Source organism: Poromitra crassiceps, assembly GCF_964638095.1.
Source record: "Poromitra crassiceps genome assembly, chromosome: 21".
NCBI classification, from domain to species: domain Eukaryota; kingdom Metazoa; phylum Chordata; class Actinopteri; order Beryciformes; family Melamphaidae; genus Poromitra; species Poromitra crassiceps.
In genome coordinates, this window is record NC_139638.1 from 536,842 (window position 1) to 608,930 (window position 72,089).

Below are 72,089 nucleotides of genomic sequence, written 5' to 3' on the forward strand. Positions count from 1 at the left end.
ATATCAGTCACTAATTCTAAATGAATAGCTCGGGTGACTGCCCAGGTGAAAAGAGCGATGTAAGCTTTGTCGTGGAATTTACAATACAAAGGTCCAGCAAAATCCACTCCTGTGATTTCAAAAGGAGGCGCTTCCTCGAGGCGCTGTCCAGGTAAAGGTGCTGAAATCTGCTGAGCAGGTTTGACCTTGTATTTACGACAGATTAGACAAGCATGTACAATTCTTTTCGCCAGTTGTCGTCCTTTTATTATCCAGAATCTCTCTCTTACTTGATTAAGGGTGTCTTGGAGACCGGAATGCATCACTTGTTTGTGACATTTTTTCACTATTAACTCCGGAAATGTCTCATTTGCAGGAAGAATGCAGGGATGTTTTTCTTCAAATTTCCAGTTGGTCATCTGCAATCTACCTCCCACTCTGAGTATTCCTTGGTCATCCAAAAAAGGTCTGAGAAGCTGGATTTTAGAGTGAGCATTTAGTTCTTGACCTCTTTTCAAACGTGAAATTTCATCAGAGAAACTTTTGTTCTGGGTCACTTGAATCCAATAAAGCTCTGCTTCAGTGATTTCCTCATTCTTCAATGCTCCAGTGCATTTTTGTTTTCCTCTTGCATTGTTTATGAATCTTTTGACCCAAGCTGTTACATGCAAAACTCTGTTAAGATCACTATAGTTTTTCAACTCCAGCAATTCATTTTTATTTGAGCTTTCAGAATTTGCCAAATTTGTAATTTCGACTACAGCCAGATTTTCTTTTACAATTTGATCTTCAGGTGCTTCAGTTTCATTTTGACAGTAATTAATTTCTCTTTGTTTGAGCCACATTGGACCAGTCCACCAAAGTGAATTTTCTTTTAATTTGTTTACACTGATCCCCCTTGTTGCGACATCTGCTGGATTTTCAATTCCACTGCAGTGGTTCCACTGTGCAGGTTCAGTTAAACTCTGTATCTCTCTGACTCGGTTTTCCACAAAGGGTTTCCACTGCTTGGCTGAACTCTTTATCCAATGCAAAGCAATCATAGAGTCAGTCCACAGTTTTACTTGGCTCTTTTCCATGTCCAGATGTGTGATGACATATTGACTAAGTCTAGCTCCAATAAGGGCACCAAGTAATTCAAGTCTAGGTAGAGTGACCTTTTTCAGAGGTGCCACTCTTGTTTTAGATGTTATAAGAGTTACTGTGCACTCACCATCTTCTGGTATGACTCGCAGATACGCAGCTGCGCAATATGCTCTTTCACTGGCATCACAGAAAACATGTACTTCTTTTTCACAGATGCGTTCTGATCCACAAGCGCTGCATGATAACATCTGGCTATGTTTATTTTTCTGATGTCAGGCAGCTCTGTGCACCACTGATGCCATAGACTTGAAAGGTCATCAGGAAGATCATTGTCCCATTCTAATCCACGTTCCCACATTTGCTGGAAAAGACATTTTACTCTGATGGTAAAGGGAGAAAGAAATCCAATTGGATCAAATATGCGCGCAGCAGCTTGTAGCACGCCTCTTTTTGTGTTTCTTTTATTCTGCAAAAAGTCAATCAAATTGGTCAAATCAAAAATGAATTCATCCTCTTCCGTTCTCCAGGTGAGTCCAAGAACCTTTAACACAGCATTTTTCACTTCCACTTTTCCTCTTACTGTGTGTTCCATTGTTTCCTCCCACAGGTTTTCCAGCTCTCTAGAATTGGTGCTCCATTTGCATAGCATCATTCCAGCATCTTGCATGATACTCTTAGCTTGCATGGATAAGCTGGCGGCTGCTTGTACACTAGGTACACTACAGATCAGATCATCTACATATAAACACTTATCCAGTGTAGATGTTACAGTAGGATACTGCTGTTGGTATTTTTTCAAGTGGTGTCTAATGGTTGCAGCCAAAAGGAAAGGACTGGGTGATGCGCCAAAAGGGACTCTGGTTATGCGCATAATATTCATTTTGACTTCTTCATTGGGTTTGGGCAGGTCATCAATCCAGAGAAATCTTAATACATCTCGGTCCTGCTCACAAATTGATATTTGCAAAAAAGCTTTTGCTATGTCAGCCATAAATGCCACGTTATGTTGTCTGAATTTTAACAGGATGCTGAGTAATTCAGGATTCAAATTAGGGCCTGTCATCAAACAATCATTTAAAGATAGACAGTCAGGAGCATTTGAAGAGGCATCAAACACCACTCTGAGCTTAGTGGTTAAACGCTCCTCTTTAATGACAGCTCTGTGTGGAAGATAATAAAGAGGATTATTTGTTTTGACCTCTTTAACATATTCCACTATGCCCTCGTTGATGTAATCCTGAATAACTGCACTGTATTTGTCAAAAAGTGGCACATTAGTTTTAAACTTTTTTATAAGCTGATCAAAACGTCTTTTAGCAACATCATAATTGGAAGATAGGTCATTGTTTTCATTTTTCCATGGTAAGTTTACCTCATATCTTGATTCTTTGAACTGGATAGTATTTTCAAAAATCTGCATTGTCTCCTCGTCACTTTTCTTTGATTATTTTTCAGTTACAATCCCGATGGATTCAGTTTCCCAAAAGGAGCGCAGTGTTTGATTTATTTGATCTTCCAGTCCAACACTCACGTGTAGAGCTCCCACATCTGTGGGTCCTATTTCTGAGGTTACATTCAGCATGGATACAGCTCCTTGGATGAGCCATCCAAATTTGCTGTCCAGCGCAACCAGAGGCGTTCTAATTTTCCAGACACAATTTCCCAGTAATGATCACCTCCGATCAATACTCCAAGTTCTTGCATCTCCATTCCACTCACAGCTGTGTCAGCTAGTTGCATGCCTTTGCGCTCCAGTTCTCTGCGTAATTCTTCTCCCGCCACCCTCATAATAGAACTACAAACTCGTGGTGTTTCTAGAACATCAAGATCTACACTTTGGCCATTTCTGATGTTACTCAATGTTAGTTTTACTTTATTACAGGTGATAGTTTTTGGTACACCAGAGCCAAATGTGTGTAGTTTAAGAGTGTCTTCACCTATTTTGGGGAGGTTTAGCGCATGGGAGATATTTTGGCACACAAAGCTGCGCTGGCTCCCTCTGTCAAACAAACAGCGGGTGAGTTGCCTTTTTACTGGGGTCTCTATCCAGACAGTCGCAGTTTGAAGGAGAACTGTCTCTCGTTTTGATTCACTTGGAGACATTGAAATGACGGCATCAGTAGCTGGATCATTTATATTGGTCGATTCATTTCCATCATAGGAGCAAAGGGCTTTGTGATGACGTCGATTACAATTTTCACAAGAAATGCCTTTGGTACGGCAATCTTTAGCCATATGTCGAGTTCCAAAACACACAAAGCATCTTCCTTGTTTTTTAAATTTCTCTCTTTTTTCAGGCACAGACATCTCATTGCACCGTTTAGACAGGTGATCATATTTCTCACAGAAAAAACAATATTGTCTGTCCATTTGATTTGAGGAATAAAGCGCAGATGTTGTCATCTGATTATGTCGTTTTGTGCGCAATTCCCATGCGCCTTGCGTTTCCTTTTCACATTCCTTTACGCGCTCCTTGTTTGCGCTCTGATTCATGTTGGCGGCGCGCTCTCGGCTGTCCACCTCTTTCTGAATGAATCCCATCAGTTCTTCAACCTTCCAGACATCATCCTCTTCTACTTGTCTGCTGAATTCCACAGTCAGTTCCTCCGGTATGAGTTTCATTAAAATGGGACACAGCAAACTACCATACGTGTTGGAAACGACTCCCATAGAAGACAAACTACGAATTTGGATTTCACAGTTATCATATAAATATCTGAGGGCTTTAACATCAGTGGAATTTTTAACAGGAGTAAGATTTAGGAGTTTGGTCATATGAGCATTAATAACCAAATCCTTTCGACCAAACCTGTTCTGGAGCAATTGGATTGCATTATCATAATTGGCTTCAGTCAATGGCAAGCCTGCAACCACATTAGCGGCTGCACCCGTGAGATATGACCTCAGATAATTAAACTTGTCTGCTTTTGTCAGATTGGGATTTTTATGCACAGCAGTTTCAAACTGTCCCCAAAAATACTGCCACTGGCTGATATCTCCAGCATATCGATCAATCACAAGTTTTGGCAGTTTCACATTATTACGCACGGGCTCCGCTTCTAAAGACGAAGCTTCATCTGTATGCGCTCTCCTCATAGCTCTTCTTACTTTAGTTTTTCTGAGTGTGATCTGTTCCTTGTACTCAAGAGCTCTTGTCACTTCTTCCTCCAATTCCTCCGTTTTTGTTTGTTCCTCAATGTCCGCGTCCACTCCGTATAAAACTTCCTCTTTCATCATTAGTTGTTCCATCAATTCTTCCAGTAGGTCAGTATCTGGTTGGTTTTTACCAAGTTCATCGTCAATCTTGTTTAGTTGTTTTGTTACAGATGCGCGGAGTGAAGATCTCTTTGCTTTCAGACGATCAGCCATTGTTCTGTCTTCTTTCTTGTCATGCAAACTACCGTAAATTCCGGACTATAAGCCGCGGCTTTTTTCCCGTTTTTTGGCCCCTGCGGCTTATATAACGGTGCGTCTTATCTATGGATTTTTTCAGGAAAAAAAAAAAAAAATACAAATAAAATCTCTCTTTTTTAGCACTCTTTCTAACTATAAATCCACTTCTGTTTTAATTTCCTCTCTTGCCCTCTTTTCACCACACCGCGGACACTGTGTGCACTGTAAAAATAAACAACGGTGGTGTTGTGTTATGTTGTTTTGTTGAAATGTTACGGTAATACGGTAAATGGGAGCTTCCTCAAACAGCCATCTCTTTCCCGACAATCCCCTCTGTGCGTGACCACTTACATATGGTAATTACGGTAAGCAAACGGCCACTCGGCCATCAACTCCCTCCCCCGACTACCAGGAGAAAATCACAAACTTCGGCGAATTCACACAAAGGAAGATCAAGGAATATTCCATCGAACCGGAGCAGATCATAAATATGGATGAAGTGCCTTTGACGTTCGACCTGCCACTCACTCGGACTGTTAACAAGAAGCGCCCTGGAGGATTCTTTCACCAAAAAAAAGCTTTGCTCGTTCTCGACAGCATGAGAACGAGCAGTAGAAGCAACACTCTCACTTACCATGGGGAAGGTACGCAGAAATTCACACGACGCAGCTTTCAAGTTGAAAGCAGTCAATCTCGCATTAAAAGAGGGAAACAGAGCAGCCGCGCGTAACCTGGGCATCGATGAGTCAATGGTGAGGCGTTGGACGGTGCAGCAGGAGGAACTGTCTCAGCACGGAATATTATAGGAGTGTGAAAACATCCACAATCACCAACGGGTTCCAAAACGCTGGACTGCTGCGGGATGAAGAGGATGACGCCGCCACAGCTGGCGCTGAGGGCCGTCAGAGGCTTCAGAGGCTGTTCGATGCCGACAGTGATGAAGAGGAGTTCGTGGGTTTTGAGTGACAATGAAGGAGAGAGGAGAGTGGTTGACGAAGCCACCCTGAACCTGTTCGTTTCCGACACTGAAGATGAGGACTTTGGTGGTTTCAGTACGCAGGAAGAAGAGGAAGACGAGGATTAGTGACTTGACTTCTCTGGTTACAGGTTTGCTGCACATATAGCCTATTGTTGTGTGATTTTGTCTGGGGATTAGTGACCTGACTTTTGTTTTGTTTTGTTGAAATGTTAATAAATGGGAGCTTCCCCAAACAGCCATCGCTTTCCCGACATTCTTCTCTGTGCACGAACCCTTTCATATGGTAATTAAACATCAAAACACCCGCGGCTTATAGACCGGTGCGGCTTATAGAAGAAAAAAATAGTCAATTTTGGTCCCGCGGCTTATAGACCGGTGCGTCTTATAGTCCGGAATTTACGGTAATAGACTTTTCGTCTTTTCTTTCTTTCTATTCCCGGCTTTCGGCACCAGCTTTTGCAGACATCATTTTGTTTGAAAGAAGGCAGACTGAGAGTGGTGTTCTCTTTCGTTCATTTATTTTACACACTGACAAGAAATCATTTGAGTAGCATAGTAAATAGAAAACCCCACCCCCCGTTAATGAGTCCATTGAGAAAACATGTGTAGGTGTGACTTGACGTCACTGCTACAGGTGCGCTGGGTGCGCTCTTGGCGCTCGTGCCTGGGCGCGTGCATATAGATGTACTCCTGTGGTCGTGAACGCGCCTGTCCAGGCGCGCCTCTCCAAGTGCGCTCGTTTACGCACGGATAGTTGCAACACTTCATGGCACTGGAAAACAGGTGAATCTCCTCCACCAGGGGCCGGCGTCCGGCCGCCACCCACGCGAGCACCGGACCGATCTCCGCATCCTCCGCCTGCCTGCGTTTCCACTCCCTCCTCTCGACAGCCATGATGTCCATGTCCTCGTCTGTCAGGTCCACATCTGAACAGTCCCCCTCATCTTCCTCCACCTCTTGCACTCGTTCGTCCTCCCGTCCCCATCCCCCAGGGGACGGCGTGTTCAGGACAGCAGGGGGAACACAACCGGCATCAATCTCCACCTCGGCCTTCTGCACAGCAACCGTGGGGGGGGTGGAGCAGCTAGGCTGGGCCGGCTCCTCCGGCATTAACCCCTCTCGCTCACCTGGAGACACGAGCGTCGCTCTCCTGACTGTAACAGCATTGCAGATGATGTCTCTCTCTTCCTTCCGGCTGCTCACATTCTCCCCAGCCTGTGTCCCTCCTCCGTCCTCTACAGTCTCAGTGCAGTCTCTGGCCAAATGACCCGGCCTACCGCACAGCAGAGTCTCACCTGCCAGCCGCCTGCACGTCTCTCCTCTCGCGCTGTCCTCTGGTCCCCGACAGCATCTCGACACTCTCTGGCCAGATTCCCAAACGCTCCACACGTCCAGCAGACATCCGGGCGCCCCCAGTACCGTTGCTCCGCGTACCTGGTCTGCCCCCCGGGACCGCTGTGACACCACCTCGCCAGGTGACCATGTTCCCCACAAGTCCAACACTTTCTTTGCGGCTCCTCCGTCCGCCGTTCTTCATGCTGCGTTACCTCCGTCCTCAACAAGTCCACACGCTGCGTGACCTCCCGCAGCATCCGCATCAGCTCCTCTGCCCAGGCAGGCGTAGCTTCCAATAGCCGTCTGACTTCTTTCAACAAACGGGCTTCCATGCCCGCAAGCACCGAGCTGAACCCCGGAGTCAGCTCCTCTTTCCCCCCGTTCACCGACGGGCATCCCCCGTCGCGCACCATCGCGCGTGCTGCTTGTAGCAGCTAGCACACAGACAGCTAACCGCTACTGCTAGGACGCTCAAGCCTCCAAGCCGTCAATTCCAACCCTTCTCCGTTCCTTCTTGCTCTTTCCCCCCTTGGCCGACGCGGAGGCGATACTTAACGCTTTACTTCTGACACCAATGTAACGAATCAGGTATTCGTCCAGGAACCAGGAGACTTATAGTTGGTACATGACACGCCCGCAGAAACATAGTTGAATGCTGCTTGTCCCACATAGCCTAATTCTGTTTGTTCCCCTGGCTGCGTGGAGAGACCTGTGCGGCCGCTCAGAGGACAGAGGCTGCTCCGTTGCTGTCCAGGGTGCTGAAAGGTTTCCCGCGAGTGAACGCAACGTTCGCGCCACAGTAACAGGAGGCAGCGCCACAGCCAATGGCAAAAGGGGCCGTAATTGCCTGTCAATCAACAGTAATGCCATGCACCTGGTTGACGGTCTATATAACCACTTGTCATTTCAGAAAACGGTGCTGATCTTAAAACACCTTCCTGAGAGCGAACTGTGCTGTGCCTCCTGAACCCGCTGTCTCCTCGATGCCTCGTCTCTGTGAAAGCTCGTCGTCAGAGAAACCCCGAGCCTGCTCTATATCCTATGGAAGGACGTTCACCTGCTTTACCGGAGGATGCCTGGACCACCCCTCTTACTTTGGATTATGAAAGACTTTTAGTTATTGTCGGCCGTCCGACTCGTTTGTGGCCAGGCTCCCCGTCTTTGACCTCTCGGTTGTGCTGTGCCTTGGCAAACCATTTTGAATATCAGTAAAAGACTTGAAACCTTATTTGTGTCTGTCATCTCTGCATTTGGGTCCAAAACGTCAGCCTTACAGTAAGATCAGCCTAAATCATGGAGTCAGCAGAGATAGAACAAATACACAACACTGTGCGGTTGCAGAGCCAGACATTGGGAGAACAACAGATCCAACTCAGGTCTCTCGAGATGAACATTCATGTCCTATCTCAAGCTATGCAGAATTTAACAACAACGCAAACTTCTCACCAGCAGGAGATAGGAGTAACTTTGGCCAACATCACCGCCGCTCTACAGCCAGCTCCGACTCCCGGATCCGTTCCCGCTGTCTCCGCCACCGCTCCCGGTCTCATCGGCCTCCACCCGAGAAATATTCTGGGAACCCCGAAACCTGTCGCCAGTTCCTGGTACAGGTAGAATTGGCAATAAATGCCCAGCCTTCCAAGTTTTCTAATGAACTATCAAAAGTCTCTTTTATCACTCAGCTTCTCTCCGGCCCTCCTCTCGCCTGGGCCACCGCTATGTGGGAACAGCAAGCCGTGGTGTGTCAAGATTTCCATGCTTTCATCATAGAGCTACGCCGGGTGTTTGACCATCCTGTGACAGGACAAGAGGCCGCCAAACGCCTGTATGCCCTGCGGCAGGGAGGGGACACAGTAGCAGAGTTCACGGTAAAGTTCCGCACCTTGGCTGTGGAGAGCGGTTGGAACACCTCCTCGCTTCTCACTGCTTATCAGCAGGGGCTAGCGTTGGAAATAAAGGATGAACTGGTGGCTCGGGAACAACAGGATGATTTAGAGGAGCTGATTAACTCATTGAGGGCCATGGACGTCTTTCGACGTCCAATTAAATAGTGACGTAGAGTGCCACGGACGTCTTTCGACGTCCAATGCGTTTTTTGACGGTGGGACGTCGATCAAAGCCTTCCGCATCTCCTGTACAACTATTATAGCTATTGGAGGTCTATAACCTATTTTACAGAACCCTTAGGTGGCGACAGTGCTCTCCAGGTTAACAGAAAGGCAGAGAAAAACAGAGAATAAGTCTTTGGGGAAACGGAAATCGCATCGCATCCGTATGCATCGATATGCATGAAGCGTTTTAACGTTAGATGTGCCTACAGCAGCAGCAGCCAATCTGCTCCCACAATTGAGCTCCTCCATGTCCGCTGCAACAGCCAATTCGCATGATCAGCCGTGGATTTGTTATTATTCTCAACTGGAAGCATAGGAGCCGGTGACAAACACACGCGGAAGCTGTAAAAAAGCTGTCGCGCACATAGACGGTCGCGCACCCTTCACAGTGCAGAGCAAACTCAGCAGAGAGCCACCTCCCATAAGGAGGAGTGTGCAGTTGAGGAGTGGGAGGGGGAGGGGGAGGGGAGGGGGGGCACGCAGAGCAGCACACAACACACAACACCCAGACAGACCCAGGCAGACCCAGGCAGCAGGACATTAGCTTCAGAGTCAGTGATGTGTTTGAAATGTTTAATTTCACAAAAGGGCCAATATCTCAGCTTCTAGAAAAAAAAGGCTCTTTTTTGTTAAATCAAGCTATCTTCTCCGGCTGATAACTAAAGAACGGAAAATGATATCAATAAACCTGTTTTTGCTGATGATAGAAAAGAGTCTCATCGTTCTTTTTGCGTGTTCATTGTTTACATAGTAATATCACACAATATTCTGTGGGCCTCGAGAAATCACTGAAAAAAGCTCTGAAACTCTGGCACAGGGAGCGTCCGTTCTCCAAAAGTGGCTGGCACTCAATGAGTTAAGTTGGCCATCCGAGTAGACAATCGGATCCGAGAGAGACGGAGGGAGAAGCGGGGAAGAGCAACATTTTCACCTCAGTACAATGCTTCCTTCATGCCCTCTCAGCCGTCTCTGGGTGCAGACCCATAGCAAAGCAAAATTCAAGTTGAGATCTCTTTTATATCACATCTACATCTCCTAGACAAAAATGAGCACTGGTTGAGACCAAAGGGCCTTATCTCATCCTTCTCAATTGTTGCTCCTGAGAAATAGAGATGGTTCAGTCTCACAGTGAGCACTGTGTGAGTTCTCTAAATTATCTTACAGATGTCTCATTTCTAGAGTCTCAGCTAAAAGAAACAGGAGAGCAGTGCAAGCTCTCAAATGAGTCTCAATATGATATCAACACTATATCTCAATTATGTCTCGGTTAAATCTCAGTGCCACATCATGGTTCAGTCTCACAGTGAGCACTGTGTGAGCCGCAATATGATAACAAATACCTCAATTATCACATACAAGTCACACACTTTAAAATCAATCAATTGATGCAAATGTGATGTACCAGATATGGTTTATTCCAGTGATACTCAACTTGCGGCCCGTGGGCCGCATAATTGCAAAAAAAATCAAAAAAAATCGCTGCACCTGAATGCAACATGCAAGATACCCGCTGAATAAGTGTTCAAATGTTCATGTCATTCTGGCCAATACTCCACTTCTGTTATATCATCTGCTCGCTACCCAGGCACTTATGTATGTACTTAACCTAACTAACTTAACCTAACTAACTATCCGGTGTGCACAACATTGTCAGACTAAACTCCGGCTGACACCCCAAAAACCTCCAATCCGCCACAGAAAAATGTATCTCCGGTTTATTCACATCAGGTATGTACAATGTACGGATAATTTCACACAAACTCAAGACCCATCTCAGTGAGCTCAAAGATCTGGCCCATTTTGGACTCTTCCAGCTTGGAAGTCTTTGCCAGACGCAAGAGAATTTGCGCTTCTGCTTTACGGAAAAAATAAAAAGGAAAATGGACTGATGTGCACAAACTTGGATGAACTGAGGTTAATAATTGCATCAACAACATATGCGGCCTCTGCAAATCTGCCACCAACAGAGGATGAATTTGCACAACATGTGCAAAGAGCAATGTATCAGACAGCGATATGGTGTCACAAACCCCTGTTATGGAGTCCTATCGGCAAGGGATGGATTGTCAGAGATGGAGCCATTAAACCAGTCATATTTAGGAAACCCCCAGCACCTACAGAAGTGAGAGACATTACTCACTTGTATTACAAAGATCTGTGGAGAGAGTGTAAAGTGGCAGTGCCTGTTGGCCTCCCCTGTAGAGAGTTCTGTACCTGCTGTGCAGAATGTAAAAATGTGTCCCCAAACGTCTCTGAGGAACCTGACATTTGACATTCTAGTATCTATATACTTGACCTCTCACTAAAACACATCTTATGTATGCACAGGAACAATGAAAGATCCAAATACTTGGAAAAAAGGTTACATGATACACAGAAGAGGAAAGTTTTTAACATTGTGATAGCTTAATCTGACAAATGGACAATGATACTAAGGATATATTAAACATGATTGTCTCCAGATAGACAGGCTGCCTACAGCCTGAACAATATTTACACCGTTTCGTTTGCATCAGTCTTTTGCAAGCCTTACAATTGCAGTCCATGGAGTATAAGCTTGTGAATGTGCCCCAGACTCCCAAACACTGGCACAATAATCTGGTACAGTCATAATAAGTTCAACAAAGGGCTGATACTGTATTTCATATTTGGATATTTTGACTTTGGCTGTGAAACAAGTGTCCATATACCAGGTCAAATGAGCAGTCACTTTTTATTCCTCTGTTCTGTTTTATTTTTGCCTTGGTTATTTTGTTTTCTAATCTGTTCTCCTGTTTTTGTTTATGAAATGAAATGAAGCACTGAGATTTGGGGCTACCATAAAACAAATGTATTAGTATTAATACTTGTATTATTTCATCATGTCAAGACAGGAGATACTACTGATTTATAATTTGGATTAATGTTCCAGTTTCAATCAAACTTCCAATATTTACACCTTGTATTTCTATGTTTTAGAGGCTTGTAATTTAGATAAACTTTATTGTATTGGGTTACCCACATTCTGACTATTTGGTGATGTAGTTCAGCCACCTGGTATTTCCCTCTCCAAATATGATGACCATCAGAGTGAGCATTCTTAGCTTATAGGCTACAGTACCCATCTGACCTGAACCACTCACCCTGAAGTCCCTTCTCCACCTCCCCTTCATCTCCAAAACTCTTGAGAGGGTGGTTGCCACCCAACTCCAGTCCCACCTCGACTCAAACAACATCCACGAACCATTTCAATATGGTTTCCACCCTAATCACAGCACTGAAACAGCCCTGGTAAAAATCACTAATGACCTCCTCCGTGCAGCTGACTCTGGACTACTCACCATCCTCATCCTCCTTGACCTCTCTGCTGCTTTCGATACCATCTCCCACCCACTACTTCTGGAGCACCTGGCAGACATTGGAATCACTGGTGTTGCACTTCCCTGCTTTGCTGACAGACAAGAGTTTGTCCAACTAGGGAACCACATGTCCGGGTGTTCTGCCGTTTGACCCAGGGGTCAGTATTGGGTCCACTCCTATTCATCACCTACCTCCTCCCCCTGGGTAAAATCCTCCGTCACCATGGTGTCCAGTTTCACTGCTACGCCGATGATACCCAGGTCTATATCTCCACCAAACCCACCACCGCTCTTCCTCCCATCTCCCTCATCGCCTGCCTCCAGGACATCAGGAGCTGGATGAGCAGGAACTTCCTGAAGTTAAACGCCAGTAAAACCGAGGCCCTGCTCATCAGCTCCAAAAACATCCTCTCCAAAGCTCAAAACACCACTGCCCAAAACATCATCATTGGCAGCTTCCCTGTTCCCTTCTCCACCCAAGCCAAGAGCCTCCATGTCATTCTGGACAGCACCCGTTCCTTTGTACCCCAAATAAGAAACATCACCCGGTCTGCTTTCTTCCACATCCACAACATCTCCAGACTCCGCCCATCCCTGTCCCAACACAGCACCGAAGTCCTCATCCACACATTTGTTACATCCCAGATTTCTCTTCTCTCTAGCCTACCCACCAAATTGCTCAACAGACTCCAAATGCCTGGATCATCACCCGCACTAAATCATCTGACCACATCACCCCTGTCCTCATTCAACTCCACTAGCTCCCCATTCACTACCGGATTGATTACAAAAACCTTCTGCTCACTTACAAAGGCCTACACAACCTAGCCCCCACCTATCTCTCTGACCTCCAGGAATACACCCCTTCCCGCTCCCTACACTCTTCCTCAGCTGGCCTCCTGACCGTCCTCTCACCTCAGTACCATGGGTGCTAGGGCCTTCAGCTGCTCTGCACCCAGACTCTGGAACTCCTTGCAGTCTGACTCCATCACCACATTCAAATCCCACCTCAAAAGCCACCTGTCCAAATTGGCCTACTCACTTTAATCATATACAGTACGTAATCTATGTTATTCGCCTGCCGTGTGTATCTCCTGTCTTTTCTTTTATCTCCGTCCGTCGTATTATAATGCTGCTGGTGTTTGCAATGCTTGTTTTTATGTATGATATTTTAGAATGTTATGTCTCTTCTATGCACTGTACAATGACATTGGGTGTTTTGAAAGGTGTCACCAAATAAAATGTATTATTATTAGTAGTAGTAGTAGTATTCTGCCACTTATCCCCCATTCGGAATGACCTAATTTGACTGTTTCAGAGAAGAGGTAGTAGGCCTATGTCTAAAGGAATCTCATTTGCAATAGAACTGTACCAGATATCTCCATACAACTCCTCATTAGTGTTCAATAGCACCCTAGACAATTCAGTAATGGTATATTTTTTTAAGGATTTCTGTTTTTCTGATAAATGAGAGAAAAGTGATGATGAAGTCCTATGTTTCTATCACCACAAAGTACAATTTCCGTCTAAACTAAAGCTATGTTTACAGGACTATAATTCATGATCTTTTTAGGTAAATCATTTTCGGACAATTTGGCGATGTAGGACAGCCACCTGATTCATACCTCAGCATATCTGATTAGGAAAAGAGTGAGTATTCTCAAGTTATGGACTTTTTGGTCCCCTTTCCCCTATTCGGACTGGCCTAATTTGGCTCTTTTTCAGGGTTTGGGGTAGGCCTAGTTCTAAAGAACAGCCAAAAAAACTTTTTTCCCCCCAAATAAAATTTGACAACAATCAATTTCATTAATGGGAGACCCTAAAGATAAGAAAAATCATTGTTGTGTTTTGTTCTACCTCGGGTATGGGTATCTCAACATCTGAGGGCCCTTTCTGCTAGACTACTAGTTCAAACCATAATCACAATTTTCTGCCAAATCTCATCTCTGCCGCAGCCCGCTGCTCAGGGCTCAGACAGAATATACCGCATGGTATTGTGGGACTAGTAGTTTATAACATGAGGCTGCAAATGGTGATCTCGCGCGATCTCACACAAGTTATGTGACGATCTCGCGACATTACAGCTGCGTCACAAGCTTGTAGTCCCTGACGCAAAAATACGTGGCAGGTGATTGGATGAGCTATAGCTCTCGCTGTCGTCACACGCTGATTTCAGGCCACTATGAAAAACTGCGGGAAACAAGAAACAAACAAACACACACGCAATTTGGAGCGGATTTGGACGTACAATACAAAACGAGTCGGTGTTATCAGCAGGTAAGGTAATGTCACTTTGTCGGTCAACAGTTTGTGATTAACGTTAGCGTTAGGTCCGAGTTCAGTCAGTGGTTGTTTCAGCGTTGTGCTTGAACCGAAACTTTGCCAACCTAGCTAGCACATGTAATCATTGTAGCCTAGTAAGCGCCAGCTCATGCTCAGTATGAGCGAGAAGCGCTGGCGCACCGTGCTATTAGCACGGAAGCTAACGCTAGTTTTAGTCGCAAGCTACATGTCTGTGCATGCCCCAGGACGGAGCTGGCGGTCTAGACAGAGTTGGCTAATGTTAGTTGATGCTTAGCTGTGTAACTTAAGGACCAGTGATTGAAAATGTAATGTTTAATTTTGAATGCCATTGTTTCTGCAAAAATGGAGGCAACGCTCCAAAAAGCTAGCGTTAGGCCGATTCCCACACTGGCCTCCATGTTGTGATTTCTCGCATGTTTTCACGTGTTGACATCATGGTTTTTACTAGCCTTGTACCAAGACGCTGATGCAATGTAATGCAGTGTAATGTAATCAGCGTCTTGGTACAAGGCTAGGTTTTTACATGACATGTCAGACTCACTGAGACGTCACAGTGTGCGTTTTCTTCACTTTGACGAGTTTTGGTGATCTGGTAATTCATTGTAGTCTCTTCTTGACAAATAAAAAGTGTTGCAGTAAGAGTGTTACTGCATTAGTCCAGTGGTTCTCAATGTGGGGTCCGGGGATGACCAGGGGTCCTTGAAGGGATTCCAGGTGGTACCCCGCAAATTTATGAATTATTAAATTATTACCATTCTTTAAAGGAGAATTTCGGTTTTTTTGAACCTGGAGCCATTTCCTGACATTAATTATGAATTGGCCACTCACCTAGCGATGTCTGCAGCGTTTCTGGGCGTCCTAGCGTTGTTTTGAGATCAATATCGTCCAAGTCAGTGTAAAATGGAGTTGATTTGGGGCCAAGTGGTAGCCTGTATTTCCTGCATCTAAATAGCTATTTTTCTTCCCGTTTTCGCCACATATCGCCATAATCAGATCCGTCAACATCCAGCCGAGTGTTATTTCACCCCAGGCTGTTTCCTGGACTGCACACGGATCAAATTACCTCAAACGTGATCTAGGTCACCAAGTCTTGTGAAGTCCCGCGATACTTTCCTGTCGACTGGCCAAATACAGGCAGGACGCTTTGCGGTCGTGGTTTTAGCGTAACCTATGTGGGGTTTGGCGTAACCTATGTGGGATTCGAAATAACGAAGGTTATGCCAAACCCCACATAGGTTACGCCAAACCCCACATAGGTTACGCTAAAACCACGACCGCAAAGCGTCCTGCCTGTATTTGGCCAGTCGACAGGAAAGTATCGCGGGACTTCACGAGACTTGGTGACCTAGATCACGTTTGAGGTAATTTGATCCGTGTGCAGTCCAGGAAACAGCCTGGGGTGAAATAACACTCGGCTGGATGTTGATGGATCTGATTATGGCGATATGTGGCGAAAACGGGAAGAAAAATAGCTATTTAGATGCAGGAAATACAGGCTACCACTTGGCCCCAAATCAACTCCATTTTACACTGACTTGGACGATATTGATCTCAAAACAACGCTAGGACGCCCAGAAACGCTGCAGACATCGCTAGGTGAGTGGCCAATTCATAATTAATGCCAGGAAATGGCTCCAGGTTCAAAAAAACCGAAATTCTCCTTTAATTTACGAGAAGTTTAACACAATTAGCCTAGATAGATAGATACTAGTAAAATAATAACTTGTGATAGTTCCAGTGAAACTGTTAAACTCTTAACGCCCTATACCTACCTAGGCTACAGATAGTGATGGAATTCTGCACAAAATAATATCTAGCAAAATATTCTCAAATTTGGGTGCAAGCGACACAATTTCATCTCAAATCTGGATTGGTGGCTCTAAAGTGGACTAGGGATCCTTGATATAAAAATGGTTGAGAATCACTGCTATTTAATTACCCTGATGTAAGTTAACAGAGTTTTGTCTGAAAGGCATTTTAGAAAATGTATTCTTCTTGTTACATTTACAGAATGGAAAAAAGGAAAACCTCAAACAGACCAAAATGTCCCTCCAAGAAAGTACGCGATCAGCACAAGTCCCCGGCAGAACCTCCCCAAAAAGAGCAAACTGGTGAGTATTGGGATTTGTGTGTGTGTGTGTGTGTGTGTGTGTGTGTGTGTGTGTGTGTGTGTGTGTGTGTGTGTGTGTGTGTGTGTGTGTGTGAGTGAGTGAGTGAGAGTGTGACAGGGATGGGACTAGTATGGGAGGAAAAGCTCATTCAGTAAAAAAAAATGTATAGGCAGAATAACAATACAATACAAGGCAATACAATATTCATTTACGGTACTTGTAATGTAATATCACAAGAAAATGTTTTAAGTCAGTCTTATATACAGGTTTTACAGTAATTTTATTAAAACTAAATAAATGATGCAGTGAATCAAAATCACTACTTACATTCAATGGGAGTTCTCTTATGGATCCTTGAAAAGTCTTGGGAAAGTTTTGCAATTTTAACTATGGAGATCTGTGGGAAAATAAATAAAAAACTGACCAGTTGCTTCCAATTTTCCCTCTCAGGACTTTATGCTTTTGTCAGGTTTGAGGATGGATACACTGCGAAACTCTTCGACCCATCAGAAATTCTGGGCCAAGATGACAATCCTGCCCAGCTGCAAGATCTTAGGTTAGGACAAAGCATTCTAGCCAAGTGGTCCGATGGGAAATTTTATACCGCCACTGTTGAATACGTTGCACCTTCCGCCCAGGGTAAAGCAAGGGCTGTCCAACTCAACCAAAGCAAACAGCACAAGAATCTTATTTAGAGTTGCTCAAAGCTACCTCACCAAATGCAGGATCTTCAGGTTGTGACACACTAATAATTGAGAGGAGCCCACTCTCGGAATATGGTGTAGAATGCAGTGCTGAATCAGAATCAGCCGATGTGGGCAATGCAGCCGGCCCCCCACTCAACGGCGGCAACACCATTGTCCCATCTTCTGACAATGGCAACGCAGCCAGCCCACCACCCAACATCAGCAGCACCATTGTCCCATCTTCCAATGATGGCAACGGAGCCAGTCCACCACCCAGTGGTGGCAACACTGTTGTCCCATTGTCCGATGGGGGCAACACAGCCGGCCTACGTTCTTACTGGAGCAACACTGCTGCTCTGTCGTCTGACAGGTGCAACACAGCTGGCCCACTTCCTTACTGGGGCATCACCACTGGCACACTACCAGACTAGTGGGGCCCACCACCCTACTGCGGCAACGCATCTGGCCAACCGCCACCACCATACTGGGGCAACGCAGCTGGCCAAGCACCACCATACTTGGGCAACGGAGCAGGACAACCTCCACCATACTGGGGCAACGCAGCTGGCCAAGCACCACCATACTGGGGCACTGCAGCGGTCCAACAACCACCATACCGGAGCAACGCAGCCGGTGCACCGCCTGGCGATGGAGACACGGTCAGTTCACCACTCCAGAGGGGCAACGCAGCTGGCTCACCACCTGACAATGGAGACACGGTCAGTTCACCACTCCAGAGGGGCAATGCAGCTGGCTCACCACCTGACAATGGAGACATGGTCAGTTCACAACTCCAGAGGGGCAACACAGCTGGCTCAGCACCTGACAATGGAGACACGGTCAGTTCACCACTCCAGAGTGGCAACACAGCTGCCTCAGCACCTGACAATGGAGACATGGTCAGTTCACAACTCCAGAGGGGCAACACAGCTGCCTCAGCACCTGGTGGCAGGGGCGCGGCCAGCCCACCGAACAATGTGACCGGCTCATCATCTGACGAGGTTAACGCAGCCTCCTCACCACCCTACAGGTTGGTCTTTCTGAATGTGTACTAAACTGGTTCTGAATGTACATTACAGGGAAGAAATGTTTCATCTTTCTTGGAGATCATGTGTTAGAGAAACATGATCTCTCTTTTGGTGTTGCACAAGGAAGCTGTCTCCTGCTTTTCTCACTATACATGCTTCCATTAGGTGATATTATCAGAGAACATAATGTCGATTTCCATAGCTATGCTCACACACAACTACACATTTTAGTAGAGCCAAATCATGTAAAGGCACAAGTTTTAATTCCCATAAACAAGGTGACGAGGGCAGCATTATTTCATCTTAGAAATTGGATCGATATGCAATAATAAAAAAATAAAAAAAGCCTGTAAGATTCACATTAATCTGTGGATGGTGAGGTTTTTGATATGTGATATGTTGTATGATACTCGTCTGCAGTGAGATCTAACGTTAATATCAGAGCAGACTCAGGAAGCACATGGGAAAACAAAATTGAATCATATGGGTTGAGTTCACTTAGTGTGCATTTGTTGTCTTGTTTTATATTTTTATGTCTTGTCTGCCTTAATGTAAAGCACTCTGAGCTGCTTGTTGTGTATGAAATGTGTTGTTGTTAATTACTACAGGGGAAATGCGGCCAGCTCAGCATCCGACGAGGACAATGTAGCCGGCCCACCACCCTACAGGAGCAATGCAGCCCCTGGACAGCAGGCAGCAACTGGAGGGAGATGTGATGGATGTAGGAAGATGGACGAAGCCATCTCAAGAATAGGTTAGTAATGTAAGATGTCAAACGTAATTCTTTTGCCCACCAAGTCTGTGTTTTCGTCCGAAATTGTCACGCGTTTAAAAATAAATACGACCTCATGTTGTCAGGTTTACACACTGACTCCAAAACTTTCGTCTGTCATTAAAGTTCGATTTAAGGTTAAATTTTCTGCATTTTTTTTGCATCAGTCAAAAGCCTTTTGCGAGCTGTTTGATCCGTCTGTGTTTTGTCGGAGAGAGAAAGCAGAGTGACCGAGGCTGGAGTCCATTCTGAGCGGCTCCCACCACCTCACTGGCCCCTCTCTGCTCCCTCTCCCTGGGGAGCGGTGCTGCAGCACCCAGCCACAGCACACCACAGCCGGCTAAGCGAGGTGAAGTTGAGCATTGATGGAGCCCTGTGTCCAGTATTGTATGGTAATCATTCCCCGACCAGCTGCCTTCTCCAGTCCACATCACTGCTGCTGCAGATCAGCCGCTGCTGCCTGTCAGTCATGTTGTAATATGGATACAGGAGAGGATGAATATTTGTCTCATATTGCGAATAGAACGACAAAACATAATCATAAAATGCATCGGACTCAGTGTGCAAGGTTTCTGATTTGTTTTTCTGGATGACGGATGGAAGAAAATGCATACGAAACAAACAGACTTTGTGTGTAAAATCCTTTACTGTTCATTCATAAATCAATTTTAATCAGAAAAGAGAAAAAAGAGCTTCTTGGATACTTATAGACAGGTTTTAATTTACGAAGTATAGTACATGTTAACTACAAACAATGTACATCTTCAAATAACAGGGGCACAAATCTTTGTGTTATTTCCCCCCCTCTCAGACCCAGGCCAGGTCAGAGAGCTTCAGAATCTTCTCACCCTCATTGGAGACAGACATCGTCGTGACCTGGAGCTGGACAACAGCCCATCGGCACCAGGCCAGCAGGAGTTGTATCCTGACAGCGGCTTGTTCATCTCATCGTTCCGCCTTGCTGCCATGCATCAGGCATCAAAACAAGATTGCCTGCGCCTGTTTCATCTTCTTTTTGATGCATTTTTCTCTGCTGAAGATTGTGTGAATGCGGTCGTCTTTGGACGCCATGGCAAGATCCCTGAGGGGAAGAGACTCCTTGACCAGAAGATGGTCGACGGAATTAAAAGTAAGTTGAAAGCGGTTGAGTGCAGTTGTTGTGTTATGTCTTATTTTTCAAAATAACTCATGCCATTTTTGAATGCTTTTGTATTCCAGCCTACGTCCTGAGATGTGCCACCTTGGAAGGTTGGACAGGAGTCGATGAAACCAAACTGAAGAAAGCTTTCATCAACAAGTGTCGCACAAGAGCAGGCCCTAGGTAGCTGTGACTTGCAAGCAGGTATGTGTGGACTGCTTTCGCTATCTCAAACTCTTTCTTTGTTTCTCACTCACTCTAGGATATAGGGCCATATGAAATCTCTACAGTTTCCGATTTTTTTTTTCTTGTTCTGATGACTTTGCTTTCTTCAGCATTTTTCTCAAGTGGAAACCAAGTTGAGGTGATGTAAGGGACGGGATCCCACGCAAGACCCCCCCCCCCCCCCCAAAACACCCCGATCGAAAACAGAACAATTTATCTCAGCCTATTTTACAATTATGAAATCGTTTAGGCTGCTACAATAATTAAGTGCACTTTGGATTTTGATAATGAGGCCTACTTTTATCCATTTCAGCCAAACTATTGAAAATTCTGTAATATTCCCTGTTTTACTGTTGATTTGATTATATGAACTTTTTGACCAACAATTTGACCATTTTCACGCCCCAAAATTCCCCCCAAAAGACAAGTATGCAATGTTTCCCTGCAGGTGTTTCCTCTTGTCAGGGTGCGAAAGCCTCTGCTGTGTTTGCAGCTCCTTAAGTCAGTGGTTCCCAACCCTTTTTGCCCTTGAGCTGTTGTGACATGCCAATAGTACCCCCTCACTCATGCATGTTAATGATTCTCCTAAATTAGTTCTATTAAACTTTTAGTATCTGACACAACCGATTATTAAATGAAAATAGTAAATGAAAATAGTTGGAATGACTCACGTTTAAGACATTTACATTTGAGTGAGAAAATAATATTCAGACTCGCCCAATAGCAGGTTCAACTCCTTTTCATCAGTCACCTGAGACAATTGAGCTTTTTTTTTTACTTGACTTCTGACAGTTTTCGATTTCGACAATGTGTCCGTTTTACCAATAGGTGTTTAGTGCTCTGGTGCTGCAGTAAATGGGCTGGCTTCATTGAATTATTGTTAGTTGACTTTAAATTTTGATCCTCAATCTTTCCATGCAAGCTGTTCACGTACACCTTGTTCTTCTCTTGGTCCTACAGGCCGGACAGCGACTACCAGGCCATGCAGAGCAGCATGTCAGCTGTCTGGGTCTGCTCCAGCTTGCTCGGTCTGGCCCTTCTACCTCTGGAGTCTGGTGGCCCCCGTGGACCTCTCTGGCAGAGTTCAGCAGCTACAACACCTCACCGGAGCTAAGAGACTCTTCATTATTTTGTTTGTTTACACTGAATAAGCACACTTCTAGTGCTTAAAATCAGCTGAAGAGACTTGTTATTTTGTTTATTTGCATTGAATGAGCACAGTTCTAGTGTTTAAAATATGTTGAGGTAATTATTTTCAGACAGAGCTAGAAGCCTATTCTTTATTTGCACTTAAAGAGCAGACAGATGTAGCATTTTAAAGAGGACATGAAACATTTAATCATATGACTTTAGTTAATTTGCATTTCACCCCAAACAAGACAGGACACTGCTTTCAAGTCTGAAATGTACCTAGATTTGCTAGAAAGATTGACATTTCAGCGTTTCGCCAACTACAGTTTGACAACTACTACTGTAGGGCGCTGCTTGATGATGTCACTAGGTTGACAGTACAGTAGGCTACAGTGGAATACAGGCTAGTTGTGTTGGTATTAATTATTTAGAATTTTAACAGGCTCACAGAATGTTGTGTTTCTGACTTGGATTGTGGTTGTTTTGATTCATCAAAACATTCTAAATCATTACTACTGTACAGTACACTACGTTGATTGTACAGTCAACGTAGTGACATCATCTAGCAGTGCCCTACTTGGCGAAAAGCTGAAATGTTAATCTTTCTAGCAAATCTAGGTAAACTTCAGACTTGAAATGCAGTGTCTTGTCTGAGGTTAAATACAAATGAACTAGAGTCATATGATGAAATGTTTCATGTCCTTTTTTCAATTATTTATTTGTTAAAGCATTGTCATGCTTTAAGATCAGCTCAGTTGGTTCTTTTCAGAGCGAAGAGCCTCTTGTTTACTTGCACTGAAAGAGCAGACCGTTGTAGCACTTTATTTCCTAAACCTAAAACCTCCAGAACCATTGTTCAGGGCCATATGATTTCCGCAAAACAGAATAATTTGGCTGAAATTGATAAAAGTAGGCATAATCATCAAAATCAAAAGTAGACATCATTATTGTAGTAAGATAAATTATTTCATAATTGTAAAATAAGCCACCATAAATCATTTGATTTTCAATTGGGGTGTTTTGAGAGGGTTATCAGTCTTGCGTGGGATCCTTACGTCACCTCATAACTTGGTTTTCACTTTGAGAAACATGTCAAAGAGGCTGCATGAGAGAGCCATGTCATAAAACAAAAATCTACCCTAACCCCTAAACTAAAATTAAAATGGGGGAAACAGAATTTGGGGGAAAATAGTGGAATATGGAAAAAAATAAACTGATTTCATATGGCCCTAGTTGCTTACTTTTGATGTCTGCACTTTACTTGTTGCACAAATGTAAAAAAAAAAAAAAAAAAAAGGCACTTGTTAACTCATTGAGTGCCAGCCACTTTTGGAGAACGGACGCTCCCAGTGCCAGAGTTTCAGAGCGTTTTCAGTGATTTCTCGAGGCCCACAGAATATTGTGTGATATTACTATGTAAACACTGAACACGCACAAAGAACGATGAGACTCTATTCTATCATCTGCAAAAAAAAGTTTATTGATCCCATTTTCCGTTCTTTAGTTATGAGCCGGAGAAGATAGCTTGATTCATCCAAAAAAAGCAATTTTTTTCTAGAAGCTGAGATAATTGGCCTTTTGTGAAATTAATCATTTCAAGCACATCACTGACTCTGAAGCTAATCTTTTCTAATGTAGTCACACCTCAAAAATAATTTCCTTCAATAAAACAGTTTAGGCCAGGGAATTTTGTTTGGCAGAATAATATTTTTAGCTACAACCAGCAGCGCTGGCCCCTGCGTGCGCTGCTGGTTGCAGCTTCTTGCTGGTTTTGATTTGCTGCTGGTGGGTATCGGATATTCTGGCTTGCGTTTGTCAATCCTGTCCTGCTGCCTGGGTCTGTCTGGGTGTTGCGTGCTGCTCTGCGTGCCCCCCCCCCCCCCCCCCCCCCCCGCCCCGCCCCGCCTCGCCTCGCCTCAACTGCACACTCCTCCTCCTGTCTGTGGTGGCTCTCTGCTGAGTTTGCTGTGCGCACAGTGAAGGGTGCGGAACAGCCAGGCTTTTTTACAGCGTTCCGCGTGTGTTTGTCACCGGCAACGATGCTTCCAGTTGAGAATAATAACAACTCCACGGTGTGGATGTGCAGATGTGCTGTCGCAACCGACACGGAGCGGCTCAATTGTGGGAGCAGATTGGCTGCTGCAGGCACAGCTGCAGTAACGTGCTTCAGCATATCGATGCATACGGATGCGATGCGATTTCCGTTTCCATAACGACTTCTTCTTTGTTTTTTCCTTGCCTTTCTGTTATGTGGAGAGCACTGTCGCCACCTAAGGGTTCTGTAAAATAGGTTATAGACCTCCAATAGCTACAATAGTTGTACCAGAGATGTATCAGGGATTGATCCACGTCCCACCGTCAAAAAACGCAATTGACGACAACCGTCGTCATTGGCACTCTACGTCAGTATTTGAATTGACGACAGCTGTCGTCATTGGCATTCAATGAGTTAACAAGTTTGTATTTTTTTTTTTTTTCAAAATAAGCAATCAATCTGACGTTCTCTGACTTTCTGTGTTTCCTCTACAAATCTATCCAGAAACAGCACACATTGTCATCAAGTCTGGCCAGCAGGGATCTCTGTCCTTCTGCTGGTCAAATGATCCTGCTAAAAATGTCATTTCTTGTGTTCTTTGTACAATATATTATATATTTGTCTGTTTGTTAGCAGGATTACAGAAAACCTATGAGGGGAGGGAGAGGGCGGGGCTAAGCAAAAGGGCCCTTAACTAGCGATGAGAAGGTTGTAGAGAGTTGGGATTCGCGGTGTGGGTGGTGAGGGAAGGAGGCAGGGTTAAGGAAAAGGGGTCATAGCTAGGGATAGGAGGGATGTAGAGTCGGGGTTTGAGGGCTGGGTAGGGGGAATGCCTAGGTGTATTTAAAGGTGGGAGTGGGTGTGGTCAGGAAAGGGGGCGGAGCTATGGATCAATTATGCTACCGTCTCATATATAGCTTCATTTGGACATTTAAGAGAAATAAATGAGACAAGGAGGAGACATTGGACATACAATGATGAGATCTCCTATAGGGATCATACTTCTCAGGTTTGTCTCATGAAAGTCTCAGACTCATCTCACATTCTTTCTCAAATATTGCTCAATTGAACACCATTTGTCTCAAATCAGTCTACTAGTAGTACATCTCATTTTACTCTCGATTATTGCTCCTAAGGAACCCTTAGGAGCAAGAAATAAGACACAAATGAGCACAGAATGATTCTTAAATGAGAAGGCTCTAGTTAGTCTCAAGAGATCAGAATAAGCAACAGATGAGCAACAGATTTTTTGCTATGGGGAGGAGCCCATGCAAGTAGGCGCGGCTCGACTATCACAGGGAGAACGATCTCGCCGCATGAGAGAGGGTTGCTGTTTGTACTGTGGTGAGAATGGCCACTTCATCGCTCAATGTCCCAAGCGGCCAGCAAAAGACGGGGCCCGCCAGTAGAGGGGAGGATACTGACGGGTCGAGCAGCCATCCCTACTTCTCCATCTCGAGTGGTAATCCCAGCCACTGTATCTTGGGGGTCGAGCACGCATCAGTTAGACGCTTTTCTGGATTCGGGAGCGGCAGGTAATTTTTTGGACATTAATCGGGCGAGGGAGTGGGGAATTCCCATCAGACAATTAAAAGAAGCCATAAATGTCGCAGCTCTAGATGGTCGTCCTCTAGGATCGGGTAAAATGAAGAGTAGCACCCATCCTGTTACACTCATATTGGGGGGAAGAGACCGGGAGGAGATCAGTTTGCACCTAATTGACTCCCCAGAGTTACCGCTGATATTAGGCTATCCATGGCTGGTGCAACACAATTCTCGGGTAGATTGGGCAATTGGCTGTGTGGAGGAGTGGGGGCCATTATGTCAGTTTTCCTGTTTGAAAACCCCCGAGGAGGCGGCCCAGGGTACGGCTAAGATAAAGAAGAAAGAGACTATAAACTTGACTAATGTACCGTCAGAATATCATGACCTCAAAGAGGTTTGCAGCAAGGGGCGGGCTACTATTCTTCCTCCACATCGGTCCTACGATTGTGAAATTAAGTTGTTGGTGGGGTCCAGCCCACCTAAGGGACACTTGTATTCACTCTCTGCCCCGGAAACGACAGCAATGGAGGCATACATAAAGGAGGCGCTCGAGATGGGATTTATTCGGCCATCGACTTCCCCTGCAGCAGCTAAGGTTTTTTTTGTGGGAAAGAAAGACGGTACTCTCCGGCCCTGTATTGATTACAGACATTTAAATGACATTACTGTGAATAATTACTATCCTATTCCTCTGGTAAACACAGCGTTTGAACACCTCCGAGGGGCCTCCATCTTCACTAAGATCGACCTGCGCTGCGCCTACAACCTGGTTCGTATTAGAGAGGGGGATGAATGGAAGACGGGGTTCATCACACCTACGGGACATTATGAATACTTGGTCATGCCTTTTGGTCTGTCAAACGCTCCCGCGGTATTCCAAGCTTTAATTAATGACGTACTCCGAGATATGCTCAATAAGTTTGTGTTTGTCTATCTCGATGATATTCTTGTATTTTCTCAGTCCTACCCAGCGCATGTGCAACATGTACGGAGAGTGTTGAAAAGGCTGCTACAGCACCACCTATACGTGAAGCCAGAGAAGTGTGAGTTCCACGTTGCCAAGGTCCCGTTCCTGGGCTACATCCTCTCCCCCTCCGGCACGTCTATGGATCCAGAAAAGGTGCGTGCAGTGATGGAGTGGCCTCAGCCTGTCTCCACAAAACAGGTACAGCGTTTTATGGGATTTGCCAACTTTTACCGACGCTTCATTCGAGGATTTAGTTGTTCCATTGCAGCACCAATGAATGCCTTGACTAAGAAGGTTCCCTTTCGGTTCCAGTGGACGCCGCAGGCGTCTGAGGCATTCTCCAAACTAAAACTGCTTTTTACCACAGGCCCAGTTCTTATTCATCCGGATCCAGCCCGACCCTTTGTGGTGGAAGTAGATGCGTCGGAGGTGGGTCTGGGGGCCATCCTCTCTCAGAAATCCGCCGCAGACGACAAACTCCACCCGTGCGCATTTTTCTCTCGACGTCTTGACCCGGCCGAGAGGAATTATGATGTGGGTAACTGGGAGCTGTTGGCCGTGAAGGAGGCACTCGAGCAATGGAGACACTGGTTGGAGGGGGCCGAGCACCCGTTTATAGTATGGACAGATCATAAAAATCTTGCCTATATTCGGAGTGCCAAGCGGTTGAACTCAAGACAAGCCAGGTGGGCCCTGTTCTTTAACAGATTTGACTTTGTGTTATCATTTCGCCCCGGCAGTAAGAACGTCAAGGCGGATGCCTTGTCCCGCCAGTTCGATTCTACAGAAGCAGCTTCCGAGCCCGAACCCATTCTGGCACCATCACGCATCATCGCGCCGGTCCGGTGGGGAATAGAGACGGAGGTGAGGGCAGCGCAGCACGAGGACCCAGGCCCAAACACTGGTCCCCAGAATCAGCTATATGTGCCTTCGGGAGTGCGGGCCCAGGTGTTAGAGTGGGGACACTCGTCGCACCTGGTGGGGCACCCGGGGGAGAGAAGGACACTGGACTTTGTTAGACGCAAGTTTTGGTGGCCGACCATTCGGAAGGATGTGTCCTCTTTCGTGGGGGCCTGTGTCACGTGCGCCCAGCAAAATACTTCACGGCAACGACCAGCAGGTTTGTTGTGCCCATTACCTATTCCCAGAAGACCCTGGTCACATCTCTCTGTCGACTTTGTCACCGGTCTCCCTAGGTCGAGTGGAAAAACAGCGGTGTTGGTGGTGGTGGACCGGTTTTCCAAGGCAGCACGCTTCATCGCTCTAGCCAAGCTCCCATCAGCACGTGAGACTGCAGTAGCACTACTGCATCACGTGTTCCGTGTGCACGGTCTCCCACGTGACGTGGTATCGGATCGGGGACCCCAGTTCACCACACGGTTCTGGAGAGCCTTCTGCACGCTCATCGGCGCTACTGCGAGTCTCACCTCAGGGTTTCATCCACAGTCAAATGGGCAGACAGAGAGGATCAATCAGGAGTTGGAGATAACGTTGCGCTGCATGGCCGCGACGAACCCATCTACATGGAGCACACAATTAATATGGGCTGAATATGCACATAACACTTTAAAGTCTTCATCCACAGGCATGTCGCCGTTTGAGTGTCAGCTGGGATACCAGCCGCCACTGTTCCCAGACCAGGAGCCCGAGGTGGGGGTACCAACAGCGGTGGAGTTTGTGCGGCGATGCGCTCGGACCTGGAGGGCGGCCAGGGCAGCTCTGTTGCGAGCCAGAGCGAGACATTCCCGGCAAGCAAACCACAGACGCCGACCTTCAATCCCATTCCAGCCTGGAGATAAAGTGTGGCTTTCGGCCAGAGATCTTCCATTGAGAGTGGAGAATAAGAAGCTAGCTCCGCGCTTCGTTGGCCCATTTGAGGTGGTGGCACAGGTGGGTCCAGTAGCCTACAAATTGTTACTGCCTGCTGCTATGAAAGTACATCCAGTATTTCACATATCATTACTAAAACCTGTGCTCTCTAGTCCTTTGTCTCCTCCTGTCCCACCTCCCCCTCCCCCTCGCTGGGTGGAGGGTGGGTTGGTATATACGGTACGCAGGATCCTGGATTCCCGCCGGGTACGCCGCAGTATTCAGTATCTGGTTGACTGGGAGGGCTACGGGCCGGAGGAGCGGTGTTGGGTGCCGGTGAGACACATCATGGATCGGACCCTTATCCAGGATTTTCTCCGCCGGGGACGGGGCGTGGGGACGGCAGGTGTCGTCCCTAGGGAGGGGGAAGTTGACAGGCCCGCAGAAACATAGTTGAATGATGCTTGTCCCACATAGCCTAATTCTGTTTGTTCCCCTGGCTGCGTAGGGAGACCTGTGCGGCCGCTCAGAGGACAGAGGCTGCTCCGTTGCTGTCCAGGGTGCTGAAAGGTTTCCCGCGAGTGAACGCAACGTTCGCGCCACAGTAACAGGAGGCAGCGCCACAGCCAATGGCAAAAGGGGCCGTAATTCATAAATAAAGCCATAAATCAACAGTAATGCCATGCACCTGGTTGACGGTCTATATAACCACTTGTCATTTCAGAAAACGGTGCTGATCTTAAAACACCTTCCTGAGAGCGAACTGTGCTGTGCCTCCTGAACCCGCTGTCTCCTCGATGCCTCGTCTCTGTGAAAGCTCGTCGTCAGAGAAACCCCGAGCCTGCTCTATATCCTATGGAAGGACGTTCACCTGCTTTACCGGAGGATGCCTGGACCACCCCTCTTACTTTGGATTATGAAAGACTTTTAGTTATTGTCGGCCGTCCGACTCGTTTGTGGCCAGGCTCCCCGTCTTTGACCTCTCGGTTGTGCTGTGCCTTGGCAAACCTTTTTGAATATCAGTAAAAGACTTGAAACCTTATTTGTGTCTGTCATCTCTGCATTTGGGTCCAAAACGTCAGCCTTACAGTACAGGCTTTTATTCACGGCTTCACACTCATGGCTACGCTCCTAGCTCCACACACGTCCACTCGTCTTCCTCACATATCTTGACTGGCATGCACACTCAGACAGGAAGTCCCACTGACACCCCGTTCCCGAGGAACAACCCCACACACCAGTTCCTAGCTAAAACCCAGAATCGCCACAATACATTCATTTACTTTATTGTAAAATATTAATGTGGACCCCAGGAAGAGTAGCTACTGTTTTTTACAGTAGCTAATGGGGATCTAAATAAACAAACAAACAAACTTTCAAATGTATTAGATTGATTGAACTTTTAACTTTGAATGTGAGAAACATGAATCATTTGTCTAGCCTATAAAAAATATAAATGTATTGCTAATAGCCTAATGCTCATAAATAACAACCAAAAACAGAGCTGTGCTTTGAGTTCTTATGTATTATCAAGGTGTCTAGTTGGTTGTTTGTAAATGTTATTAAAGTTCCTTCTCTGTTGTGATCCTCAGAGGAAGTTAAAGACACAGGAGGAGGAATCAATTGAATACGTCAACACCAGACCTGGAGAGTTCAGGAGACCCTACAAAATCTAATGACAACAAGTCCCTAAAAAGGGCACTGGTGTTTCACACAAGTTGGCAGTTAGAGTTTGTGTTTTTGCTCACAAGAATGAAAGTATTGTACAACAAAGAGACACCAATACTTCATCAATACTGCACACACTTACATGTACACTATTTATTTTTTTATCTAAAGAAATATTATTAAAGATATGAAAGTAATGGAGATGTTTCAGTGTTTATCAGAATACTTGTGTGTGTCTGTGTGTGTTGCTGCGTGTTGAGGGCTGTGAAAAACGTGTGTGTTGAGATACTGTACCTGTCGTGATGGGTTGGATTGTGTTGACAGTCTTCTGCCTCTGCCTGCCAGTGTGGAGTGGTGAGTACAGAGATTCACTAAATGCATTGATTAGAAACACTGTGATCATACACATAGGTCAATACCATTGTCATGATATTACCATCACAATTTTACACACACACACACACACACACACACACACACACACACACACACACACACACATACTTGTGTTTCACACTTTAAACTACATTCAGCAGTAACTGCTGGTCAGATATAGTCCATGGGCCAGACCAGATATCGGTACCATCTGGGTGGGCAAAACTTTACCTATACTAAATTGTTTATAGGGTCAATATAAGTAAATTAATATATGATAGCCTTTCCACAGGAGTAGCTTTTCATATTTATTGGACATTTTCTTATTTTCCCCTATTTAGTCCATGGGCCAAAAACAAAAATTGCACATATCGGTACCACTCAAGTGGACAAATTCTAATCATGATTTTTGAACAGGTATATATCCATAGATGATATTTTAGTATGATAGCCTTTGCAGAATGGCAGCTTTGTCACAGTTATCGGCTCATGAAGTTAGCCAGCCCCTACAATAAATTTGATTCTAGGTGCTGATGCATAACCTATTTTAGGCTCAGGACCTTTAACCATGTTCTATGAGAACATGTTTGACTACATTTGAAAGGGTAGCTTCTTAGCTTTCATTTGAGCTCAGTTGTGAGTCTGTCTGACAAATAAAGAGGTCACATGGGCTCTTCAAAGTGTCAGTGACATTCATTTTTCCACAGTTTTCGCCTAAATTATAGTCTTTATTTCAGCACTGTGGCATCTAGGAACATCACAGACACAAACAACAAACACTGGAATACTCATAGGATTATAAGGATTCAGAAAAGGTATAATGAACCCATACTATCCCATCGTAAGGGGTGAATTTGGCCGTTTGAATTTGGTAGAAGAATGCAAGAAGAACCCAAAATGTAAGATATCGGTACCATCCGGGTGGACAAATTCTACTTGTGATTTTTTTAAATTCCTATTCATTCCTAGATTATGTTTTTATATGATAGACCTTGATGACCATGGTAGCTTATTAGTGCTTAACCACCCCTCTTAAATTATGGACTTATGGGAATTATGGGAAATCATCTTTCTTTCATTATATCCTCTCCCTGGGGTGTCTGGACTACTGACTGTTAATATTACATGTCTAGATATAGGCATGCTATCCTATGATACTATACATACCATACCATACTATACTATACTAGGTAGATATGCTATACTTAATTGTCTACTAAATTGACACATTTCCCAGTCAAAAAGAGGGTAAATTGGCATGCTTTTCAGTCAAAAATTGTTTTATTTGTGTTACAGTATATGTACAGCTACATTCAAAATGTTTCCAGTCTTTCAACACAATATTAGGATAATCTACCCTTCCTGAGACCATGTCATCCATGAGGGCAACACCATCATCGTCATTCACATCTGAGTCTGTCAACTGTGCAGCAAGCTCTTCTTCACTGTGTTGGTTGGCACATTGTAGTTTGCACAGGTTTGTGCATTTCAGACTGTTATTGAGACCTGTGCACTCTGGTGGTTTGCACGACCTCACACACTTGCAGGAGAGCAACTGCAAGACGGCACCTGGTGCTGGGGAACCATGCATCCATCCACTAGATTTCAAGCTGCCCCTCATCATCTGTGGTCCACCTATGGTCCTTATTAAAGTACACTCCATTGTTGATATCATGGAAAACTCCTTTGTGAATCCACTCAGTCCAGACCAATATGAGTTTGTCAGCTTGTCAACTACAACTGTTGCCCCGCCAGATGTAGCCAACCTGCATGATTCAAGCCACAACATCCAGCAGTGGAGGAAACTGCTCTACAGCACTGCCAGCAAAGCCAGTCTGATCAAATTCTTGTTTGAGGAATGGAAAGGACCCAAACACAGATATAGGTCCCTATCGTTGCATCGGCGCTGTTTCTAGGCCGAACGCCTGGCGCAGCTCAAATCAGTGGGCGTGGACCAGCGCACTTGATATCGTCGTGCTGGCGCTAGACGCAGCCTCAACCATTACAACCACGCCTTTTAAGCGTAAAATTATGCACTGTCATGCTCATTGGATAACTGCAATAAACGAATCGCACGCTTGCCTTTTTAGCTCCAATTCCAGTGATCCCGCAAAACCAGACGAAAGCCAAACGCTCTGCCCCCCCCCCTCCCTTCATCCAGTCTGTCTGTCTGCATTATAGGCTATTATTCCATATTATTATGCTTCTCAAACCAATCTAACTGCAGTTTCAATACTGCAAGCATGTAAATACGCTACACTATAGCAAGATCAAAGTGAAAATAATGTTCTAAATGCATCAGCTAGAAAAATATAGCCTATTAGATTGGTGAAAGTTTGTCCAGAAAGATATCATTTTCTCTCGCCTGCTGCAGGAAGGATGATGCACATAAATATAGCCTACATTATGTAAAGTCATTGCATAAATGTGTTTTTATTGTAAAACTAAATGTGGAGTAGGGCCAAGTTATTGGAGCGGACATCACAGTATAGCAGATGACAGTAGAAGCTTCCGAAGCGCGTTCCGCTGTCACTTATCTAAATGACGTTAAATCCACACAGGGTATATATAGGCTCAAGAGGACATATATGTTTCACATAGGGTGGTGTTTCATTTCGATGTTTTATTTGGTCCAATATTGAAATGTTCTACAATTGCAGGTTGTCTTACCATTACACATTATTTTAGATCTACCTTTTATATCTATTTCGGCTCATTTGGTTGCTATTTAGTAGCGAAATGGAGGACCCAATTGCATGCTGGGACAGGGACATTCACAGGCAGTAAACTTACAACTGCTATTTCCTATGGGAAGCTGGGTGCTGCTATGTGTTGTGTCTGTCTAGCGAGGGAGTCAGAGAGAGAGAGAGAAGGGTGACAGAGAAGCGGCAGAAGAGCACTGGCGCACTGAATAGGCCTGGTTTCAGAGAGAGACAGAGAAGGGTGACAGGGGAGAGGCAGCAGAAGAGCACTGGCGCACTGAATAGGCCTGGTTTTCAAAGGCGCAAAGCGCTAAATTTACGGCAGGTGCGAAGATAGCAGTACGCCGAGATTTAAGGCCGACACGCCCACTTTGGCCCATTCTGGGACTGCGCCACGCCCATTCGGCCTAAAGCGCATTTGGCAGCGTAAAGCCATATTGATATCGTCCCAAAACAGGCGCAAGGCACGTTTTTTTGCGTTTAAGGCCCGTTTTAGCGCCGAAGGCCTGTGGGAGAATAGGGCCCATAAACTACAAGACAAGGCCTTATATGTTACCTGTGAAGTAGTCTGCTTCAAAATCAACAAGAACCAATGGGAGGAGGTAACACAGCTCAAATCCTCTCAGGAAGAAGCTGACACCTGCATGCTAATGCATGCTCTCCATGTAGCAGAGTCTGGCTTCAAGGCAGTGATCATCATGGCAGACACAGATGTCCTGCTACTGACTCTGGGTTGGAGCAAGGACATCCCATGCCCAATGTACCAAAAATGTGGAACACAGAACAAGACAATGTTCCAGGACATCACCAAACTATGCAAATCACGCGGCGATAGTATTGCTGGCGCCTTGATTGGCATGCACACGTTCACTGGCTGCAACACTGTCAGCGCATTTGCAGGACACGGAAAAGTGGGCACCCTGAACAGACAGGACATATCAAGAAGCCTTCCTTGAGCTCGGCCGTGCTTGGGATGTCTCTAATGAGCTCTTCAAGAAGCTGCTGGAAATCATGTGCCACATGTATATGTACCCTCTACACACATTACAGATGTCAACCTCCTCCGATACCAACTTTTCTGCACCAGACGTGGGGAGCTCGAGTCCAGCCAGCTTCCACCATTTGAGGATTGGCTATTAATGCATTCCATTCATGAAAACGTTCAGAGTGCAATCTGTAGACGGTCTCTTCAAACCCAGGCATCTGTACCAAGCCCCAAGGACCATGGGTGGACCACAGACGATGAGGGGCAGCTTGAAATCCAGTGGATGTGCAGTTCCCCAGCACCAGACCGTTTTGCAGTTGCTCTCCACCAGTTGCAAACCACCAGAGTGCACAGGTCTCAATAATGGTCTGAAGTGCACAAACCTGTGCAAACTACAAAAATGTGCCAACCAGCACACTTAGATGTGAATGACGATGATGGTGTTGCCCTCGTGGGTGGCATGGTGTCTCAGGGAGGGTAGATTGTCCTAATATTGTCCTGAAAGACTAGAAACATTTTGAATGTAGCTGTTCATATAATGTAACACAAATACAACTATTTTTGACTGAGAAGCGTGTCAATTTAGTAGACAAGCATAGTATCTAGTATAGTGTATAGTATAGTATCGTATATTTTCTATATATAAATTTCTCCCTATAGGTCAGGGATACTCAACTTGCTTTGCCACTTTCGTGAAATGATAGAAGGCGAGGGGCCAGTTAATAAACAAACAATATACATTTTTCTGTAGCGGATTGTAGGTTTTTGGGGTGTCAGCCGGAGTTTAGGCTGACAATGTTGTGCACACCTGATAGTTAGGTTAAGTTAGTTAGGTTAAGTACATACATAAGTGCCTGGGTAGCTAGCAGATGGCAGTATTTGACAATTTAGCAGTTAAATCATAGATTATTGAAAGATATTCCATATTCCAGACTGAAATGCTATAACAGAAGTATTGGCCAGAATGACATGAACATTGATTGGACACTTATTCAGCGGATATCTTGCATGTTGCGTTCAGGTGCACTGTAAAAAAAAAAAAGAAAAAAAAAATCATTTTGTGGCGGTCCAAATATTATTGTGGCGGCCCGCCACAAATTCCTTTATGTATGGGAAACACTGGTATAGTATAGTATAGTATAGTATAGTATGTACAATATCATAGGATAGTTTGCCTATATCTATGTAATATTAACAGTAGTCCAGACACACCCTAGGCAACGGATAATGAAAGAAAGATGATTTCCAGGGAGGGCACTTTCCTGGTGTTGAACGACAGCAGTCCATAATTTAAGAGGGTATAAGCACTAATAAGCTACCAGTCATCAAGGTCTATCATATAAAAACATAATCTAGGGATGTATATGAATTAAAAAAATCACAAGTAAAATTTGCCCACCTGGCTGGTACCGATATGTTAAATTTAGGGCTCTGGCTCATTTCCCTTGAGAAGTCATTCTTCTACCTTAAGGGCCACATTCACCCCTCACGATGGGATAGTATGGGCACATTATACCTTTTCTGAATCCTTATAGTCCTATGAGTATTCCAGTGTTTGTTGTTTGTGTCTGTGATGTTCCTAGTTGCCACAGTGCTGAAATAAAGACTATAGTTTAGGCGAAAATTGTGGAAAAATGAATCTCACTGACAATTTGAAGAGCCCATGTGACCTCTTTATTTGTCAGACAGACTCACAACTGAGCTCAAATGAAAGCTAAGAACCTACCCTTTAAAATGGGGTCAAACATGTTCTCACAGAACATGAGTAAAGGTCCTGAAAATCTGCATAGATTAGGGTATGCATCAGCACCTAGAATCCAATTTATTGTAGGGGCTGGCTAACTTCATGAGCTGATAACTGTGACAAAGCTACCATTCTGAAAAGGCTATCATACTAAAATATCATCTATGGATATATACCTGTTCAAAAATCATGATTAGAATTTGCCCACTTGAGTGGTACCGATATGTGAAATTTTGGGGTTTGGCCCATGGACTAATAACCAATTTGCTGTCCGTCTGCTCCAGAGATATTCAACCTGCTTTGCCACTTTGGTGAAATGATAGGAGGCCAGTTAATAAACAAACAATATGCATTTTTCTGTAGCAGATTGTAGGTTTTTGGGGTGTCAGCCGGAGTTTAGTCTGACAATGTTGTGCACACCGGATAGTTAGTCCGGTTAAGTTAGTTAGGTTAAGTACATACATAAGTGCCTGGGTAGCGAGCAGACGGCGGTATTTGACAATTTAGCTGGAGCTCAGTCAAATTGAAATGATTAGAAAATGGTTGCGGGGCCACTCTGCACCCTGTCGCAGGCCGCATCTGGCAAGTTGAGTATCACTGGTCTACTCTATTGCCTCAAATCCTTCTGCAACTACAAGGCTATTTCTTCATAGGCGATGATCACATTCAAGAATGCCAAGTTGATGATCGTGTTCTTGTAGAAAACGATCTTGCCAAGTTGTCTGGGAGAGAACAAACTAAAATGTTAAAACAAATAATGATAAGTTGCACAGGGACACTTCCTCAGCTGCCGGGAAACTTCTCTACTTCTCTATTGGTACTTTGTCCTCAGTGTTGTTTAGATGTGGAACTGTACTTCGGCAGACAGATATGACATCAACAACTCACAGAGGACACAAGAACACACCACACCACCTCTCTCTACCTCTCTTATCAGACCAACCACCAGGGTTACTTGACTGATGTTTAACCCTTCTTTTGTCAATTCACACCAAGTCGGTCAACACGGGTTAATCCCTGGACAATTCAGATCACAATCCAGTAGAGATTCATGCCAATTACCATAGCATATTAGCATAACAAATAGCAACCCGGGTGTTGCCATTCACACTGAAATAAACCGTTGTCTGACCCTGGTCTGACACATCTGTCGAGGTGGGTCGCCAAGCCGAGTCTGGCAACCCGGGTTAACCTTGCTTGCACCCCTGGAGTGAAAGGGTTATCTGCCTAAACTCCTCCCCTCCTCTCTGTCAGCCGTGAAGGTGATGATGCAGCCCTACCTAAACTCCTCCCCTCCTCTCTGTCAGCCCGTGAAGGTGATGCAGCCCTACCTAAACTCCTCCCCTCCTCTCTGTCAGCATGAAGGTGATGCAGGCCTACCTAAACTCCGCCCCTCCTCTCTGTCAGCATGAAGGTGATGCAGCCCTACCTAAACTCCTCCCCTCCTCTCTGTCAGCATGAAGGTGATGCAGCCCTACCTAAACTCCTCCCCTCCTCTCTGTCAGCCGTGAAGGTGATGCAGCCCTACCTAAACTCCTCCCCTCCTCTCTGTCAGCCGTGAAGGTGATGCAGCCCTACCTAAACTCCTCCCCTCCTCTCTGTCAGCCTTGAAGGTGATGCAGCCCTACCTAAACTCCTCCCCTCCTCTCTGTCAGCATGAAGGTGATGCAGCCCTACCTAAACTCCTCCCCTCCTCTGTCAGCATGAAGGTGATGCAGCCCTACCTAAACTCCTCCCCTCCTCTCTGTCAGCATGAAGGTGATGCAGCCCTATACCTAAACTCCTCCCCTCCTCTCTGTCAGCATGAAGGTGATGCAGCCCTATACCTAAACTCCTCCCCTCCTCTCTGTCAGCATGAAGGTGATGCAGCCCTACCTAAACTCCTCCCCTCCTCTCTGTCAGCATGAAGGTGATGCAGCCCTACCTAAACTCCTCCCCTCCTCTCTGTCAGCATGAAGGTGATGCAGCCCTACCTAAACTCCTCCCCTCCTCTCTGTCAGCATGAAGGTGATGCAGCCCTACCTAAACTCCTCCCCTCCTCTCTGTCAGCATGAAGGTGATGCAGCCCTACCTAAACTCCTCCCCTCCTCTCTGTCAGCATGAAGGTGATACAGCCCTACCTAAACTCCTCCCCTCCTCTCTGTCAGCATGAAGGTGATGCAGCCCTACCTAAACTCCTCCCCTCCTCTCTGTCAGCATGAAGGTGATGCAGCCCTACCTAAACTCCTCCCCTCCTCTCTGTCAGCATGAAGGTGATGCAGCCCTACCTAAACTCCTCCCCTCCTCTCTGTCAGCATGAAGATGATGCAGCCCTACCTAAACTCCTCCCCTCCTCTCTGTCAGCATGAAGGTGATGCAGCCCTACCTAAACTCCTCCCCTCCTCTCTGTCAGCATGAAGGTGATGCAGCCCTACCTAAACTCCTCCCCTCCTCTCTGTCAGCATGAAGGTGATGCAGCCCTATACCTAAACTCCTCCCCTCCTCTCTGTCAGCATGAAGGTGATGCAGCCCTATACCTAAACTCCTCCCCTCCTCTCTGTCAGCATGAAGGTGATCCAGCCCTACCTAAACTCCTCCCCTCCTCTCTGTCAGCATGAAGGTGGTACAGCCCTACCTAAACTCCTCCCCTCCTCTCTGTCAGCATGAAGGTGATACAGCCCTACCTAAACTCCTCCCCTCCTCTCTGTCAGCATGAAGGTGATACAGCCCTACCTAAACTCCTCCCCTTCTCTCTGTCAGCATGAAGGTGATACAGCCCTACCTAAACTCCTCCCCTCCTCTCTGTCAGCATGAAGGTGATACAGCCCTACCTAAACTCCTCCCCTCCTCTCTGTCAGCATGAAGGTGATGCAGCCCTACCTAAACGCCAGGGCACAAGGCCACAAGCCAATGTTGCGCCGTCGAAGGGCAGATAGTTCACTCATGTTTTTGCCAAGTACATTAATAACATGCGCAGACAATCAACAGTGTTGTTGAGATAGGAAATCAGGATATTTAACTGTGATTGTTTATGAACTTGTAGAAATAAAATATGCTTGGATAAGAGTCACTGATTGGTCTGTCATGCTACATAGGTGCAACTAAGGTATTTCTCAACATTTGATAAAATTGCCTTGGAAATGATCCAAAAATGCCCCCGAAATCTATTTCACAGGGGCAAAAATAGCCCTTGTTTAAAAAAGTTAATTTTCCTACCGTGATATACTGCATATCATATACTGTACATATACCACCCCAGCAAACATGAGACGTCCACCAGACGTGCATATCATGTCTATATTGCGTCGGTCGGTGCAGGACCTTATTTGTATGTCTGTTCGACGTGCAAATCAGGTACATTTTATGTACGTCAAAGTACGACCCCTTTTGGATGTGGAAATGTAGTCTAATATTTGAACGTCATTTCTTTGGACGTCCGACTGATGTGCAAATCAGGTTCAGTATCTGGACGTCAAAGTATGACCCCTGTTGGATGTAGGAATGAAGTCTAATATTTGAACGTCATTTCTTTGGACGTATGCTCGACGTGCAGATCAGGTTCACTATCTGGATGTCGAAGTACGACCCCTCTTGGACCTAAATAAGTAGTCTAATATTTGTACGTCATATTTTGGACCTCTGCTCCACGTGCAAAACAGGTTCAGTCTCTGGACGTCAAACTACGACTCCTCTTGGATGTCTAAATATAGTTCAATGTTTGAACGTAATTTTTTGGACCTCTGCTCCACGTGCAAATCAGGTGCAGTATCTGGACGTCAAACTATGACCCCTTTTGGATGTGGAAATTTAGTTCAATATTTGAACGTCTGGCTAGGATATTTTTTTAGACATCTGCTCGACGTGCAAATCAGGTTCAGTATCTGTACGTCAAATTCCGACCCCTCTTGGATGTAGAAATGCAGTTCAATATTTGAACATCTGGCTAAAACTTCCGGTTTTTTGCCAGCTGAATCCATAATTCAAGAGGAGTTCCCACAAGAAATGTCAGCCCCCTAGGACTTATAACCTAGGAGTTATAAGCAACCCTAATTTCAAGATTTTTTAACGATTGCGCCTCGATAGCTCCTCCCCCCTGGGGACCCCCGGTCCCATTTTCACAGGGTGTACTCTATAATAGGGGGGCTACAAGCTCCAACTGAAATTGGAGTGCCAGGACCTCCAGGGGAGTTGATTGATAGCGAGGGCTTCTGACTGATGGAAGCTGTCAGGCTGTACAACCCTGACACCTTCCATCAGTCTGAAAGCTTCGCAATCAATCAACTCCCCTGGAGGTCCTGGCGCTCCAATTTCGGTTGGAGCTTGTAGCCCCCCTATTATAGAGTACACCCTGTGAAAATGGGACCGGGGGTCCCCAGGGGGGAGGAGCTATCGAGGCGCAATCGTTTAAAAATCTTGAAATTAGGGTTGCTTATAACTCCTAGGTTATAAGTCCTAGGGGGCTGACATTTCTTGTGGGAACTCCTCTCACACTCCTCTTTCCGCCCACAAAAAAAACGGAAGTCAAAACCACGCCCACATACCGGAAGTCGCGTTTCGACCACTTCCGGTGCCCGGATCGACGCGGGAGTGGTCTCGTTGGATTTCTCGTCAAATTCTACACTCAATAGAGTGGTTACACGTACATATACCCAAAAAAACAAAAAAAATAGATTTTTTATTATTATGTCATATTAATAATCATAAAAAAGGTATTCTGAACATAGTAGCGCTCCGCCCTTTTAATATGTTGTAGATGGGCACCATACGAGCAGATTTGTCCTCCTCCATGAGGAAACAGAGCAGAAGAGATTAGGAGAGCACTGGTTGGCAGTTGAGGGATCCGTCCAGGACCTACTCCCGTTTTGCCACACACAAACCATTACAGTACAATTACATGTAATAGAATGAACCGGTATACAAACTAAAAATGACTACATGTCTCTGCCTTAACTCATTCACCGCCAATGACGTCTTTGACGTGTTATCAGAAATAGCCCTCCCCGCCAATGACGTGTTTGACGTGTTTTTGTTTTTATTACTGCAGGGCGTATTTCAAACACTTACCCAGCCTCTGACATAGTATCATGTCCCTAGCATCTAAGGCAACACGTGAACAAACACATACCGCAGCTGTTGTTTTGAAATTGAGCAAGAGGAAAAGCAGAAAACGGGTAACGCTTCCTTGTGCAGACAGGAGAAACGCCATTGAAACGCGCCTCGGCGCGCTGCACGAGCTGGAGTCGCCTTCCTCTGTGCCAGCCCGGAGAAAACGGGAGAAAGTAATCAAGAGATGTGTTTGATCATCGGAGGAATGAGGAAATGATCGATCAGTTTGCGAGGGCGGTGAGGACGTGTTGAATAGCCGAGGGGAAAACGGGAACGATTTCAGGGAGGATATGACAGGGAGACATGGACGAGGACGGGTGGACCAGAACATAAACAAAATAAACACACAACAGCAAGGCACAAGGCAGAAGCGGCTGCGGCAGTCACAGCAGCCCGCTGTCCTTTCTCAAGAGCTATTCAGTTGGTTCATGAAATCGCTGGGCTGCGTGCCCTCCAGTGTTGCTCCTGGCCAATCCCAGCGCCACAGGGCGTGGTTATTGCTTATCCTATGTGGGGTTAGAAATCTAAAAGGGGGATCGTGTGTGTGTGTGTGTGTGTGTGTGTCTGTCTGTCTGTCTGTGTCTGTCTGTCTGTCTGTCTGTCTGTCTGTCTGTCTGTCTGTCTGTCTGTCTGTCTGTCTGCCTGTCTGCACACTCACTCACCGAGTAAACTGTATTGTTGAATGTAAAAAAAAAAGCACTTCATGTGTATATATATATATATATATATATTTTTTTTTTGTCATTTGTGTCCTAACGAATAATATTTACATGTCTGATGTCAATACAGTTCAAAATAAAAGAATTGAGAGTGAGTTCTGCCTGAGATTGTGCCCTTTTACAAAAATTGACTTTTCTCCTGTTTATTTTCTCAGGGAGAGCTTTTGGGTAGAAAACAGGGTGTATATAAATGGCTATAAGTAGAGTACAGGACATGCTAAAAGCTAACTTTTTTTTTCCTGGTGAACCCAGAGACGTACATCTTCATTTTGAGGTATTGCAAATCACTCTGGTGCTAATAGATAATTTACTGTGGGTCTTGAAAGATGACCAACAATTATGAAAATCTTTGGCCTGTGCTAAATATTGGCAGTCCTAAACTGGCGGTGAATGAGTTAACAGTGATCCATGCCGACTGCGCCAAATAGTGGCGGAGTGAGGGGGAAATAACTTGATATATGAACAAGATAGAAAACCAACTGAGGGGACAGAGACATGATTCAAAATAAATTATTTTATTTTGATTGATTGATTGATTGATTGATTGATAACTTTATTGATACAATAATAGCAGAATTGTACAAGACAATACAACAAAAAATATTGATCAAAAGGAATAAAACACAATAAAGCCCAAGGGCTTGTTTCCATGTGGTCATTTGTGTGGGACAAGTGGAGTGAATATGTATACAGGTAAGAGCGCGTGTGTGCGCGGGCAACAACAACACAAACAATGAAAACATTTTACACACAACCATACATTCAATGACTGATTAGTCATTGACTGAATGGTTATTTACATAACAAACAAAAAATGCATCAATCAATAAATAAAAAGATAGAGACCAGCTCATATAATAAATCAAAGACCTACCTAGGGTTTAAAAACTGCGACCATACAGGAGACAAAAGAAAAAAAATAAAAGGTTAGGAACCCATTTGGGAGCCAACCAGCCATTTTTTCAAGGCAAGCTTAAAAGAGAACCTGGAATTAAGGGTCTTTATACTCTAAGGGAGTTTGATCCATAAAATAGCTGCTGAGTAAGAAAAGGTACATTTACCCTTTAAAGTTTTAAATTTGGGGGGAACAATGTTGGAGGTGCTTCCTCTTGTGGAGTAGCCATGTACCTCACTGACTTTACAAAAGTAGTCAGAGAGGTAGCGAGGAGCCTCCCGTTTAAAAATCCTGAAAACCATGCATCAAATAAGAATGTTGAAGAAAGTAGCTGAAAAACTAAAAGTAACAGTCAGTAAATAAACACAATATGTGATTTAAGTAGTAACAGCATAATTTTATTACAAAACTATTTTAATAATGTATTGTTTTACAATTTCATTGGGCTACTGGTAATGCAAAGAATAGAAAACTGGAGTAGGCTGAGGCCAGACTATAGGGTGTGTCCAGGGGTGCAATCAATACTCACCATACATTAAGTTACAGCAACCTAAACACACTCATACTGCAAACAGGTGAACCAATCATGTGTCCCGGTGTCTTTAACCACAGTGAAGGGTCCTCACCCGGAATTACTAGCATCCCCGCCTTCCCTGCCTCGCAGATGACTGGCACTCAGCTCCACTAAATCAAAGACAGAAAAAGAACGACAAACAAGATTAAACCAAATAATTAGACAAGTTATAGCAGTAGGTGGAGACCTACAAAAGAGACATTATTGTCATTATAGTCATCCACCTGAATACAAAATACTGTCTATTTCAAAGTGTTTACTCAAGGCCTACTCACCACTGTTAGTAATGAGTCTACGAGTAGCCTATGAAGATATGGACAGGGGTCACCAGCAAGGAAGCTAAAAGTTAAACATTTGAAGAACACAATATAGCTTCTTTCCCAAAGTATCTGCCTACATACCTCCAATCAGGGCACATGAGGAGCAAGAGGGAGAACAAACAGTCATACAACAGCAAAACAGACAGGAGCACCCACAGGGGGTTAGCCATCTGAACAAAACAATGTAGCACTCTAGGACCCAATTTGTCAGCCTGAACAGGGCAAATGGCAGCAGTGAGAGGGAAAACAATGCTCATGGATGTCGTATATACTCAGAGCCTAGGTGATTGGTGAGAGGAGTCAGGCCTGGGGCTGCGTTCGCCAACACTACACCTGTTAGTAGGGAAGCATTCCACACATGTGCAAAGTCAACCATACTTTCTGATCATTTCTAAGTGCTTAAGGATAAGGATGGGATCATGTCTATGTTCCCCGGGTTCTATGTTCCCCGGGTTCTATATTCCCCGTTTTTCACTAACCCTAAACCTAACCTCCCCCAGACCCTAACCCAAAACCTAACCTCTCCCAGGGAACATAGAAAGGGTTCTATGTTCCCCGAGGAGTGACAGCGGGAGAGACGCCGTGGGAAAGCGGAGGGGTGGAGGTGCGCTTCCCCCCTCCTTCAGTTAAGTCCCGCTCCATTTTTATTGTTTTATCTTTGATTGTGACCAGCTCCGTGCACAGACGACGCGGGTCTGCCCGCAAGCCTAACCCCAGACATTGACAGTAACAAGAACGCTCAGTGGAACTACTATAGCTTACTACGACACGGAACGAGGAGGAGCCCTTAAGGCGTGTCGTGCACATTACGTTCGAGTGATTTACATGCAATAGACGTATTGCATTTGTTTTGCAGTGAATTGGGTTGCAGTGCATTTATCCACTATTTAACTTGGCTCATCCAAAATACCAGTCCTAGTGAGTTATCCTACCATTTCTGAACTGTCATTTATCTGGGGAATTAAGCATTAAGCCCTGCTCTGCTTTATACCCTCATCGTCAGCTGGAGACATCAGGAGAGGACGGGGAACCGGACGAGAGGGAGACAACACAGTTGCTCGGGATTAACAGAGGCTGGACGTTGTCCCACGGAGACTGGACTCTTTTAAATAGGCACATTTTTCTCTTTTTATATTTTAGTAATAAAACCCATTTGTTCCAATGTTCCATTCTTGTCTGTGTATGCTGTTTGGGCCAGCACCACTCCCCAGTAGAATCCGCTCTTATTCACAGTCACGCACACACCCGTGACACTTGCACCTGTGTTTATTCTGCCTTTTCGACACAAAATGCCCCCCGTGAAAAGGGTCTATTGAGGTGAGTGAGGTGAAGGCAGGGTACCGTTCAGTAGGAGGTGTGGAGGATTGTGGGAGATTGAGTCCTTGGGTAACTTTTCTACAATGACAGATGTAAATATACCTCTGTCTAAATTTAGGAAGGGAGGTGACTGTGCCAGTAGTATTCAACGTGACCTTTCAGTTGCTTCGCCTTAGGCTCCAGGCTCCATAGCCCAAAACAACAACCCACAAAACACTACATCCAGGCTTGTTAGGATCTGTGTGTGTAACTCACCTGGTAATGCAGAGCACCACCAAATGCAGATGATGTCCATCGGCAGCGCCCTGACGATGGAGGCGATGAGAACGTAGCGCAGTTTGCCAGAGCCTGGTGCCATCACACTGGAGGACCACTGAAACCCCAGGGACAGCTTTGCCATACACTGTGAAAATGTCCGCCTCACGAAACAGACAGTGAGACAGACAGACAAACAGACAGGCTAGTTACACTACTACCATTTCATGATACAACCAGCATGAGCAGATGACTTACAACTTAATGACTTACTTGGTTCTCAAACCGTCATGTCAAGCACCCGGACATAAATTAGACCACAGTCCCCCATTTGATAAGATTTTGTCCCCGGGGCCCCTGGGATTATATGTTTTATTAGAGAAACTGTATGAAACCCATGACCAAAATAGCCATACATTCTGTCATTGTGTTATATGGATGGAATTACTGAAAAAAAAATTAATACTTGCTGCGGACCCCTTGGAACCCCCTCAAGGACCCCTGGGGGTCCCCAGACCCCACTTTGAGAACCACACTGAGTAACATCTTGCCAAAGTGACTTCATATAGCTAGCTAGCTTCTGTAAACATCACAACATAAATATACAATTTTAGCTTATGTCACAGTAAATGACATTGATAGTGATCTCAGAATGTTAGCGTTGGCAAGCTAGTCGCTATATATACAACACCAGACCAGACACAGCTGAGAAGTTACTTATCTTGTGTTAACAATCCCCCAATCGTCACCATGGCCATGACGTCATGACGTCATGCACGACGCTACAGCAGTGATTGGTTGTACGCCGCGTTGCATGTAGGGAGATTCCATTTTGTCAAATCCCGCGGATTTGGAAAGAAGTATTCTCTGCTCCCGCTTGGAAGACAAGGCTACAGCAGTAGAGGTAAGGAATTAGCCTAGTGTTCTCTTTTGTTCAGTTCTGTTTAAATAAGGAATAGATAAAGCATATTCATCAAAAACATGTGTTGTTTTTTTACACGATTTCAACCTGCTGTGTTAATTCGCGCGTTAGCGGCTGCATTATCTTATGCTATATGAGGCTATTACTAAGACAGCATCTGGCTTACAGGCTAAGGCCCTGTGTCCACCTAGCTTCTTTTCATCAGCTCCAGCGTCTATTTTCAATTGTTTCCAATGGGGGGAGAGCGTAGTGTTGCAGCGTTAAGCGGTAAAGTCAGCCCCCATGCAGCGTGAGTGTTGTGCTTACTGCTTTTAATAGCGTAGCCTACCTGTGTTGTTAGCTTGCTAGCTGTCAGCTATCAAGCTGAACTAACGTTACTTGCAGACTGCTTCCTTGTATATTGTGCGCTGGGATCAGCGTTCCCCAGCGCACTCCCAGCTTTTAACGTAGGAAAAAGAAGCTAGGTGGACACAGGGCCTAACATGAGCTAACTTGCTTTTGTTTAATGTTGAGGTCGCTAGGCCACGTTCAAGCAAGTCAAGCTTCAATCAGCTGCTAAGCTAACGTTATCGTTGTGAATATTTAGGCTACTTGTGTTTTTCTGCTTTCAAAATCAATGCCTGCTAACGTTACACGCGACGCAGCTACACGTTTCTCTGCCATGTGCCATCACACTGGGCATCAACACTAGCGGGAGACTTTATCCCATGCACACTCCCGCAAATAAGTAATGTTACGAGCAAGCTACATCTTAGAGGGAGAGAGAGAACACCCATGATCGCTAACAGCGAGCTATGCTAATAACTAGCTAGCCATGTAAACAGCTAGCCGTGTGATTAGTGAGGACGTCAGTAAAATGGGTAATGAACCACACAGTGGGTAATGCCCCGCTGTGATGAAGAATATAGCGAGATTAACAAGGTTGATACCAAAACACTGTCGCAGGCAGCTGCCATCAGCAGCACTGATGCTAGCTTGATCTCCAAATCCAAAGTCATCGGCTTTGACTGGTGGTTGATGGTTGACTGGCTTCAAACAGTCATGTTAGACTAGCGATAAAAACAATACGCCTTCCAGTCGGATTTTCAAAATAAAATGATTCTGAACACGTGGAAAGCACTCAACATGAATTAAAAGCGTTGTGTTTTTGTAGTTCCATCTTTCTCTGTGTGTGTGTGTGTGTGTGTGCGTGTGTGCGTGCCTGATGAGGGGGGAGAGATTGACACAGCATGGCGCACGTGAGGCACAAGAGCCCTGCATGTTGTAGTATCAGTGACGCAACAGTTGAGCCTTTTGAGACATGCTTGTGTGATAGGGGTTATAAACATAACTGAAGTGAATCTCTAATTATTATAGGGTTTCAAACATGCGTTTTCATTTAATTGTACTTTACTTTAGGGAAATCTAATAATACTGGACTGGTAGTGTGATGCTCATCATGAATAATCATCCCTTTGATTCCTTCCCAGCTAGGTAACTCCTGTGATCATCCTTGGTAAGATAATTTCCTGAAATAGCCTCGAGCTGTTATCTTAATTGTGCATGTTGCTATTTTATTTTTTATTTTATTTAACCTTTAACCAGGTAAGTCATTAAGAAGTAAGAACAAATTCTTATTTACAACAGCGACGTGGCAGAAGGCACAGCCTTTTGAGGGATGGGGGTAGGGGATAAAATAAATACAAAGTTACTTACAACCAGTGGCGTGCCTGACCAAGTTGGTGCCCTAGGCAAGATTTTTGCTGGTGCCCCCCCCCCCCCCTCCCCCAAAGAAAATATAATAAAAATTATATCGCAGCTAATCCACCACTGCAGTGCAGGCTCAGAATGGCCCTTCCCCAGTGGCGCTGGAAGTACTGTTAGGTAGGGGGTGCTGTAAGGAAGGAACTCTCAGTGCTGTGAGGTGACGTTTTTTGGACTTTCATCCATATTTAGAAGAATATTCAATTTTAAATTAACATTAGGATGATACTGTTGTGATGTCATTATTCAGTATCTTCTCCTTTTCTCACTCACTTTTATGTAAGCACCTGCTCTCCCTTTAGTCGTTTTACACTACAACAGACAGCAACACAGGCATAAACACTGAACTTATTATTATTATTATGGAAAACCAGATTATGATGAAAATCAAACACTTTTGAAGAGAGAGCGTATGAAATAAGATTAGAGCTGGGAAGCCCAACTGTTTTTTAATGCATCTTGTTGGTGGTATAAACACAAGACAGCCAAATCCAACAATTTCGAAAATCCCATTTCTTGCCACCAGGGGGTGCTGCAGCACCCTCAGCACCCACCTTCCAGCTCCCTTCCCCCACTCTGGGAAAAAGCTCTGAGCAGGTAGAAGGGGGCGCGGCCGCGCAGGGGGTGGGGTGGTATGGATTAGGGACCATGGTGAAAGTGCTGCAGCCAGAAAGGCAGAATTAGAAAATGATTTCACTATTATTTAAAGACTTAAGACGTTGTGCTGCTTATTTTTTGTCTACTATTGTAAAATAATAGTAGGCCTATTATCATACAAACGTATTTGTAATTTTTTTTTTTTTTTTTTTTTTTACCCTCTCTGGCGCCCCTAACGGCTCAAGCGCCCCTAGCATTTGCCTAGTTCGCCTAATGGACGGCACGCCACTGCTTACAACAAATGAAAACAAGTTAAAACACAGTTAAAAACATAGCAGACAGACAGAGCTAATAAAACAAAAACAGTCGGAGCAGACAGGCAGGGGATAAGAGCTAGTCCAGGAAGCAGTGCCTGTGTGTGTATATATATGTATGTATATATATATACACATATATACACACAGCCTCTGTCAGTCTGCCACAGTTCCAGCTTCGGCCTCTGCCTGCCGTCTCCAGTTTGATAGTGTCATTGTCCTTCAAGGTACCCAATGTTAAGTCTCATAACTTGTCTGCTTTGGTTCCGGGGTGCTCCCTACCAATTTTGTTTTGGTGACCTTTCATGCTTGACCTTTTTTCGCTGCAGCCACCGCCTCCATCCAGCCTCTGTCAGTCTGCCACAGTTCCAGCTTCAGCCTCTGCCTGCCGTCTCCAGTTTGATAGTGTCATTGTCCTTCAAGGTACCCAATGTTAAGTCTCATAACTTGTCTGCTTTGGTTCTGGGGTGCTCCCTACCAATTTTGTTTTGGTGACCTTTCATGCTTGACCTTTTTTCGCTGCAGCCACCGCCTCCATCCAGCCTCTGTCAGTCTGCCACAGTTCCAGCTTCAGCCTCTGCCTGCCGTCTCCAGTTTGATAGTGTCATTGTCCTTCAAGGTACCCAATGTTAAGTCTCATAACTTGTCTGCTTTGGTTCTGGGGTGCTCCCTACCAATTTTGTTTTGGTGACCTTTCATGCTTGACCTTTTTCCGCTGCAGCCACCGCCTCCATCCAGCCTCTGTCAGTCTGCCACAGTTCCAGCTTCAGCCTCTGCCTGCTGTCTCCAGTTTGATAGTGTCATTGTCCTTCAAGGTACCCAATGTTAAGTCTCATAACTTGTCTGCTTTGGTTCTGGGGTGCTCCCTACCAATTTTGTTTTGGTGACCTTTCATGCATGACCTTTTTTCGCTGCAGCCACCGCTTCCATCCAGCCTCTGTCAGTCTGCCACAGTTCCAGCTTCGGCCTCTGCCTGCCGTCTCCAGTTTGATAGTGTCATTATCCTTCAAGGTACCCAATGTTAAGTCTCATAACTTGTCTGCTTTGGTTCCGGGGTGCTCCCTACCAATTTTGTTTTGGTGACCTTTCATGCTTGACCTTTTTCCGCTGCAGCCACCGCCTCCATCCAGCCTCTGTCAGTCTGCCACAGTTCCAGCTTCAGCCTCTGCCTGCTGTCTCCAGTTTGATAGTGTCATTGTCCTTCAAGGTACCCAATGTTAAGTCTCATAACTTGTCTGCTTTGGTTCTGGGGTGCTCCCTACCAATTGTGTTTTGGTGACCTTTCATGCATGACCTTTTTTCGCTGCAGCCACCGCTTCCATCCAGCCTCTGTCAGTCTGCCACAGTTCCAGCTTCGGCCTCTGCCTGCCGTCTCCAGTTTGATAGTGTCATTATCCTTCAAGGTACCCAATGTTAAGTCTCATAACTTGTCTGCTTTGGTTCCGTGGTGCTCCCTACCAATTTTGTTTTGGTGACCTTTCATGCTTGACCTTTTTCCGCTGCAGCCACCGCCTCCATCCAGCCTCTGTCAGTCTGCCACAGTTCCAGCTTCAGCCTCTGCCTGCTGTCTCCAGTTTGATAGTGTCATTGTCCTTCAAGGTACCCAATGTTAAGTCTCATAACTTGTCTGCTTTGGTTCTGGGGTGCTCCCTACCAATTTTGTTTTGGTGACCTTTCATGAATGACCTTTTTTCGCTGCAGCCACCGCTTCCATCCAGCCTCTGTCAGTCTGCCACAGTTCCAGCTTCGGCCTCTGCCTGCCGTCTCCAGTTTGATAGTGTCATTATCCTTCAAGGTACCCAATGTTAAGTCTCATAACTTGTCTGCTTTGGTTCCGGGGTACTCCCTACCAATTTTGTTTTGGTGACCTTTCATGCTTGACCTTTTTCCGCTGCAGCCACCGCCTCCATCCAGCCTCTGTCAGTCTGCCACAGTTCCAGCTTCAGCCTCTGCCTGCTGTCTCCAGTTTGATAGTGTCATTGTCCTTCAAGGTACCCAATGTTAAGTCTCATAACTTGTCTGCTTTGGTTCTGGGGTGCTCCCTACCAATTTTGTTTTGGTGACCTTTCATGCTTGACCTTTTTCCGCTGCAGCCACCGCCTCCATCCAGCCTCTGTCAGTCTGCCACAGTTCCAGCTTCAGCCTCTGCCTACAGCCTCTGCCTGCAGTCTCCAGTTTGCCGCAGTCTCAGCCTCTACCTGTACTTCAAGGTATTGTCTTAACCAAATGCAGCACCCTCACCGGTCTTGTGCCCCCTACTCCTTTAACACTCAAGATAATTGTGTTGCAGTGAATTTCCATTGATCGTGAAGATATCGTCACATGAGAATGAATATCACCCAGACTCATGAGTGACTTGAAAAAGAGGAGGAACTTTGCTCACTAGCAAGTCACAGTCCTAATTGATTTCCAGTTTTGTTTATAATTCCCATTTGCCACAAGGGGGAGCCCACACCTTTCCAGGCAATTGTCATCGACATGGCTGAAGCTGTCTCAGCTTGACCGCTGTGTCCTTGAACTAAAAAAGTTAAATCAGAAATCAAAATGATGATGTCATCAGTGATGTCATCCTTCCTGGTGCCAATAGGGCAGACAAGGCAGCATAGCGGCAGAGCTGCGTATGCGGTGCGCAGTGGGCGAGCTGCAGGGCGGGCGAGGAATCGTTGCTAGTTTACAAAGTGTAGGGTAAAGTTATTCTAGTATGTTTAGTGCTATATTGAGTTTTATTTTAATTGATCATATCGTTCATTTCGAATAATTAGGACGGGATCAACGTGAAATTAAATGTTCATATGGTCCCCCCCCCCCCCCCCCCCCCCGTATTTTCCAGATGGACATGAAGGGTTACAAGAGACGATGGCGAAAAAGAAAACGAGACATTGAACAGCTTCTCCAAGATTCTGACAGTGATGAGAATCTCATGGGGATTGACAGTGACAATGTGTCTGATTCTCCAAATAGTTTCAACAGTGACAACGTGCCTGCCACTCCAAATAGCTTCCACAGTGACATGCCTGGGACTCCAAATCGTTTCAACAGTGACGACGTACCTGGGACTCCAAATAGTTTGTACATTTTGGACTGCAGCACTGAAGTGGACCAAGACTCTACCGATGACCGACTAAATGATGAAGCTGCAGATAATGTGAATCTTGAAGAGGACTTAAAACAATGGGCCATCAAAAATGGAGAGACACACAGATCTTTGAAAGAATTATTGGCCATATTAAGGAAGCAGGGGCATCTGTTGCCTATTGATCCAAGGACACTCCTTTCTACACCAAAAAATAAAGCATCTGAGGCTAAATGTGGCGGGCAGTACATGTACTACGGCTTAGAAAAGGGGATCCGCCGCTTTTTAAGTCGCACCGAGAGTAATGTCTTACACCTCAGTGTAAACATTGATGGCCTCCCGCTTTTCAAAAGTAGTGGTATCGAATTCTGGCCAATACTAGCGAAGTTGAACCATTTTGATCCATTTATTGTAGCTATGTTTAGTGGAAAACGTAAGCCTCGTCCCCTTGAGGAGTATCTTCATGATTTTTTGACTGAGTACAAACATCTCAAAGACACTGGGATAATTTATGAAGGCCAGACTTACACAGTCCATATTGAAGCTCTCATCTGTGATGCGCCAGCAAGGGCATATCTCAAATGTATTAAGGGTCATACTGCCTATGAGAGTTGTGAGAGATGTATAATCAGAGGTGCTCGTGTCGAGGAGACAATCGTTTTCAATAAACCGGTATGCACTTCTCGAACAGACGAAGTTTTCAGTAGAGTGGAGTACAGCAACCACCAAAACGGTATCAGCCCCTTCATTGCGTCAGGAATTCCTTGTGTCAGCTCATTCGTATTAGATTACATGCATATGGTAAGCTTGGGAGTAGTCCGACGACTGTTAAGATTTTTGACTAGTCGTGGCCCAAGATTTTGTCGTTTATCTGTCAGGCAAAGGCAAGAAATAACCCAAAAACTGACGTCGCTGAGAGGGAAGATGCCAAGTGAATTTGCTCGGCAACCCCGGGGTTTAGATGAAGTGGATAGGTGGAAGGCCACCGAACTACGGCAGTTTTTGTTATACACAGGACCTGTGGTACTAAAAACTGTGTTGTCCCCTGGAAGATACAAACATTTCCTGTCCTTGACTGTGGCCATGTCGATCCTGCTGGAGTCAGATGAGAGGACTCGGAATGGTTATCTCCAATTTGCCAATGAACTACTGAAACATTTTGTCAAGTGCTGTGCTCATCTCTATGGCCAAACCTTTGCTGTGTACAATGTACATGGACTACTCCATCTTCATGAAGATGTCAGACACTTCAACTGTTCGTTAAATGACATTTCCGCTTTTCCTTTTGAGAACTACCTGCAAAAAATCAAGAAGTATGTGAGGAGTGGGAGAAGCCCCCTGGAACAGGTCACTAGGCGTTTGGCAGAAATGGAACATGCAGAAGTGGACGAGTGCAAAACACAGCCTAAAGTGTTTGTTTCTGTCAAAGAAAGAGACCGTTGTTTTCTCTTGAGAGATGAGAGCTTTGCTTTCATTCGGGCAAAGAATGCAGACGGCACTTTGATGTGTGAAATTCTGCACCAGCGCCACACTTCACCATTATTTGAACAACCATGCAGCTCCAAACTCCTAAATATCGTATGCACAGGTAATGTGCAGGGCCGAATGGAAAGAGGACTACTGCGTGAAAAGGATCTCTTCCGCAAGGTGGCCTGCCTCCCGCAAGAAACTGGTGGTTATGTCCTCATACCCCTTCGCCATGGTGTGGAACACCACTTGTAAAGGTTTAATTTAACTCTAAACTCTCTTCATTAACTAATTACCATCTTAACCTGCACAGTAACATCTTAACCTGCACATTAAACTGCACGGTAACATATTGACCTGCACACTAACATCTTGACCTGCTCAGTATGTTAATGATTGCAATGAAAAATATTTCATAATAATGTCATAGGTAATTATTGTAGAAATGTGTTCGTGTGTAGCCTGATTGGTAGAACAAGGTGATATCAATAATGGTCTTGGGTTTGATTCCTAGGGACTGTACAAATAGGGGTGGGTGTCACCACTGATTTCCCAATGCGATTCCCACACACTGTCCCGAATCAATTTACGTTAACATTCAATATTTCAGTTACAATACCAATTTGGCTTGGATATTAGAGATTCTCAAAGAACTGTTCCTGTAAATTGTACAACGAACCCTCTAACCTGGTGTATTGTTAAAAATATATATATTTACACATGGAGACGAAATCTCGTAACAGGGTTAAAACTGCATGCATCCACGGGAAAAAGCATTATATTAAAATATCGATATTGGGATTTATGAATAGAGCAGATTTGATTAAATATCAATTGGATATTCTTTTTCTTTAACGCAGGCTAGCACATGATACAAATCTCCAGCACTACAAACTGCTGTGGATAAATTAAAATGTCAAACCTGAAAGTAACATATACTGTCCTTTCCAGATCATGTATGCCAAGGCTGTGTGGGTGGAGAATGGAAAAGAGACAGAGGGTACAGTTCCCGAAAATTGGATAGACCAAAAGAAGAAAATCGTGCGATGGCCAAATTCAAAGAATGTAAAGGTACTAGAAGCAGCTTTCAAGAAGAAGCAGAACCCCGAGGATGACTGGATGACCTTCCAGTTTATCAAAATAAAAACAAGATCAGGTAGGTTTTGATTAATGAATGGTTTCATTCCTCAGCAAAAAAATAAAAATATGCTGGGTCAAATGGTTTTTACAGTTGAAATATGTTAATTCTAGCTGAGGAAAAAGAATGCAATGACTACAATCAGACCAGCCAAGCCGAGTCCAGCCAAGGAGATGATGACATGGACGAGGTGGTTACGAAGAGGAAAAGAAAACGTAACCTAAAATTGGATGATTATGTTGTTGGTATGTTTTATCAATTAATTTAGGAATCTGAAATTGTATTTATTGGGGAGAAACTGGGCCTGAACATGTTTTATATCACATTTTGAATTGCACTCTTAAAAGATTCTGAGGAGGAGGAGCAGGCGAGCATGGACCCCTTTCCCCCTCCACCATCAAAAGTAAAGCCTCCTTGTGAGTATTGATCACAATTTAATAAATATAGTAATTAATTATTTAATATACACAGGTTGAAAGTAGCTACAGGGTCATTTAAATGTTTCAGGCTCTGAAAATCCTCGCTTATCCATCCCGGTGGAACATGGTGGCCTGGCTAGGGAAATTATCACACCAAGTGAGTATTTGTCACATTAAACCAGTCACCTGTTAGTTTGTGATACGTGTTAGTGATGTTAAATCTAAGAACATGCTTTGTGTGTTTTTCAGTCTCTACACATGACGGTGATGGCTCCAGGTCCAGAGATGGCTCCAGGTCCAGACATGGCTCCAGGTCCAGAGATGGCTCCAGGCACAAAGATGGCTCCAGGCACAGAGATGGCTCCAGGTCCAGAGATGGCTCCAGGTCCAGAGATGGCTCCAGGCACAAAGATGGCTCTAGGCACAGAGATGGCTCCAGGTCCAGAGATGGCTCCAGATCCAGAGATGGCTCCAGGCACAAAGATGGCTCCAGGCACAGAGATGGCTCCAGGTCCAGAGATGGCTCCAGGTCCAGAGATGGCTCCAGGTCCAGAGATGGCTCCAGGTCCAGAGATGGCTCCAGGTCCATTGTCAGCCCCAGGTTCAGCGGTGGCTCCAGGCACTCCAGGCCCAGTGTCAGCCCCAGGTTCAGTGATTGCTCCAGTGTCAGTCCCAGGGTCAGGCCCAGCCCCAGCGGTGGCTCCAGGCCCAGTGTCAGTCCCAGGGTCAGGCCCAGCCCCAGCGGTGGCTCCAGGCCCAGTGTCAGTCCCAGGTTCAGCCCCGGGTCCAGCGGTGGCTCCAGGCCCAGTGTCAGTCCCAGGTTCAGCCCCAGCCCCAGCGGTGGCTCCAGGCCCAGTGTCAGTCCCAGGGTCAGGCCCAGCCCCAGCGGTGGCTCCAGGCCCAGTGTCAGTCCCAGGTTCAGCCCCAGCCCCAGCGGTGGCTCCAGGCCCAGTGTCAGTCCCAGGGTCAGGCCCAGCCCCAGCGGTGGCTCCAGGCCCAGTGTCAGTCCCAGGTTCAGCCCCAGGTCCAGCGGTGGCTCCAGGCCCAGTGTCAGTCCCAGGTTCAGCCCCAGCCCCAGCGGTGGCTCCAGGCCCAGTGTCAGTCCCAGGGTCAGGCCCAGCCCCAGCGGTGGCTCCAGGCACAGACTCAGCCCCAGGTCCAGCGGTGACTCCAGGCCCACAGATGGCTCCAGGCACAGTGTCAGCCCCAGGTTCAGCGGTGGCTCCAGGCCCACAGATGGCTCTAGGCACAGTGTCAGCACCAGGTTAAACAGTCCCAGTGTCAACCCCTGGCAAAACAGGGACAGTGGTGGCAGGCAAAACAACAGCTCCAGGGACAGTGGTGGATCCAGGCAAAACAACAGCTCCAGGGGCGGGGACAGTGTCAGGCTGAGGCATGGTGAGTTGTTCAAAGCCTGCTTCAAGTATCCATCAAAACGCTTTGCAATTCAATGATTAGTTCTGACCCACTGTAATTGTGATATTGTCATTTAAGTGAAGTAATGTCTTTAAAAAAAAGTTTATTTTTAAATATTTGTCATGCAGAAATTACATGTTCTAACCGGCTGAGCAAACACATTTTTTGAACGTGGAATCTTTTGGATTAGTTTTTTTGACCTCAACCTAAGTGTATGCAAACTTCTGACAACTGCGTCTTGGGGCCCAAATCTGTTCTCTCTCAGAAATGTCACTTGGTAATTTCCTGAACACTTTTGTTTTACATGTACTACAGATGCAGGGTCTCAGAGGGCACCAGCCGGATTCCCAATGCCCGAAGCAAGTAAGTGCTAAAGTGTTTCAAATTGAGCTGTCAAACCATTAATTGTTTCAATTGCTGAATTTAGATAATTAAAGGGATACTGCAATATCTTTCCTTTCACTGTATATGGGGATGTAGTAGTTGTTGATGAATGCAGGTCAAACTGGGGGATGCGTACCCCTTGGGCAGTGGTTCCCAAATGGTGTGCTGTGAGGCAAGGCCAGGTGTGTCGTGGGATTTTGTGACAACCTGCCTAACTAAAAGGGGACTCAACCAGCTATAGACTTATTATGAAACATCTAAAATGATGTCACTAGTTAAGTAAATACATTTGTGAAGTAAATAAAAAACATTTCCAGATTATTTTTCATGATATGAATACAGGTGTGCCTTGGGCACAAAATGTTTGTGCCCTAGAGTTATGGTTAGGTCAGGTGACCCCTAAAAGACGTGTCACTCCTAGAAGCGAATGCAGTATTCTGCACCGCTTAAGAAAATATATTTGTATTTATTCCAGATATGGCTGTCGGCAGGCCAACTGCGCTAACATTAGCAATTAACGTTGTGCTACTTAGTTAGGCCAGTTTTGGTCTTAGTAAAATACAGAACTTACACTCAGTCGAACATCCTCAATGACTATTACAGAAAGTCATCACTATCAACATTTGTGTTCTTTTTTATTTCAGAATTTCAGAAAAGAGTCTTGGAGAAATTGTTTGACATGCACACGGACATCAAAAACCTTTGCCGAAGTGCGCCTGCCCTTTCAGCCACCCATGTGGAGAGGTTGGACACCATGGAGGACTTCCAGAGAGAGGAGCTACACCTTGAGGACAGCAACACTTTTAATAACCTGGTAGGATTAACAAGAGTCTGAAAGTAATAACAGTAGTGCCCTTGTTCCAAATGTTTTCGGTTAATGGATAAATGCATTGCTCCAGTGCACTCATGGGGAACGAGCGTATATAGGCCTACTGGAGTATAGCATTGAAGAAGTACATTTTTAAAGCCCCCCTAAAGTAAAAAATCAGTTTTTCTTCTTGTTAGATGTTTGAGCTTCACTGTGCAGAATGATGTCTGTGCAGAGTTTGACACTAGAAGGCTGTTTCCACAATCGTCTGCTGAAAGTGGAACGTTTATCAGAGCTAACTGAAAAGGCCCGGGTTTTCCAAAAGTATCTTAGTACTAAGAAGCTTCTTAGACCCCTCCCGTGGAGCCTTAAGAAGGGTCTAAGAAGCTTCTTAGCGCTAAGAAGCTTTTGGGAAACCCAGCCAAGGCCGTTTTCAACAGGCAAGATTCGTCACATCACGAATCCTGGAGCCAATCCCTGTCCAGTATTCAGCAGTTAACACATTTTTAATCGGTCAGGAACCCTTGTCGTCACTTTGTAATGAGTGAGAATGTGTTGAAAAGCATGTGTTGTATGCTGTGATTGGCTAGTTATGTTCTAGAATCTAGATAACCCTGATTGGTTGCTTTGGATTTTTAAATGAAAAAGAGGGAGGGGAAGCCATTTTAAGGATTTTAACAAGATAATTAATAATAAAGAATAATAATTCATTTATTTTATAAAGTGCTTTTCAATTACCCTAAGATGCTGACACAGTATGAGTACATAGAAAACAAGATAACAACAGGCAACAGATACAAGTAACTCACGTTGATTAGGGATATATGGAAACAGAGGGGAAGGAGGGAGTGTGTGGGAGGGACAGTGGCCAGACAGAAGAGAGGGAGGTGTAAAATGTGGGTGGCGAGGTAGGAAGAGGTGGTTAAGGGTAGGGGAGGTTGTAAGCTTGGGATAACAGGTAGGTTTGGAGTCGGGATTTAAAGAGCATGTTGCAGGTTAATGTTGCAGAGAAGAGGGGGGCGTGTAATCGGCCAAAGGGAAGATTAGTGGGGGTGGGGGTGGAGGAGTTGGTGATGGAGGCAGTAGCTATTGATTTGGGAGATTTTGTTAGTGGAGGAAGGCATTGCTGAGATCAGGGGAGCAAAGTGTGGTGTTGTCCGGGGGATTGGATTCGTTTCTTGACAGAGAAGGGTGCGGAGGGGTTTTAACTTTTTTGTGGGGAAAAACCATCAGACACAAATTATTATTCAAAGTATTTTATACACATCTTGAAGCATGACTTTAGGGGGTCTTTAATATTCTGAAAATTGTTTTTTAATGGACCTTTTCCAGGTGCTGCAACTTGCCCGAATTGGAGGGAAGGATCTAAAGGACTGTGTCCACAAAGTCCTTGACCGGTATGTTTCATGAACTGTTTTCAATAATCTCTCTCTCATACACACACACACACACACACACACACACACACACACACAGAGACATCTGCATTCTCTCTCATCAGACATCTGACCACTGTGTTTTAATTGAGTTAAAGCTGCTGTGATATTTTTGGTTAAAATAAGTGTAAAACAGCTCGACATTCTGACAGCTATCACTAATATAAATTATTTGGTCAATGACATGGATCTCTCAGTCCCTCCGCCCCACAGCAAAACTGATTTTTTTCTGGGAGCCTCCCCACCTTATCCAATCAGGAGACAGAACTCTACAAAGTGGCGGTCCTCTGTGCGTGTTCACAGGCCGAAAGCCAATGCTGTAGGGGGGGACTGCTAACTGCAGTGCTGAAAATGCCACCGGAACTATGCAAAATGAGGAAATCACTTACAGCAGCTTTAAATGTGGAAACGGGCCAGAATTTCATACAGTGTGGCTTGACTTGTCATCTGCTTGCCCGGCCTGAACAATGTCTTTACATAGAGCAGTGATTTGGACTTGCTTGCTTGATTCTCACATTAACTTTAGACTTGCTTGAGACTTAAAGGTTGAAACTTGCTTGTGACTTGCATATGTGTGACTTACTCCCACCTCTGTGTAAATCACATTTATTTTTCTTCAGGCTCTTCAATAATTCCCTCATGGCCAACTTCAATATGAAGGGGAAAGGGAAAAAAGAGAAGATGGGTCTGGAGACCACCAACCATTACAGAGCACTAAAAGGTAAGCCCATATTTCACGTTGCATAGGGGAAGAAAACTGTTACCTTTTTTATGTTATACAGGGGGAGCAATGGTCTCTTTTTCAAGAGTACCCTGTTCACATTCTTACACACATTCACACCTGGAAGCTGACCAGCAACCACAGTCTGATCTGCTGGCCACTGATCAGCTGCACTGGAGCGGTCAGAGTTAAGGGCCTTGCTCAAGGTCACCTCAGTGGTGGTAATGAGGGAGGGGCAAGTGCTGCTTTTCACTTTACCCACTCTTTTGGTATTGAACCTACTTCTTGTCACGAGCTTGCTTCCTACCTTTAGGCCACCACTGCCCACAGAGATGAAAATTAAAACACACTTGATGTAGTTTTTAGGGTTTGTTTTTATTATTTGAACTTCTGCTTTCTTCCAAGTAGATAACAGCGATACCTATTTCAACCCAGAGGCCAGAGCACAAGAGAATTAGACTAAAATTGCACATTTATAATTTTTGTCTTTTTCAACTCTTGCAGCTGCTGTACTGAAATGGAATAAGGATGCAACGGAGGAGGTTATCCGCCAACATGCTGCAGAGCACCTCAAACATGCACCAGCCAGAAAGGGAGGTCATTCATAGGAGGTTTTTGCTTTTTTCTTCTTTTTTTTTTTTTATAAACTTTAGTTCCAAGGCCAGCAGTAAACAAACTGTAGCATCTTTTCATTTTGTTTTAACAGTAACAGTTTTGTCATAACAGTATTTTACAAATTCCCTAGTTACTGAATGGGCTGCACAAGATGTTTTGTGCAAGTGAAGTGAAGTGAAGTAGCATTGTTCAAAAGCTACCTAAGTACAGTAGTCCACACATCCAGTTAAGGTGGACCGTAAGTAGACTGCAACAAACAGTTCAGTTTGTCAAGTGCATGCAACTATGACATGACTTTATGAAAGTTGTTGGTCTGTCAACTTGACAATGTTGCTGCAATAAAATGGTTGAAGTCAGATGTACAGACTGGAAAATTGTTCTTATATAAACCAGATGTTGACAAAGTTTTCCTTTGGGGACATCATTTGCAGTTGAAAAAGTAGGAAATCGCAATATATCGATATGTATATATGTGTATATTAATGTTATTACTATTACTGTTGTCTGTCCTGGATTATGACGTTCAAATAAATGTAAGTGATAATTAAATAGTTTGAGAAATTGTTATTTGTAAGTAAGGCCAACTTTGTATAGATTGTCTTGTATAGCAGTATACATGTGGAGGTCTAAAAGGTGTCGTCTAAAAAGACGTCACGTTACAAGACGTCCAAAAAATAACCACATTTGAACTTATTTTTAAACTTTTATAAAGAGGTATTCAGGACGTCAACAACAGACGTTGACAAGGCGTCATAAAAAGACGTCCATTCTGGCTCCTCAGTAGACATATTTTAGACGTCTGACAAAGACGTTCTGAAGACATCCTTTGCACGTATCTTCTGAACGTCTTTAGGACGTCCAACAAAGACGTTCAGAAGACGTTGTTCAGAAGACATCCTCTGGACATCAAACATTGGACGTTAATAAGACGTCGCTCAGAAGACATCCTCTGAACGTCTAATATTAGACGTTCAGAAGAAGTAATTCTGATGACATCCTATGGATGTCAAACTTTGGAGGTTCAGAAGACGTCATGAAAAGACGTCATAAAAACTTCCAGTCTGGCTCCTCGGTGGAGCTCTTTGGGACGTCCAAAAATTACGTTCATATGACGTTCTTTGGACGTATTCTTGCTCAGTGGGACGAATCCAATGCCACCATCAGATACAAGGGTACGGCCTAAATGAAATAGGAATAAATAAATAAACAAACAATTTAACAATTAAAGCAGATATATCTATGTCTAATGACATGTATCAGGGTCTGTGAGGGCTGAGCCATTTCACAGGGACACATTTCAACCACTTTAACTCTGTTTTGAGGGGAAGCTGTGTGTGTGTGTGTGTGTGTGTGTCTGTGTGTGTGTGTGTGTGTGTGTGTGTGTGTGTGTGTGTGTGTGTGTGTGCGTGTGTGTTTGTGTGTTGGTTGCCAGCTTGTTGACTCAACCTCTCATGAGAACCAACTAGGTCGCCTTGCCACAAACACACCTGAAACCACACACACGCGTAGGCTACACACACCTGAAATGACGCACGCGTGCACGCGCATACAGTACACACACGCAGCTGAAACCACGTGCACTCACTCACACACACACACACACACACACACACACACACACACATACCTGAAACCATGTGCACACACACACACCTGAAACCATGCGCGAACACACACCGATGAAACCACGCACGTGCACACACACACCGGAAACCATGCGCGAACACACACACACCTGAAACCATGCGCACACACACACACACACACCTGAAACCACGCGCGCACACACACACACACACACACACACCTGAAACCACGGGCGCGAGCCCTCTCCTCCCGGTCATCACAGACCTATCAGAGTCTTCAGTCGGAAGAGTCTCTTCATGAGTCTCAGAAGGAGATCACCAGCACCACCAGTATCTAGACTCCACAGGGGGATATATCTGGATGCTGATCTCGGCTGATGCAGCTCTCTCAAGATCTCCCTGTGGTGTCTAACCGCCAAAGACTAATAACAATACCTTCTTATCATTCTTTCTGTAAAGCATCATTCACGTTATTGTAATAAATATAATTTTATCATTCTTTGGTCTCTAGTCTCCCCTGATTGAACTGAAACCACTTATTGCACACACACACACCTGAATGAAAACTGTGGAAACAAGGGCAAATCCGACGCTGTCTCTTGACCAGCGTGCTTGCGCACGTGGTAAAAATGAAGAAAATCCTCAGAAGGCAAGAAAAGTTTCAGCATCCTTAACTTGTTCTAAGTTTGAACTGATTCAGAGTTCTGTATATCTCAGATCCAGCGCCTGGGTGCGCTTCAAAGTGCCACCCGTGCGGACTGAAGTAAGTAGGAGAAGTCTTTTATTTTGGCCCTTGGTCTTGGAACGACCTTCAGACCCGTCTTAAACTTGCCTCTCTGGTCTCTTTATATAGTTTGAAGCAACAGATAGCTGAGGCCCTTGTAAGTGATACCACCACCAGAGCGCACGTACTGTTTACCTGCAGCCATGGAGACAGAGGCAGAGCACTGTCTGTTCAGATCTCCAGTTCTTTCCTGATCACTCTTGGTCACGTCCAACGAGCAGCCCCTCTATTCAACTGCAATTCCAATGATAAAAACCTCAATGGTTCAAGTGTTCATTATTGCACCCAAAATGGCTCAAGTGAAGAATGAATGCATGACTAGGGTTAGCTACAGGGTTAGCTGCTGGTAGCATTAATATGTGGGGTGCCTCCCTAAAGCCATTTATCTCTGTATAAACTGGGCTTTATGCAGAAAGAACATTGCAGCTAATGAACTTGACTGTGATTCTCACCCTATAAACTCAGGGTCGCAGCAGACTGTCTCCATAACTGCCTTTCAGCTCACCTCTTTCCTCTCTCTACTTCCTTCACATGACAGATTATTCTCTTCATCTACCAGCTACGATCTCTCTCTGTCATCAGTGCCTCAGATTATTCTCTTCATCTGCCAGCTATGATCTCTCTGTCATCACAGTAGCTTGTGTGCTTTCTTTGCAGCCTGGTCGCTAGAGTAAAATAGCAGCAGAAATATGTTGCATATCAACTATCTGTAGATACATGCATATCTTATCAACCTTATAGAGTCTGCTATTGATAGCATTGGCCAATAAGGGCACTGTGGTCGGGGTGGATGGAGCTCGTGCACATCGTTTAACCTTTTTAATTTAAGCCTCAACCAACCCACCTTAACAAGGTTGTTTTCCCTTTCTAAACATAACCAAATATGTTTTATTTGCCTGAACATAACCAAATATGTTTTATTTGCCTAAACATAACAAATATGTTTTACTTGCCTAAACATAAGCTGTTAATTTCTGTCTAGACGACATAACATAATGTAGGCGAATCACAACATAGTTTGTTGTTAGCTAGTGTTTAGCTGTGCGTCAGTGCAGACAATATCGCCATCTCCTGGGTAAAACAGGTAACTGTCCACACTGAGGGCCTGACTGACTCATGTGTTTTTACAGACTCACCACATGTTTCACCTTTCCTGACACAGATCAAACCAGCATCCACTGACACAAGTGAAGGAGAGCTTGAAATGGAGAGCAAGTCATCGTAACTTTACCCAATTTAGAGGTTAGTCACATAGCACTACCAAATCTCACTCCACAAGACTTTCTGTTTGTTTGGCTCTTAATAAATGTTTTATTGACAATTCAAAAGACTGTTTTATTCAATGTTCTTATGAACACACTCAGTGAGTAGCCCTTTGAAGCTATTTACTGGCTTACCATGTTCTTAAAATCTAGGCCCTAGCCCGGCCCGGGCCCCAGACAATCCAATACCCAGCACCGGCTCTCAGGACCCGTCGGGTAGCAGACCTCTGAGGGAGCATGTCTCTTGCTCTGTACAGCCTGACAATGACACAGAGCTGTTGTGATGATGAAAATGTACTTTTGGAAAAACATTTCTTAAAAAAATATAATAATAAAAAAAAAACGCTTCAGCGACCCCAAGCCCTAATTGTTTATTTAAAAACGAGGCCCTACCTGAAGTCTGAACAATCCTTACAGTATATTGATGGTTTAATGTCTGCAGTCTGTGATGATGAATCAAATCCATTACAGCAGATCATGTGGTACGTGGCACACAACAACTTCTGTAGTCAGGTGTCGCAGAGGTCAGCAACCTATGGCCGGGTGTCACCTCTGGCTCGCGAAGGGGTAACTTGTGGCACAGCACCGCACAGTAGCAATCAGTGCACAACTGAATTTTTTGGTAGGAATGTTGAAGTGCCCTGCCAAATTACCATTACACAGTCATTTGCCGTTGTGCAGCATTATTTAGGATATTTATAGTAGTGACCCACTCCTGTCTCTGATTAGTTGTCTTCCAAGGAGCGTGCTATGTATCTGGTATAATGCTCTCATTTAAATGGCCTGATTTTGGATGGAATAATATTACACATCTGTTGGAGATTTACATTGTGATGTGTGAGTCATTAATCTTGCTGTGGCACACTGATTGACAAGCAAATTTGAAAATGGCACTTCATCTCAAAATGGTTGCCAACCCCTTTGTTTACTACCAAAGAGGATTTGGGCCATATGTGAAAAATGTATTTGAGTTCTGAGTTTAAGTCAGGATTCTGAGAATAAAGTCAGAATTATGAAAATAAGGTTAGAAATAAGAATTCTGACTTTAATGTCAGAATTCTGGAGGGGAAAAAAGTCAGAATTCTGAAATTAAACTCAGAATTCTCAGATTAAAGTCAGAATTCTGAGGGGAAAAAGTCAGCATTCTGATTTTAATCAGCATCAAAGGGTTGGAATTGGGGGGTTAGATCACCATATGATCCCCGAGCGCGGCACTGCTGCCGCTCACCGCTCCCCCCAGGGGATGGGTCAAATGCGGAGAACAAATTTTGCACACTCAGGTGTGTGACAATCAGTGGGACTTTACCTTTACCTTTACGTTATGCCCCAATTCTGAGGAAAGAAGTCAGCATACTGTTACATGTGACATCATTGATGATGTCATTGATGATGTCACTGATGATATTACCGATGTACCGAAACTTGAATGTCCTAGTTTTTATTTTCTGACTTCAAAGTTGGGTCACATCATGTGAAAAAAGGTTGGGAACCCCTGGTGTAAGGAGTAGGCCTAATGGGCTCTTAAAGTGGGATCGTGTTTACCGTGAATATGACAGAAGTCCACTTGAACGGCCCCCTCATGTGGTGTTCAAGACATGGACATTTTCTGAAAGCTTTGCGATCACGACTCGTGACGTGTCTCGTGTGACGTTTTCACAAAATGGCGGACGCCATGGAGGTGTATGGAAAGGAAATATATTGTCATTTTAGCCGTATAGAGCTTTTCATAGTCATTTTATAACATGTCTGAGGAACATTGATATTCTCAACAGTCTCATCTTTTTCCCTCTGTCATTATGCCTTTGTATTTCCTGCATTAATGTAGTTAGCTGCTGGCTAGAGTGGGAATTCTCTGGCCGTGATGCCCTGAGATCCCTAAGGCCACCTGTGCCCTGCTACCAGCCTGCCTACTGTCAGTTGCTTTATAAGCATCAGTGGTCTCAGTTTAATATACCCTGCCCTATGAAAAGGATGTGTGATTGAATCATTTTAACACACATTTCAGAAAAATCGCTCTTCACGATGTCAGAGCAATTGCCTTTGTGCCCTGGCATGATGTGGCACAAGGCCACATCATGCCAGCCTCCTCCCCTCCTCTCTGTCAGCATGAAGGTGATGCAGCCCTACCTAAACTCCTCCCCTCCTCTCTGTCAGCATAAAGGTGATGCAGCCCTACCTAAACTCCTCCCCTCCTCTCTGTCAGCATGAAGGTGATGCAGCCCTACCTAAACTCCTCCCCTCCTCTCTGTCAGCATGAAGGTGATGCAGCCCTACCTAAACTCCTCCCCTCCTCTCTGTCAGCATGAAGGTGATGCAGCCCTACCTAAACTCCTCCCCTCCTCTCTGTCAGCATGAAGGTGATACAGCCCTACCTAAACTCCTCCCCTCCTCTCTTTCAGCATGAAGGTGATGCAGCCCTACCTAAACTCCTCCCCTCCTCTCTGTCAGCATGAAGGTGATACAGCCCTACCTAAACTCCTCCCCTCCTCTCTGTCAGCATGAAGGTGATGCAGCCCTACCTAAACTCCTCCCCTCCTCTCTGTCAGCATGAAGGTGATGCAGCCCTACCTAAACTCCTCCCCTCCTCTCTGTCAGCATGAAGGTGATGCAGCCCTACCTAAACCCCTCCCCTCCTCTCTGTCAGCATGAAGGTGATGCAGCCGTACCTAAACTCCTCCCCTCCTCTCTGTCAGCATGAAGGTGATGCAGCCCTACCTAAACTCCTCCCCTCCTCTCTGTCAGCATGAAGGTGATGCAGCCCTACCTAAACTCCTCCCCTCCTCTCTGTCAACATGAAGGTGATGCAGCCCTACCTCCTCCCCTCCTCTCTGTCAGCATGAAGGTGATGCAGCCCTACCTAAACTCCTCCCCTCCTCTCTGTCAACATGAATGTGATGCAGCCCTTCCTAAACTCCTCCCTTCCTCTCTGTCAGCCGTGAAGGTGATGCAGCCCTACCTAAATTCCTCCCCTCCTCTCTGTCAACATGAAGGTGATGCAGCCCTACCTAAACTCCTCCCCTCCACTCTGTCAGCCGTGAAGGTGATGCAGCCCTACCTAAATTCCTCCCCTCCTCTCTGTCAACATGAAGGTGATGCAGCCCTACCTAAACTCCTCCCCTCCTCTCTGTCAGCATGAAGGTGATGCAGCCCTACCTAAACTCCTCCCCTCCTCTCTGTCAGCATGATGCAGCCCTACCTAAACTCCTCCCCTCCTCTCTGTCAGCATGAAGGTGATGCAGCCCTACCTAAACTCCTCCCCTCCTCTCTGTCAGCATGAAGGTGATGCAGCCCTACCTAAACTCCTCCCCTCCTCTCTGTCAGCATGAAGGTGATGCAGCCCTACCTAAACTCCTCCCCTCCTCTCTGTCAGCATGAAGGTGATGCAGCCCTACCTAAACTCCTCCCCTCCTCTCTGTCAGCATGAAGGTGATGCAGCCCTATACCTAAACTCCTCCCCTCCTCTCTGTCAGCATGAAGGTGATACAGCCCTACCTAAACTCCTCCCCTCCTCTCTGTCAGCATGAAGGTGATGCAGCCCTACCTAAACTCCTCCCCTCCTCTCTGTCAGCATGAAGGTGATGCAGCCCTACCTAAACTCCTCCCCTCCTCTCTGTCAGCATGAAGGTGATGCAGCCCTATACCTAAACTCCTCCCCTCCTCTCTGTCAGCATGAAGGTGATACAGCTCTACCTAAACTCCTCCCCTCCTCTCTGTCAGCATGAAGGTGATGCAGCCCTACCTAAACTCCTCCCCTCCTCTCTGTCAGCATGAAGGTCATGCAGCCCTACCTAAACTCCTCCCCTCCTCTCTGTCAGCATGAAGGTGATGCAGCCCTATACCTAAACTCCTCCCCTCCTCTCTGTCACATGAAGGTGATGCAGCCCTATACCTAAACTCCTCCCCTCCTCTCTGTCAGCATGAAGGTGATGCAGCCCTACCTAAACTCCTCCCCTCCTCTCTGTCAGCATGAAGGTGATGCAGCCCTACCTAAACTCCTCCCCTCCTCTCTGTCAGCATGAAGGTGATGCAGCCCTACCTAAACTCCTCCCCTCCTCTCTGTCAGCATGAAGGTGATGCAGCCCTACCTAAACTCCTCCCCTCCTCTCTGTCAGCATGAAGGTGATGCAGCCCTACCTAAACTCCTCCCCTCCTCTCTGTCAGCATGAAGGTGATACAGCCCTACCTAAACTCCTCCCCTCCTCTCTGTCAGCATGAAGGTGATGCAGCCCTACCTAAACTCCTCCCCTCCTCTCTGTCAGCATGAAGGTGATGCAGCCCTACCTAAACTCCTCCCCTCCTCTCTGTCAGCATGAAGGTGATGCAGCCCTACCTAAACTCCTCCCCTCCTCTCTGTCAGCATGAAGGTGATACAGCCCTACCTAAACTCCTCCCCTCCTCTCTGTCAGCATGAAGGTGATGCAGCCCTACCTAAACTCCTCCCCTCCTCTCTGTCAGCATGAAGGTGATACAGCCCTACCTAAACTCCTCCCCTCCTCTCTGTCAGCATGAAGGTGATACAGCCCTACCTAAACTCCTCCCCTCCTCTCTGTCAGCATGAAGGTGATGCAGCCCTATACCTAAACTCCTCCCCTCCTCTCTGTCAGCATGAAGGTGATACAGCCCTACCTAAACTCATCCCCTCCCCTCTGTCAGCATGAAGGTGATGCAGCCCTACCTAAACTCTACCCCTCCTCTCTGTCAGCATGAAGGTGATGCAGCCCTACCTAAACTCCTCCCCTCCTCTCTGTCAGCATGAAGGTGATACAGCCCTACCTAAACTCCTCCCCTCCTCTCTGTCAGCATGAAGGTGATACAGCCCTACCTAAACTCCTCCCCTCCTCTCTGTCAGCATGAAGGTGATGCAGCCCTACCTAAACTCCTCCCCTCCTCTCTGTCAGCATGAAGGTGATACAGCCCTACCTAAACTCCTCCCCTCCTCTCTGTCAGCATGAAGGTGATACAGCCCTACCTAAACTCCTCCCCTCCTCTCTGTCAGCATGAAGGTGATGCAGCCCTATACCTAAACTCCTCCCCTCCTCTCTGTCAGCATGAAGGTGATACAGCCCTACCTAAACTCCTCCCCTCCTCTCTGTCAGCATGAAGGTGATGCAGCCCTACCTAAACTCCTCCCCTCCTCTCTGTCAGCATGAAGGTGATGCAGCCCTACCTAAACTCCTCCCCTCCTCTCTGTCAGCATGAAGGTGATGCAGTCCTACCTAAACTCCTCCCCTCCTCTCTGTCAGCATGAAGGTGATGCAGCCCTACCTAAACGCCAGGGCACAAGGCCACAAGCCAATGTTGCGCCGTCGAAGGGCAGATAGTTCACTCATGTTTTTGCCAAGTACATTAATAACATGCGCAGACAATCAACAGTGTTGTTGAGATAGGAAATAAGGATATTTAACTGTGATTGTTTATGAACTTGTAGAAATAAAATATGCTTGGATAAGAGTCATTGATTGGTCTGTCATGCTACATAGGTGCAACTAAGGTATTTCTCAACATTTGATAAAATTGCCTTGGAAATGATCCAAAAATGCCCCCGAAATCAATTTCACAGGGGCAAAAATAGCCCTTGTTTAAAAAAGTTAATTTCCTACCGTGATATACTGCATATCATATACATATACCACGAATCCAATGCCACCATCAGATACAAGGGTACGGCCTAAATGAAATAGGAATAAATAAATAAACAAACAATTTAACAATTAAAGCAGATATATCTATGTCTACTGACATGTATCAGGGTCTGTGAGGGCTGAGCCATTTCACAGGGACACATTTCAACCACTTTAACTGTGTTTTGAGGGGAAGCTGTGTGTGTGTGTGTGTGTGTGTGTGTGTGTGTGTGTGTATGTGTGTGTGTATGTGTGTGTGTGTGTGTGTGTTTGTGTGTGTGTGTTTGTGTGTTGGTTGCCAGCTTGTTGACTCAACCTCTCTCTCATGAGAACCAACTAGGTCGCCTTGCCACAAACACACCTGAAACCACACACGCGCGTACACACACCTGAAATGACGCACGCGTGCACGCGCATACAGTACACACACGCAGCTGAAACCACGTGCACTCACTCACACACACACACACACACACACACACACACACACACACACACACACACACACACACCTGAAACCATGTGCACACACACACACACCTGAAACCATGCGCGAACACACCGCTGAAACCACGCACGTGCACACACACACCGGAAACCATGCGCGAACACACACACACCTGAAACCATGCGCACACACACACACACACACCTGAAACCACGCGCGCACACACACACACACACACACACACACACACACACACACACACACACACACCTGAAACCACGTGCGCGAGCCCTCTCCTCCCGGTCATCACAGACCTATCAGAGTCTTCAGTTGGAAGAGTCTCTTCATGAGTCTCAGAAGGAGATCACCAGCACCACCAGTATCTAGACTCCACAGGGGGATATATCTGGATGCTGATCTGGGCTGATGCAGCTCTCTCAAGATCTCCCTGCGGTGTCTAACCGCCAAAGACTAATAACAATACCTTCTCATCATTCTTTCTGTAAAGCATCATTCACGTTATTGTAATAAATATAATTGTATCATTCTTTGGTCTCTAGTCTCCCCTGATTGAACTGAAACCACTTATTGCACACACACACACCTGAATGAAAACTGTGGAAACAAGGGCAAATCCGACCCTGTCTCTTGACCAGCGTGCTTGCGCACGTGGTAAAAATGAACAAAATCCTCAGAAGGCAAGAAAAGTTTCAGCATCCTTAACTTGTTCTAAGTTTGAACTGATTCAGAGTTCTGTATATCTCAGATCCAGCGCCTGTGTGAGCTTCAAAGTGCCACCCGTGCGGACTGAAGTAAGTAGGAGAAGTCTTTTATTTTGGCCTTTGGTCTTGGAACGACCTTCAGACCCATCTTAAACTTGCCTCTCTGGTCTCTTTATATAGTTTGAAGCAACAGATAGCTGAGGCCCTTGTAAGTGATACCACCACCAGAGCGCAGGTACTGTTTACCTGCAGCCATGGAGACAGAGGCAGAGCACTGTCTGTTGAGATCTCCAGTCCTTTCCTGATCGCTCTTGGTCACGTCCAACGAGCAGCCCCTCTATTCAACTGCAATTCCAATGATAAAAACCTCAATGGTTCAAGTGTTCATTATTGCACCCAAAATGGCTCAAGTGAAGAATGAATGCATGACTAGGGTTAGCTACAGGGTTAGCTGCTGGTAGCATTAATATGGGGTGCCTCCCTAAAGCCATTTCTCTCTGTATAAACTGGGCTTTATGCAGAAAGAACATTGCAGCTAATGAACTTGACTGTGATTCTCACCCTATAAACTCAGGGTCACACAGCAGACTGTCTCCATAACTGCCTTTCAGCTCACCTCTTTCCTCTCTCTACTTCCTTCACATGACAGATTATTCTCTTCATCTACCAGCTACGATCTCTCTCTGTCATCAGTGCCTCAGATTATTCTCTTCATCTGCCAGCTATGATCTCTCTGTCATCACAGTAGCTTGTGTGCTTTCTTTGCAGCCTGGTCGCTAGAGTAAAATAGCATCAGAAATATGTTGCATATCAACTATCTGTAGAAACATGCATATCTTATCAACCTTATAGAGTCTGCTATTGATAGCATTGGCCAATAAGGCCACTGTGGTCCAAGGATGGAGCTCGTGTGCATCGTTTAACCTTTTTAATTTAAGCCTCAACCAACCCACCTTAACAAAGATGTTTTACCTGTCTAAACATCACCAAAGATGTTTTATTTGCCTGAACATAACCAAATATGTTTTATTTGCCTAAACATAACAAATATGTTTTACTTGCCTAAACATAACCTGTTAATTTCTGTCTAGACGACATAACATAATGTAGGCCAATCACAACATAGTTTGTTGTTAGCTAGTGTTTAGCTGTGCCTCAGTGCAGACAATATCGCCACCTCCTGGATAAAACGGGTAACTGTCCACACTGAGGGCCTGACTGACTGTCATGTGTTTTTACAGACTCACCACATTTGTTTCACCTTTCCTGACACAGATCAAACCAGCAAGTGAAGGAGAGCTTGAAGTTGTTAGGATGATGTCATCATTCCTACTTTGATGTCTTCATTCCTACTATGATGTCATCGATCACTGATGATGTCATGATTCATAAGTGTCTTTCATGCCTTTCGCTGGTGATGTCATAACACAGGTGATGTCATATTGGGATCTATAAGGGCCTGTTCCTGCAGGTCCGCTCTAGTGATTCATAAACTAAACTAAGATCACTTCAACCTCTGCAACCGTTCCCAATCCTCGAACAAGTGCAGACCTAGCTATCAAGTTCCACAGCATTCCTACTCATCGAGACTTCAGTTACCGAGAGTGTCTTGGCCATCAACTACCCGCGAATAGATCCACATGTCTAACACCTTAAGCAAGGTTAACACCAATCCTGACAGTATGAATCACTCTGAAATGGATTTAGCGGGTACCCCAATCAAGGAGGAAGCTCCCGAGAGGCCAGTTACCCGGCCGGTCGCTTCAGCTGACCCACCAGGCGGTCAGCTGGATATCTCCACTCCATCTCCTGATGTCTCCACTCGTCCTATCACGTTCGGTGACTTGCCGATAATAATTAAGCGCCTGATTGCCCACCAGGAAGAAGCAATCCAGGCTCTGGCTCTCAAGGCAAACCAGGCTCTGGCTTCCGAAGCCGCTGATCGGCACGCCGACCAGGAAAAAGCAATCCAGGCTCTGGTTTCCAAGGCCGATGATCGGGA